We start from the raw sequence: 72,089 nt of genomic DNA, 5'->3' as shown, positions 1-72,089 counted from the left end.
GAACAAGGACTAGGCTGGTGTCCCAATACTTTTGTCCACATAGCGTACTTACAATTTCTACATCAAACAACAACTTAATTCTAATTTCCTTGTGGGGCGGTTGAGGGTGGCATTGGTAACATTTCAAATAATGTCTTTTAGGACTGCTTCTCTAAGATTAAAGGTCTTTCAGTGAATGAACACCCATCTTGTGAATGCCACTTGAGATCAAACCAAGGTCTTGAAGAGCCATCTGCCCATGCATGGTCGAACTGGTTGTGTCTCGTGGACACAGCTTTCTACTTTCTGTCAAAAGTTTGAGGACTCCTCACTTTTCAAAGCGTCTTTATTTCAGATAACCATGTTTTATTCAGTTTTGCTATCATTTGTTAACCATAACTTCATAAATATGCATAAAATATCATCTAGCTGCATATTGTGAATACTTAAATGGTTTATGTGTGTTGGAGCAACATTACTGTGACTCATGTGAACACCCACCGAACATCTGTGATTGGTCAGGCTGCTCAAAGCACACAAAAAAAGCTGACTGAGACTCATTTGCATAACGCACAGATACGTATCAGTGATCTGAGATATCAGCATTTCAATAACCAGTGTTGCAGTAAGGCTTAAGGAATGGTGTATTGTACAGTTCTAATCCACAGCATAAGACAATGTAGACTAGTGTTTTTGTGCTATCCATGATTGCACACTTTCAGTCCCCTGTCAGCTAGATGGGTAGTTGGAAATCTCGCTGCATTATTGAAAGCAGGCCAGTGATTAAGGTGGTGTTTTGAGTTGGTGGTGCTGAAATTTTAAGCAGAATACATATGCAGCACACACAGTGATTTTCCTTATTTACATTTTGGACCGTTTCAATGAAATAGCACGTGTCATAATGTGCTATAATGTGATGTGACAAGACGACTAGTGTATACATAAACCGAACAGCCGTAACATTAGCACCACTGAGCAAGTGAACAGTCAGTTCTTGAAGGTGATAAAGGTGCAAACTTGAGAATCTGAGCCACTGGGTCAGAACAACTCCAAAATATCAGGAAACTCTTGTGGGGTGTTTTTCTTTGTGTACAGTGGTCAGTACCTAGTAATAGTCGTCCAAGGAAGGACACTGGTAAACCGGTGACAAGGTCATGTGTGCTATCTTGGTGCCAGATACCATGGAAACCTTCAGAGATCTTCATGAGGAGTTCATGCCTCGGACAGTAAGATCTGTTGTGGCGGAACCAGGGGGACCTACTCGAGATTAGGCAGATGATTTTATGGATGATTGGTGTGTTAGTGACTCCATAGACCACAATTGACACCAATTTTAGGCATTTAATGGCAACCCATCAAATTCTTGATTTCTGACTGTGTATGTCCATAATTAGTTCAAACAAGCATTATTAGGCCACATAGGCTCAGAACTAGCCTTTAAATGTCCATGTTCTTCAACTTGCTCATGTTTGAGCAACATGTCCGACTGCCTGGAACCCCTTAGCACCCCCACTTCCCACATCCTGACCTTTGTGTGTGTGTGAGCATGCATTTCCGTCAGCCTATTTTAACACTTTACACTCCAGCAGTGCCCCACAAAGATACTTCCACTCATGTTTCTCACATGCCTTCCAAACATGCATGCACACACGCCTTTGTCAACGTCTTACGCTCCATTAATAATTCAAAGATGCCTTTAAATAATTCGTCCATTCTAAGATGCTGCATGTTCACAAGGGGGCTCCATTAGTTAATGTGCACTCGCCTCGGGGCCCTGCTGGGCACATGTAAGTGTGTGTGTGTGGCTTCAATGTTGCTATGAAAGGTGGAAGATATTATACTTGACGAAGCTCTGCTTTGCTTCAACCTGGTGGCGGCAGGAGGAATTGGGTTGTTAGAGCAGGAAAGCCCTGACACAGTCCAGAGCTTTTAATCAACACCTTTACATGGAGCAAGAGGAGGAGTATGTATCCACACACACACACACACACACACACACACACACACACACAAACCTAACAGTTAGTTTCTTCCCACACACACAAAAACAAAAAGACAAAAGGTTTGGCTTGCAAATAACATGTGGACTTTAATTTGGCCTGTTCGTGCTCCACCTGCAAATCTGTTCTGGTTTGTAAGGCTGTGAGGTTGATGTGAGGCTGATTCCCACAACAGAACACTAGGGGTGTGGCGGCACGTGTGTTCATATGCGGGTGTATGGAGAATGCACGGTATGCGGTAAGCTGCAGGTACTAGTGTCTATACGTTTACATTTACATTAATGGCATTTAGCTGACGTTCTTATCCGGAGCAACTTACAAGGAAACTCGTATTACAGTGGTGGGACAATGTAGTGTTAGGAGTCTTGTCCAAGGACTCTTATTGGTGTAGTGCAGCATAGTCACCCAGACTGGGAATCAAACCCTGGTCTCCCACATGGTCTGGTAGCTCACTGGAAGTAGTGGTGTTATCTGTTGCACCACACCAGCCACAAAAAAAACAAATATTGATGAAGTCAATAGTGCAAGTTATACCCAGAACCTTAAGCGAGTAAAGTTTAGATTTGCATGGTATTGTGACAATTGCAGTGGATTCGGGAGTATTGCTATGGTACCGTGAATTCTGTGTCAGTTTTAAAACGTCTCCCTCAGTCCTTTGAAATTAAGCTGAAAAATAGTCTATATAGAATAAATTGATTTTGTGTTGTCAATAGTCTCACCCTATTCAACCTACAGCAGTTTGGCCCTGTCCCAATATGTCCATGTGGGACCTGTATGGGTAGCCTAACTAGGAACCAAGTTTTGTCTTCTGGTTCCACGTTTGCCCCACATATGGATTCCCACCAGCATCCAGGAGGGCCTAAACCTAGGCCCCATCTGGGTTGTATGCTGCATATGGGGCCTAAATGGGACCCATCTGAGATTAAGGTGGGCTGTAGCAATTGCACCCATTTGGGAAGCCCAACTGGGTCCCAGTAAAAACATATGTACAAACCTACTCAGAGCTAATGCCCATCTAGAACCCACCTAGCCCACCTTCCACCCACATGAGATGCATCGGGTGAGTAATGAACCATGTATGAATTAGAGACGAGCGCGAAGATGTGAAGAACCTGTGAAAGGTTTTAAGAACTGCCACATGTAAATATTCTTTCCTGATTACAAACATGGTTCTATGGCATCAAAGCGCTTTGAAAAGATACTGAAAAAAGATGGTTGGAATGGGATGGGATGGCTTACCTTGGGTAGTTGATTGAAATAACTAAACAAATTCTATCTATGAATCCTGCTTCTGTTTTGTAAGCCCCTACTTTCCTGATTTCTTAATAAACAGAAAGATCAAAAACACATAAAGACGACTTCACATGACATCTTGACGTTAACAATTGGTTGAAAGCTGAAAAGGCATCTAGAAATAGATGCCCCTTTATGTCTAAACTGTTTACAAAGTAAGAGTTAAGAAGACTTGTCTCACTACACCACCCTATAACCCCCTTCACTCTCCTGGCCTGTGTTTGTGCTGCAATGGGTGGCAATCCTTCCCAGCTGTAAGAGTCACCATCAAAAGCAGGTGTTTCACGTGTTTTAAGATGCCAATATATGAAGTTTTTAAACAGATTAGTTCGGCTTTGTACATCAAAATATTTTCATGGCTATATTAAGGTTATATGTGGACTGAAAAAGACTCCCACTTTGGGCTAAATTTGGACCAAACACAGCCCAATTTTCAACGTCTCTTTTTGGGCTAAATAAAGTCCATGATGGGCCAACCAGATCAAAAACCGTCTGGTGCTGGTTGGGTGAGCTCTTCGTTATTACACTGATCCGGACAATGCTGCACTGCTGCATGATAAACCTGGTGTAGTTTTTTTTTTTTTATTATTTATCACATAACCTAGCAAATGACAGCATGTCTGTAACGTCATTGTCATTTCCAGCATGCTCAATTTCAGCTAGTGTAATCCAGTTCTTGACATAACAGTATAAACTGGAAACTCAGCATTATGCAGGGAATCCTGCACGCATGTCTTCGAGGTAACGACATCTCCCAGTGCTGTCTCTTTTTGATTGTTTGGCACAATTCAATTACATAAAAACAACAATTTATTTTTCTGCAGATGTGTTCAGTGTGGTATCTATTTACAGCGAAGCATAAGACACTGCATTCACCATGACATAATGAGATTTTTTTAATGATTCAGATCATTTTTCTCTTGGGTGATATGCATCTATCCAAGATAAGCTCGTTTTCCCATCCAAGCAGTCCTCAAATTTAATTAGCTTGAATTTCAGAGCGCCCCTCTGAGTGCTTTTCCGTCACCGAGCCCACACATCTGACCCGGGGGTTAATCGAAGGCCGGCGGGATTTCGGAGTTTTGTTCACTGCCCTTTAGCTCGCTCTCCCTGTTCCTTTGACTGGAGAGGAAGTTATTACCCCAGTCTATCTCACCACATGCTGATTAAAGGGGCAGGATATTGTGTCGGAGAGGAGTGTTACACAGTTACAAGCAATTGTTTTGAAATGTTTGAACTACCACATGCAAGCACACTAAAGGGGCTGAATGAAGTCCTTAATGGTAGTTTCCATTCTTTCGCGCGGACTTCATTCACATTCATGGCTTAGTAGTAAAAAAAACGAAAATAAAAATTTTATGTTGAGATTGTATCAGTGTACTGAAAAGGGGCCAAGGTGAATTCCACAAGAAGGAAGTCGAATGAAAAGCTGGAGAATATATTGATCTGCCCCTCCCAACAAATCCAGCCCACTCTGCACACAGAATTAATCGAACGGGGTTTACTTTCGTCAGGCAGTGATTGGATCAGAACTGCAGCAGGTCTGGTCTGGTGAGAGAGATAGCGCCACACAATTCAACACGGTGTTCAGAGTATGGAGAAGCCAAATCCAGCTTCTTATGAAGGTGGCAAAACCATCTTTGAGTGTTTTTTTGTTGTTGTTCGTTTGTTTGTTTTTGAGCTTTATCTTGGACGCTGGTGAAGAGAATAAAACACACAAAAAAGGACACTATATGGACAAAAGTATCAGGACACCTGCTAATTCATTGTTATTAAAAAAGAGTTTATCCTGCTTTTGTTGAAGTAACTGTCTCTACTGTCCAGAGAAGTGGGAGCATTGCAGTGAGGATTTGAGAGCTTTAGTGAGGGTCAAGATGTTGGATAATCAACTCCACCTCATCCCCAACTCCCAAAACTTAAACCTATAGTACTGTGTAAAGCACCAACCATCATTCCAGAGAACACAGTTCCACTGCTCCACAGCTAAATGCTGGGGGGCTTTATTCCCCCCTAGCCCATGCCTTGTATTGGGCAGCATGGTGCCAATAGGTTCATAGGTTTATCTGCTCCTGAGAGTCCTATTTTATTGGCAGTACTTCCCTACAGGGACTAGACAAGCTGTATGTATGTGAGTGCATTTGCACATTCCTGTCAGCCATAGGTGCAACTTAAAGTAGATGAATGCATTCATTAAAAGGGAATTCCACAAACAATTGGACATGGAGTCTACATGAGATGCTGCCAAGGCTGAAATCGACTTGGTAAATGATGTTGACCATTAAAATGCTCTGTAAATGATCTTTACCTGAGTCAAGTTTGCCAGAAATGGCCTTGGCAGCAAATTAGTTTTTATGATCCATCATTAAACTGGCATTAAACATCTCCAAACGATTCCTCTCTGGAGAGATGTGTGCGTGTGTGCGTTCGGGCATGCCCGAGTGTGAGCATAAGGACTGTGGGTCTGTATGTGTGCATGCATAATGAGTGTGAACATCTATTTGGACCTCATTACGGTCATTTTGTCTTACTTGCTTAACTAAATAATTACTTAAAGTGTGTGTGTGTGTGTTCAGCCTGTTGCTCTCTATTTACCACAACTTTAAGCACTATTACATGTTATCTCTTTAAAAGCCAGACAGAATCAGCATATTAACCCCATAGCATCTTGCAATAGAAGTAATTCAGGTTATCAGAATATATTTACCTAATCCAATCCGAGTCTCTTAATGCAGAGTATCAGCCGATACCGATCCAATCCGATCTTTGTGTGTGTAGAAATAATCCAGCCCCACAGTTTAGATCAGATGAGCTGCTGATTAAACTCGTTCAGTAAAACCCTTTATTTTATTTTATTATCAGTTTCTATAATCAGACTTGATTGCGCTGATTGATTTAGTTTAGTTGAGACTTGAAATGACTTTAAAATGACTGTTTCATAGTGTTTAATATCTTATAATCCAGTCTGACTGTCCTCTCTGACAATCAGATTCCAGCTCCTTCACAACACTGCAGTCTTGTGTCAAAATCAGTCAAAATCAGTCTTCACTTATCACTTCCTGTGTGTGTGTGCGTTGTTGTTGGTCTACTGGTGTGTAATAACTGGTTTATAGTGGGTGAATGTAATGTTTGTGATTTGGGGTTTCTATAGCATATATGTGTGCATTAGCATTAGCCTCTACTTGGTTCTGAGCAGTTTTCCGGTTCTCCCGCTGGTAAAACGGAACGTTTCAGTAAGAGTTTTATAAAGGGTCAGATATTATGGTCTGTTTTCATGTTCCACTGTAAAATAGCTCCACACTGCAGACTCTCGACTCTTTTATTTACCTTCTGAGACCGTCTGCACTGCTGCCGACTTGGTAATTATGTCCGTTAATGGCGCTTTGAGGAAACCAGATGGCACTCTGAACACACACAGCTCCTTTAGAATGTTTTTTTTATTTATAAAACCAAAAAGGGTTCTTCTATGGCATCAATCAAATGACACTTTGTAGCACATTTATTTTTAAGAGTGCAGAGTAAAGCTAGCCAACATCTGGGTTGGTGGTTAGTGTTGCCCTGCAAGCATGTTAAGCTGTCCAGTAATACTGCATAAAAGATGCTAGCCTTCAGTGTCCAAGCATATGTGATAAGGGTGAATTGAGGAGAAAATTCAGTAGAAACATTGTATATATAGTTTTGTTGTTGTATTTCAGTTCAGACCGATCGCTGTATTAAAGTTATGCATGTGTTTACAACTAACAACTAGGTGCAAACATAGAGGCATTATAAGACTCAGCACTTATGATATACTGCTGCTCCGATTTCACCAACCAACCTGTTTAATTGTTAGGCTAATTATAAATCCAGACAGTCCAATCCATGACCAATCAAATTAAATAAACAACGATTTCTTATCAGTTCTGTTACCTTATCTTTACCCTGATACAGTGCCTTAGGCTATACAAACATCCTACTTATGCTTGTGCTGGGATCTACGGCAGCTTTACCTATAAACACACACTATGGTAGCAGACTTTGACAAGGTAGCACAACCGGCGTTCATGCCTGCAGCCACCACTTTGCAGAGAGCGACATCTATAAGACTCCTTTGGGTCGATTCATGCTCAGGGTTGGTGCTGTACCCTGCCGTTTGTCCTGGAAGGACTTTTAAAAGCCCAAGATTAGAGAATCTGTTCATTGAAGAGCATCCGCAGAGCTTGGATCAGATGTTAACAGCCAGGATAAGGAGGAGAGCGTTAATGAGGAGGTGAACATATCTTTAGAATCTGACCATGATGACACACCTCTGCCACCCCCTGGTAAATGAATCCGCTCATGAGTATTACAGCGTAGGGTTGAATAAAAGGTGGAATCGAGCCATCCTGGTTTTATCTAAATAGGAACATCTGAGTGCTTATATGGTTTATGGTTCTATGAGTTATATGGTTTCTAAAGATGCTATCTAAGAGGCTGTCTGACACTGATTTTCATGCTTGATATCTGGTTAACCTTGGAAATTCAGAAATTTACAACAAGCCATTTCTTTTTTATAAATTGAGATTGGAGGAAGGTTCTCGAGACAATATGTAAAGCGCATACTGCAGTGTTTTAAAAAAGCTCGGGCGGAGAGTGTGAAAAGAGTCCATATACTGAACACTTCAATTTTTACAGTGCAGTGTATTGTAGCGAGATGCAGGAAATTGGCACAGCAAAGGATGAACCACCTGGCTCTTTGTTAAAGTTAACTATTTAAACTCTGGGTAGAACCTCATGCCCAGAGTTGAACTGAAAGACCAGTGATGCCCAGGTTACATGGTAGTAGGCGGTCTCTTCCTCATATGTAGCATTACAGTTTTGGGAGGGGTTGTGGTTGTTGAACATCTCCTGGAGAGGCAGATGCATTTACACTGGTGTAACCCCTGGCTCCTGAAATGCATGTCAAAGCTCCTGAAATGGTCCTGTGATTAGATTCAGATCTGTTTAAGATGCATTTTGGGTGCGTTTCCATCTGCATTGTGATGTAAATAAGCCCTATCCAGATAAAATACTGATATTCGAGATGCATGAAGCAAGGTCAGAGTCTCTGTGAGTGCATGCAAGGAACCATGAGACACACATTCAGTGCTTTTGAAAAGAACAGGAGAACATTGAGCAGCAAATTCAGAGTCTGTGTTTGTGTGTGTGAGCCTGTGTGTGTGAGTGTGTGTGGGCGCACATGTCAATGTGTGCTGGATATGTTTGCTCAGATCTGATCTCTGCTGGCAGGAGCAGAGTGAAAATGAAACTGTAAGATATTCCCCTCTTTCAGTCGATGGTGCTCTGTCACGCTGAACGCTCCGTATGAATGTGAATTGCTTTCAGAGATTCAGCAGCAGATCCAGCAGCTGCGTGCAGCAACAAGTCCGAGGCCAGCTGTTCTCTGCTGGAGCAGCAGCCTTTGGAACACGACGACAGGACAGATGTGCTGTGCGATCAGGACAGAGCTCACACCCTCCTCACTGATTGCGCTCTTTCATTTCACCTGTCTGCTCAAACAGTTTAGCACCTGTTTGGTGGATGAAGGTAGTTTCCTTACTTTCAAAAATAAAGGTGTTTTAATTGGTTATTTGAGCCATGGAAGAGCCACTTGGCTTGACTTGGTTCCATAAAATTAAGACAGGACTATAATAGAGATATGTGAGGTTTTTTTTTTATTATTATTTTTAATGGTGTACATCTACATACCCAATATGGCTCACAGGATCATACCAGAGAATTTGTAGGGAGGAGAATTATCACTTGAGAATGCCTTCTGGGTTTGTCAGACACTAGAGGACGCTTTTAAGCGAATCCAAAATAAATGGGTAAATATGGAGCATTTGAGCAAAATCACATTTTCGACATATTCGATCATCTGTAATAATGTACATGCTTAACACTGCGAAGGTAGTCGCATTAAACATTCAGCTGGCCAGGACGTGAACTGTCGGCCCTAGTTACCACCAGACAAAGCTGTTTTGTCATGATTAGCAACTGCAGCATCAGCTCACCGTAATGCCAGCTTCTCTGTTGGCCAAAACCGGATTGCTGTAGGTAAATGGAAATGTACAGATGAGTTTTCTTTGCTTTCTAGTGAGGTACACCATTCATCCTTCCAAACTTAAAGGAAGATCCCAGACAAGTGGTTAGAACCTATTTTTAGCCATTTTGCAGTCATTTCTGATAAAATGGGGAAAATCAGAAGTGGCCAGGCTCTCCATAAACTGGCTCTCATAATACTCCATCAATTAGCATGCTGTAATCTGCATGTCAAAACCTCACCTCCCTCAAACCTCACTGTATTGTTAAGTTATCTTCAATAGACTTGCGTTTTCAAATGCTGTGCAAATGCTGTGATATTGGGAGGCCAAGACAATTTTAAGCACTCCAACATCCATAAACCCAGACAAGTTATTTAAAAATAACAGCATTGCTGGAGAGAAGCAGAAATAGAGATAGAGGCAAATTTCATGTTTTTATACCTCATGTTTGTATGTTACTGTAACACTGATATCAGAAGACTGGGTGTAGTGATCGAGAGGGAAACATGACACTGTGTGCATCATTAATACACACCCCTACACACTAATTGCACATACCCTGCATGGTCTAATGAAGCCAACCTTGATTTCTTATTCATATTTCCATTTGACCTTCAAGTCAAGTTTATTTATATAGTGCTGTTCAACAACAGGCGTTGTCACGAAGCAGCTCTACAGAGATCCGAGTCCGAGCCAAGTGAGCAAGGCAGTGGTCACAATGGCAAGTAAAACCAAGGCCTTGAGGAATGGAAACTCACTAATGGATATACAGTAATGTAAAAACCTGAATAAAGAGATTATATTATTATAAGAGTCTAATATTTAACCACTAAAAACCAGAGATTAATGTTAGAAATCCTAGTGGGGTGACTGTAGCTTAGACCTGTAATTGCTGTGTTAATAAACTCCCCTGACAAAAAGAATTATATATATATATAAATAGTCACCTTACGTGTTTATGGAGGTAGTAACTTCAGACTCCTGCAAATGGCATTGCATGAGGATGATAGGGCCATAAGTACCGGGTGTGTGATGGGATTCATAGATTGAGAAGAGGGAGTACAGTGCAGGGCAGAGCCTTGTTGGATGTGTGGAAAATGTGTTGATGTTAATGATTGGCTAAAATGATTGACAGCATTTGGTACATAGTGTGAAGGAAGTATTGATTGATCTGCAGGTGTATGGAAGCATACGGTCATACGGGTCTACCAGCAGTGACAGAAATCCCAGTCTACAGGAAATTCCTGTTAAAATGATATATTTTACTTATGTTTCTTTTAATATATTTTTTTTAATATGTAACATTCATAAAATTTTAATAAAGAAAAACTGCCTGGTTTAATTATGTTAAATAAATGAATTTCAGCTAAAATGGAGTGGAAAAGTTTTTTGTGTGACAGCGAAGATATCAATGGTGAAGGCCTCAGTATAATTAGTTACATTAGTAGTAATGGTTTTAGTGAGAGTCTATGCATGTCCAGAGCTTGTCCACAGGGTGAATGGCACAAGCAGATGGTGCTATGGTGTTGTAACTCCAGTGTAACTGCTCCACCATTTAAGGTAAAACAGAGAATTGAAATAAGAAGCCAGTTTCAGCTTTGGCACGGTCTACAAGTCTTACATGCGCTCTCTCACAAATTCCCTGCACTCTGTCTTTCACTCCAACACAGCTATTAATTCAGACAGCATACGTTGTCAGTTCTGATGAGAAAATGTAAAAACAAACTTACCTTCACCAGTCAGACAGCAGGACAGCTTGACAGCAGGATCACATTTTTTAGCTAAAGTTAGTGAAGTAAAAAGGTTCAGGCTGTGGAATTGTGGTAAAGGCTGTCAACAAAAATGGGACACTCCGTCCTTGTTGAGTTTATTGACTTTGGGTCTCTTGAAACTACCTTAGCCAACCAATGACACCATTTATATAGCTCAGAAGGCTTAATGAACCTTCACTTGATGTGAAGGCTCTTTACCAATAACATTGCTGCCTCCGAATATTGAGTAGATCCCCCTTATGCCGCCACAACAGTTTTGATCATTCGAAGCATGGACCTCTGACCTCTGAAGGCATCTTGTGGTACTTGGCACCATGCAACTAGCAGCAGATCCTTTAAGTCCTGTAAGTTGTGAGGTGGGGCCTCCATAGATTGCATCAATGAGCCAGTTAGGTGTCCATGACCCTGTCGCCAGTTTACTGGTTGATCTTTTTTTAGGGACCAGTTTTGGTATGTACTTACCACTGTATACCAGGAAAACCCCACAAGACCTGCCGGATGTTTGGAGATGTTCTGACCCAGAAGGTCGTCTAGCCATCACTCTTGTAAAGGTGTCTCAGATTCTTTCGTTTTTTCCTGTTTTCAACACCTTTATAACTTTCAAGAACTGACTGATTACTTGTTGCCTAATATGTAGATCCCACCCCTTGCCAGTTGCCCCTGTCAGTAGTGCTAATGTTATGGCTGATTGACTGCATTTAGAGGGGAGGGAATTGATCTGAACTTGATCTTTTGCTGAACTATTCCTGTTAGTGCACTACTGCCCTATTATATTACATTTCCATGAGGTCCTAGGGTAAATGTCTTTCTTTCACAGGGACTCCTCTGTGATTTTATTTCTGTTCAGATCATGTGTTTCTGTGTTTTTCTCCCTCTTCTGAGAAAATTACAGGCCAAATTACCTGCTGTTTTTCACTGAACTCAGAGGTGGTCTGATAATTTTAGTTTCATCCAGACACGTCACTGTGTTTTTCCAGGCAGATGTCGCCTCGTGTTAAAAAAAAGGTTTTGGCCACTGCATCACATTTAGTAGGACTGTGTAGTGGCGAGAACCTAGCGATGCAATACATATCATGATACAGGGCTGACAATTCAATGTATATTGCCAACTCTTGTGCTACTGTAAGCAGGACAGTATATTGAGATGTTTGTAATGTCTTTAAATTCTAGGAAAACTGTCATAGCATAAATACACGTTCTGATCCCCAGTTGTAATATCCATTTAGCCTGCATGCTCTTTACCGTGTTGTGCTTTTGTATGTGTCCACTGCAGTGCAAGTGGCCATCAGGGGAGCTCTGATTATACGAGACGTTTTATACGAGAGACGTTTGGGCTCCTCCCTTTTGATGACCTCTAAGAACATTCTTCTCAGACCGACCTGGCAACAAAACAACAAAATAAAAAACAAAAGAAACCAAAATTCACAAGACTACCCCACTTTCCGCTACCAAACAAAGAAAAAAGCAAAGGTAGTTAAAGCAAAAAAAAAAAAAAAAAAACAGAGTGCAAAGTGGTCAGTCTGAGCAGGTATCATCTTCCAGGTTCATAGTCATGTACAGTGTCCGGTGTTTGGGCTGGCAGAGGGTCTGGGAAAATAGTCCACTCTCAATTTCTATAACGGCCTGACCCTAGACTCATTCATAACATACACACACACATCATATGTATAAAATCTGAATAAAAGAACATTTTTATTCAATCAGAACAGTACAGTTTGAAGAGTACAACACTGCCATCTAGTGGGCAGGGTTTAAACACAACACAAAATGAACCACTGTCTGGTATGAATATTTACTTTTTTATTGTAAGTAAAAAATATTTTTAATAATCAAGATTTGAATATCGGGATACTTTGATATATTAATATTTTTGTATGCCCCTATTATTTAGTGTCCAAGCACTACATTTGTATCTATCTATCTATCTATCTATCTATCTACCTATCTATGTATATATATATATATATATAAATATATATATATATATATATATATATATATATATATATATATATATATATATATATATATATATATATATAAAAACAAAAATTCCAAATACATCCATCTTCTTATCTGCTTCTTTCTGGTCAAGGTCACAGTATGTCCAGATCCCCCTCAATAGAGCATTAGTCCATATCAGGGTGCCACACCCCAATAGCTAGGGGCAGTTTAGCATAGCCAATTTACCCACCATGTGTGTTTGGGAGATTTGAGGAGAAAACACATTAAAACACAGGGAAAATACACCTCACAGACACCGACCAGAGCAAGGAACGAACTCACAACCCCAGCCTCCTGTGATCATGTAACCGCAGGATGCAAACCTTAAGATACTACAAACTTGCTCGTCCTGTATATTTTCCACTGTACTGTGAAAGAGATGTGTACATTTTCTTTACAGACGTCCTCCAGTGTAAACAGCGCTTGATAAATCTCTTAGATCAATCCAGAAAAAAAAAATCCATTAATCATCCTACTATTTATCATTAAAAATCAATAACACTCCAAACCATCATGTTTTACACACCCACCACTACTGCTTCTCTAATGAGGCTCAATGGAGGACTCTCGTGTTGTGAAGCGCTGCTGAGTGACACAGCGATGCACGAACTCGCTGGAACTAAGTCCGAGTCGTGTAGCTGACTAATGAGGTGGAAAAATTAACAGAGGGAGGGGAGAAGTGCCAGAATGCTGGCTCTAATATGTCGTCGTATGTGCTGAGAGAGAGCGAGAGAGAATGAGTGTGTATGTGTGTGTTTCTCACTTACATAGTCTGCCTGTAAGTCGTCTGAGCTGTGAGCTTGCTACAGAGTTCTGTCTCAGACTGGTTTAATGACGAGCTTCTTCCACACAATGTTCTGAAACTCTTCTCCACCTAAAGACATTCTTTTGTAGCAACTGACGCACAAACTGCTAGATCACATTTTGCACTGTGACTATTGGACAGAAAAATGACCTTTTAATCCAGTGAGGAACTGTAGAGGAACCGTCAAGGAAAGCAGAGTGGTCACACAGCTGAAGAAGATCCAATTTTACTAATATTTGCTATTTTACTTATAGTGGTTGCTATGATTGTTGCTAGGTGGCTGCTATGGTGTTGCTAAGTGGCTTTACTTGCATTCCCCGGCATTTGCTAGGTTTCCTAGATGGTAGATATGGCATTGCTGAGTGGTTGCTATGTGATTGCTAGGTTGCACTTCTAGGTGGCTTCTATGGTATCCTAGGTATCCTAAATGGTGTTGCTAATGCCAGACACACTTCACAACATTCAGAGTTGTCAGATCATTAAACAACTTGTTGTATTGTATCTTTTACTGGTTCAGGAATTACAAGATCTTTCACCAGAGTCTGTCTGATCTCCTAAAACCCATGATGTGTCACCATACATGTGATTATATTTTCTTTTTGATGTTCATAAGAGACGAGCGTAGCCTGTGCATTGATTTGCAAAGGAAACACACAGAAGAAAAAGAAAAGAATATGGAAGAGAAAATGGATGCTTGTTAGATAGATGTAGAACTACACACTCTGCTTTCTCCTCACACACACAGGGTCTTGCACTCTCGTTGGCTGTAGCTAGTCGCTTTATTAACATCCAGTCATAATACTTTTCAGGCTACCATATTTAGAGTTGCTCAAAGGTCCCAATATTCATTTATTGCTAGATATTTGTCGGGGGCTCCCGAGGCATCTGCGATCACTCTGCAAGTTCTCAGATGGCATCTTTCAGCAGTTTACACATAGAAGCTGAGCCAGCACTGAGCGAATACTGATTTGCTCTTGAGCAGAGGATTCAAAAATCTAGGCATACTCAATGGGAATGACATAGAGAAAGATGTTCTTTGATGATCTAAGAAGTTGCAATGGTGCCTCATGTGGTTGGCTTGGGTGTTACTACTGTATTTGTATTATTGTGACATAATATTTGATATTTTACTAATAGTGGTTGCATTAGTATTGCAGATGGTCAATCTAGTTTCCTAGATGGCTGCTATGGTGTTTCTAGGAGGTTGCTATGTGGTTGCAGTAGTCCATGTGGTTGGTTGGGTGTATTATTGTGACATAAAAAAGGGTTTCGAAAAAGTTTGTTGCAAGTTGCTATTATTGCTTTCATTCCTATGGGAGAAAAATCCTTAAAAATCTGTTGGTACATGAAAACCATACATCTGACCAAAAAGCCTTACAGACTTAGTCAGACCAAACAATCTGGAGCTGGAACAGTCCTGAAATCTCATGTCTTATGTCTGAACATATCAAACAAACACAAACATTTTTTATTGAAAAACACACTGTTAAGCACTGACATCTCTCATGTTCAGAACTCAGCCGCTTCAACGTTCACTGGAAGACCAAAATTGATGGAAATGGCAAATAATTGATTTAGGAATCAAACCCTTCAACTACTGCTGAGTGTGTCACAATTCCTCATTAGGCTGAATGGGATTTTTGCCAATCAACCTGATGAGAAAAGCTTGTTACCACAAAAGAACGCGTGTGTGGTCGGAGCTTGGATAAGTCAATCAGTGAACTCCTCTAAGTGTCTGCTTGTACTCTTGTTTCCAGTCTTCTGTGCAAATCCTCTGCCTCGGTATTTTCCTCTACATTTCTCGTTTCCATGGCGAAGCTCACATGTTGTTGTTTTTTTCTGACGCCTCAGAATTGTTGGTGTCTTTTTGCGGACGGTGAACTTGAGCAGATATGTGGATTGACACCAAGCCAGAAATGCTCGGAAGAAAGAGCGTGCTGTTCCGCTGAGTTGCTAGGAATCAATACAGTGTCAGCGTGTTCATTCCGTGTCTTTCTTAGCACCATCCATCTCCCTCCGTATTGGCTGCAGCCCATTTGGTGGAGTGTGTCTCTGCGTGTGTGCATGCGAGCCTTTTATGATGACATTTACTGGCTACCGAGATGGTTAGGAAACAATTGATTCCCAAATGTCAAGTCTGCAGTGCTGCGCTGGGCTGTCATAATTTCTTTTGTATGGTGGTGTTTTACTTCAAGGCTAGCAGCTCTGCTCATTAGAAACTCACAGCTGTGGTCAAAGGCACAGTGTGACAAGCATCTTCTTTCCCACCCTTTACTTCTCTTCCCCTTCTTACTGAACTATTCCTTTCCTCTCACTACACTCCATATTTTCTTTTTTTTTCTGAGGAATTTGATAATGGAGACATTCAACGTACAGCTTGATTGAATGTTACCAGGAGCCAGACTAGAGCATTCGTGCTAAATGAATGACTCCTGTCACAGTGTTATCAACTTTCTACAGTGGCTAGTGCTGATTTACTTTAGCAGAGAGGGAGAGAGAGGGAGAGAGGGAAACTCGTCTGTACTTCAGAAAGAAAAATGGAATTACAGCCGCAATGAAAAATTGATTTCTGTAAGACAAAGAGTCGAATGAAAGAGAATTATTAAATATTTGCAGGAAATAATTGAGATGAGAAAGACAGAGTGCGCTCTGAGAGAAAGGTAATCAGTCACAGTCAAATAAAAGAAAAGATGAAAGGGGAGAAATAAAGTGAGGCATAGGGACGAGAAAGGACACATAGCAAAGCAATGAAACATGAACAAGCCGTATTGCTAATACACTGCCACTAGAAAGTTTGTGGACTACCTACGATTTTTTGTATTTGACCTGAAATGTGTTCAAATCTATTTGTCAGTTCTAAAACAACTCAAAATTAAATATCTTTGTTGTGGCTCTAAGTGGTCCAGTGGACATCCACTGACGCTGCCACTATGATCTGAGGACCACTGGTTCGAATCCCGGGTCATGCTGCTTGCCATCAGCAGCCAGAGTCAGAGAGAGCACAATTGGCCTTGTTCTCTCAGGGTTGGATTGATGGCACTTCACTCCCCATATAACTCCTAACGTGATGCTGGTCAGCACAGGCGTCTGCTAGCTGTTGTGTCAGAGCTGGGGAGCCACGCCTTCCCCCGAGCTTCCACTTCTATAACCTGGTGTAGTGAAGACCCAAGTTAATGTTCTTGAAGCCAAGGGCCTGCTAATCTCACACCTGTCATCCTCTTGAAAAATGACTGGAACACATTTTTGGGAGAAATGGTAAAGATTTATCATTTCAGTGTGGTTAAGATTAGAACTTGGGTTTATAATAAAGGTTTAGATTAGGATCAGGTATAGATTGAGATGTAGGTTAAGGCTAGGTTAAGATTAGGTTTAAGTGTAGATTAATATTTAAGTTTAGGTGTATATTAAGATGTAGGTTAAGGCTATGTTTTGATTAGGTTTAAGTGTAAATTCAAGTATAAATTATGGCTAGGTTTAGATTAGGTTCAGGTGTAAATTAAGATATAGGTTAAGACAAGGTTTAGATTAGGTTTAGGTGTAGATTATGATTTAGGTTAAGGATAGGTTAAGATTAGGTTTAGGTGTAGATTAAGATGTAGTTTAAGGATAGGTTAAGATTACGTTTAGGTGTAGATTAAGATGTAGGTTAAGAAATGATAAGATTAGGTTTAGGTGTAGATTAAGATGTAGGTTAAGGCTAGGTTTTGATTAGGTTTAAGTGTACATTAAGGTGTAGGTTAAGGCTAGGTTAAGATTAAGTTTAGGTGTAGATTAAGATGTAGTTTAAGGATAGGTTTAGATTAGGTTTAGGTGTAGATTTGGATATAGGTTAAGAAAAGGTTAAGATTAGGTTTAGGTGTAGATTAAGATGTAGGTTAAGAAATGTTAAGATTAGGTTTAGGTGTAGGTTAAGATTAGGTTTAGGTGTAGATTTGGATGTAGGTTAAGAAAAGGTTAAGATTAGGTTTAGGTGTAGATTAAGGTGTAGATTAAGGCTAGGTTAAGGTTAGGTTTAGGTGTAGATTAAAGTGTAGATTAAGGCTAGGTTAAGATTAGGTTTAGGTGTAGAATAAAGTGTAGGTTTAGGCTTGGTTTAGGTTAGGTTTAGGTGTAGACTAAGATGTAGGTTTAGGCTAGGTTATGATTAGGTTTAGGTGTAGATTAAGATGTAGGTTAATACTAGGTTTAGAGTAGGATTAAGGGTAAATTGAGATACTAAACTTACGTTTTACAGTTTTGTAGTTTCTGCTTTGTTACAGTAACATTGGATTTGGAGAGTCTCCTTTGTGAGTTGATTCGTTAGAGGCTGTGTTTCCTTTGAACGTAAAATTGGGTTGTTTTACAAGACAAAACAAAGGACCACTGTGGATGTTCTCACTGTGGGATCAGGCTGCTACTGTCCAGGGAAGGTTTACTCACTAGATTTTGGAGCAGTGCCCCACCTCATCCTGAACTCCTCAACTTGTCTCAAAAATATTGGATGGAGCACTACCATCATTCCCTCTCATTACACAATAATGATGACTAATATATCAGAATATTAAGAGTACTTTGCACACCTGAGCAGCAGATCAGTTTTATGCAGTGATTCTGTGACTTAATAATTTATCAATAGTTAGTCATAGACTCATTCAGTCATTTATAAATAGTTCTGGCCAGGATGGGTCCCCCTTGTGAGTCTTCCTCCCAAGGTTTCTTCCTCCAGCTCTGAGGGAGTCCAAAACTTTACCAAAACATGGCACAAATGTAAAAGGCTGACCTTTCTTTCCACACAAAAAGGCTGGATACACACACACTGCCTTTCAAATCATAATAAAATATTTCAAAAATGTGGTATTGATTGAAAGTTTTTAATCTGTACTTTCAGCTGAATTTCTTGGCTTCGTACAATGGAGAATGAACAATGAAGAGTTTGCTTCCAAAATGCATTCAATTCCATTTCCATCAGTTTTCCAATTAAATGTTATGTTAGGAGTGAGCCTTTACACACCCAAGAATGGCAGTGCTGTGCAGTAATGTATTTGCCATTATTAGCCGTTTAATGCCATTACATGTATTTTGTACTGTACTGAATGGTATTTTACCTCCAGTGTATGTGTGTAGTGTATGTGCTCTGCCTTCTGAAACTCTGAGTTCTCTGAGTTCTTCAAATAAGCCTGCAATAACTATGACCAAATAGTACATCCAACATGCAGCTCTTAAGCACTAAATGAAGTGCCTGCAGTATAATGGTAGCTCCATATAATGTGCTGTAGATTCCACACCAGATAAGACCCTCTCCTCTCTACAGCAGCTCTCTGTTAAATATATGTTGCCTGTGTCCTTGCAGCCTGTGGTGCACCGCAGCGTTCCCTGAAACAGTCTGATCATTCATTCTGCGTTTCTGAGTGCAGCAGGCAGCATGTGTGAGAATTTCCTGCACAGGGCAATTTATGTAGAGCCACTTTTAGTAGCAGTGATATCTGGAGTGGAAATTGGAACTTCATAAAGGTGCAATAAATAGCATTCTGCAGTAATTTACAGTGCTTTATGTCTGCTTTAGAGATGACCCCATGCTGCATGGTCTCATCCCATGGTCTAATCAGCTTCCACCACATAGTAGCTACAGTCACTCAATGGAGCCTATAGCCACAGCAATATGGGAGCACTGATCTGCTGATGGTGTTGTCCTTGCTCTTAACACATCTGACTCTTCAGCTGCGTTCCCATTACACGCCTCATTGTTTCCGATTTTGTGCTGATTTTTTATTTTTTTTTGTGTGTGAACTAATCACTGCCTTGAAATGACCTTCCTGACCTTAATTATTAAGATCACAACAGCATAAGGTAGCCAAACGTCCCTGTTTTCCAGAGACCGGTATCTGTTGTTGGTGGCCGGTCCCAGGCTGGATTTTGACTGTGAACTGAAAAAAAGAAAAAAAAAAGCCTCACGTTGTGCATGTTTTGTCCAGCAGAGGGGGCCGGCTGCTGCTGTCTACTGCTATCTGCTAGCTACTTAGCAACGATTGGGTTTAGCTGAAATCTAATCTTTTGGAACATCATCGCTGTCAACGCAAAAACCCTGTATGATAACACTTTACTTGGATGGTCAATTGTAAATGCCTCGTAGATGCTCACCTGACATTCATCTAACATTCAACTAAATCTATTAAACGCAACTGATCTCTAAGCTGAATGTAAATGACTGGCTATTGAATGTAACCTTACACCTAACCCACACCCCAACCCTTACCAGCACCCTATACTAACCCTAACCTTACCCGTGAATCAACCTTAAATCCTAACCCTAACCTTAACCTTACCTTTTAGGATTAGATTGAGGGTTAGATTTAAGGTTTAGCCTAAGGTTAGGATTTAGGGTTGATTCAAAAGTTTAGGTTAGGGTTAGGATTTAAGGTTTAGCTTAAGGTTAGGTTAAGGATTTAGGGTTAATCCAAGGGCAATGTTGGGGTTAGGGTTAGGATTTAGGCTTGATTCAAAGGTTAGGGTTAAGGATTTAGGGTTAATTCAAGGGCAATGTTGGGGTTAGGGTTAGGATTTAGGCTTGATTCAAAGGTTAGGGTTAAGATTTATGGTTTATCTTAAGGTTAGGTTTAGGATTTAGGGTTGATTTAATGGCAATGTTGGGGTTAGGTTTAGGATTTAGGGTTGATTTAATGGCAATGTTGGGGTTAGGTTTAGGATTTAGGGTTGATTTAATGGCAATGTTGGTGTTAGGTTTAGGGTTTAGGGTTGATTTAAGGGCAATGTTGGGGTTAGGGTTAGGATTTAGGGTTGATTTAAGGGCAAGGTTAAGGTTAGGGTTTGGGTTATGTTTAATATACAAGTATTTATATTCAACTTAGAGTTTTGTTGCATTTAATACATATTTAGTTGAATGTCAGGTGAGCATCTACAAGGCATCTATAATGAACAATCCAAATAGATACCCAGGATTTTATTTCAAGTCATTTTGGAGCATTTCTATTGATCCATTCATCATGAAATTCCAGATGTCAAAAGGTGAAAATTGTAAAGATGGATTTTTTTTTCCCGACAGTAATAATATTTAACTTGTTATTTGTTTTGCAGGACATGATGGATAACATCATGTCCTGCAACATTGTTTTTGTGAGAAAATCCAAACATAAAGCAAGCAATGTGAATCTGTTAAGCAAAGTATTTTATTGATTGTATGATTTATTGTTGAAGATTGGACAGGAAGGAAAAATGAACCCCTTATGCTCTGTGAGTTTTATTACATCCTAAAGACCAATTGACACCAAATACGATGTGATTTTAATGAAAAAAAAAACAAAAAACAGATGCGATTTACAATGTGGTGGAACTTTCATGCCGAGTCTGGTGTGTTTTTGCCATTTGTACTCTGTAAACAGGGCAGGAAACTCCATAGCTCTCCTAGATTTCCACTCTTTTTTTTCACTGCTCCCTGTCCTCGTCTGTTCTTTAATTTCATTTCTCCACACAAGCTATAGTTCACGGTGCTTTGTGGACATGAACAGACTATGATGCTCCTAGACACACTATAAAAAAAAGCCTCTTAAAGTTCTCACCATTCCCCAGCTTTTCAGCTCTGCTCCGCCATATTTTTTCTTTAACATCTGCATGTTTATTGTCTTGTGTTGCTGCTGGTCATACAAGCTTTGGTGTTCTGCTATGAACAAGATGGGCTGTTCTGTTGCCATCTTGATACTTATTTGCTTGGTCTGCAACCATAACAACAGAGCTCTCATCGGTCAGCCTGATTTTAATGCTGATCTGTAAAACACAGGAAATAGAGGAGGCTTTGATTGACAAATTAATGCAACATCACAGTCCGTCAGTTTTGCATTCGGTATAAAAGACATCATTAATATACAGTACGTGATTGTTTTTGTTTTTTTTAACTTGACGTGAGTCTTGTGTGTAAATATTGGTGTGAAAGGGCCCTAATGTAGACGGTAACTACATGCAAAGCAATGCAAACTGGAGTTGTTCCCAAGTTATAGCAGTGGGGAAAAAGCCAGGGACCACTGGTGGTTCTGAGGACTTTAAGAAGTTAAGGGAGTTGATTAAAAGGAATGAATCACTGACAGTGAATAAGGTGAAAAGGTAAATAGAAGGAAACGGTGCACACTTTACTTCACGTTACTTCAGGCGTTTTTATATAACTACAAATACACTAGTGCATACCCAGAACTGATTCTGGGCTCGTTTGAGGGAGGGGCTCATTATCGCTGGTTTGCTTTCACACAGAAGAATTCCATTCAAACCGTGGATCGATTGTGTCATTTTGAACATCACAAATAGTAGGACCTAGGTTACTGCATTTCCTTATTTCCCTTGGATACAAACATCTCACACATCAAAGAACAGCACTTTCTAGAGTCATGGCATTTCACCATGCAGGAACACCTACAAGCAAGGAGCTGTTCTCTCAGGAGAGGTTTTCTAGTCATGCAGGCGATGTGTCCAAGCAGTCACATGACAAAAACCCCACAATGAGCGGATAACTTCCACACATGCAGCAGACCACCCCAGAACACTGGTTCAGTAGGACTAGAGATCGGTTCTCTTGGTCAATCCCAGCCTCGCTTTCACACTTGAACAACCGTACAAAGCTCTCAGAGCAAGCGCTGTTGGGTTCGGGAAAAAAAGCCTAGATAGATAGTACCCACTTTTTTAGCAGTTGGCCCTTACCATAGTTTAATTACAGCACAACAGTTACCTTTCCATTCCATAGGAAAAACACTGGGTATTTTAATGATGCACTGACCGCCAAACTGGAAATATCCCCGGCTTTCAGATCTGAAATTTGCTCACCTTACAACAGCAGCACAGGCCTTCACTGCGACAGTAATTTGCCGTGAGCAGCTTTCAGCTGTTCATTATTAGAGTGAGACGAAGACAAAAAAATCTAAGATGTGTTGCTTTTGCAGAGTTTCCTGGCATTGACTTCAAAGTTAGCTGCTGCTGTCACGTTAACCCTGAATGATGGTACACACACAGTGAGGGAAAACATGATCTCCTTCTGACCGTTTCAATTACAGTCGAGTGGCCATTAGTTGGATATGTAGCAGGATCTAGACCCACAATTTAAAGCAGCTCAGATCTGATTTGAAAAAGATTTGTGTCACATTACAGCAACAAAACATTTGCGGTACTTCAACCTGGTAATGTGAACATAGCCTTTCTCAGCCAGTTTCTCATCAGATTCTTCTTTACCTTTTAGAAGTCGTGGTATTCAGATATTCTTACATATTTAATATAGTTGAATGAATAGATTCAATAAATACTTGAACAACTTACATAATGTGGCTTTAAGAAGCCAATGCTGAGGGGAACTGGGGGTGTTAGAGCAGGAAAAACACTACAGAATGCAGTGCTGCAGTAGGACTGAGAACCCATGTTATTGCTCAAAAAATCTTTTTTATAAAGAGTGTATGAGTGAGATATTATTCATGTAAAAGTACAATGTGCTCTTCTTATTGCATTATTGCAGCTAAAGGTCAAAAATGTCAGGTGTGTTGGCGATCATGAAACCCTGCAGATCAGCAGATTCCCACGGCTTGGACTTAAATTCACTGGCCTACTGCATCTCAAACTCATCAGGTTTAACCCAATAGAGCACAGTATGCTGGCATCAACATCTCTGCTGTTGAATTAATAACATCTCTAACTCACCAGGTTTAACTCAATAGACACACAGGACGCAGGCTTCAAAACCCCTGCTGTTAAATTAACAGCATCTCTAACTCATCACGTTCAACTCACCAGAGTACAGTATGCAGCCTCAAAATCCCTACAGCGGTTAAATCCAGCTAGGACACAAATGAACACTGTAGGCGCTCACTCAACCCTGGGGATGTAGCTGGTGAACTAGTGCAATTACAGACACAGTGGAATTCTTGTTAAAGCAGCAATAATGCAGAGCTCAGCAATGATGCAGAAATCATGACTTCAGCATGCTGAAGGTGGAGAGCACTCGCATGGAACCTGGAATCTGATGAGTGTGGATGGTTTTTATCTGATTGCAGAAGGATTTGTGTCCAGGGTGAGTAAGTATCAGGCCACTGTGGTCAATGATCTACAGCCATTATTGTGTAAATAATGCTTTTATTCTATTGATTATATTTTTGCTGCCATGAAAACTTTAATTTTATTATTTTTTATTTTACTATTTGAAAAAAAATCAGCTGTCCAATAAACCTGACCTGAAATAACTACCTGAAATAAAAACCCATAGCAAAATACATTAAAAAGGCCCTAGAGTGAAAAACCTTTAGTCAAATAGTGAAATGATGGCCATAGTAAAATGATAAGAGTTCAGTTAATGGAACTGACATACCAATAATCTCAAACCCTGTTGTGTCTTCCACCCCCTATAATTTACACACATCCAGCCCACCATTGAAAGCCTTTCAACCCCTAAAGATACAATGTCTTTAAACACCACGGCCACTTTGAGAGAATATGGTGTTGTTGAGACTGGTTACACTGGAGAGCAGCACATCACCTCCAGACTCCAAGCCTTGTGACCATGGCTGTGCCAGTGCCTTGTTCTATGCCACTGTTCCCAGAACAGGAGCTCAACCTTGGCACGCGATCAAGCGAAAGCTGGGGAAGCAAGCGAGTCTCCATGCTAGGCTAAAAGCTAACCCGAGATGACCCTAGTTGTACCATCTAATTTCTCTGCAGTGTCCTCCAAATCAAACCGTACCAAACTGGAGCTAAACACACATCAGAAAGGAAGGCGCCGGCTTTTTAATAAGAGTCAATAATGCCAAATCTGGTGAAGCAAGCGTATGCAAGGCTATGAGCTAACTGGCTACAATTTCTTCAGCTTGCACAATAACAGCACATCGCACTGGGAGGACACAATGGGAGGACACAGAAAGGACAGCAACACTCTCTGGTAAGTTAGGCTAACCATTTAAAGCTATGGTATTAAGAAGTCTGTGAGCCGCTTTGGTCCCGTAAACCGGCCAATAGAAGGAGAGCTCGTTGTTCTTTAGGAGGAGGCTTGTGGGTTTCATTCTGAGGCGAAATAACTGGGTTTTATTTGTTGTCTAAAACAGGATCCATTTATACATTAAAGAACAACCTTAAAATACTCAATAAATTCCTTATATGGCACCTTTAAAGTTCAGGATATGCTTTACTTCTTCAATAAAGGTTCAATTTCAGAGATATGCAGTTTAGGAACAGCACCAGCAACATATTTATGTGTACCCAGCGCCCTTATTATCTCAGTATGTGTGCAGCTGTGGGCTTTCAAATGTCTCCACTATTATTCCATACCAACAAGTCTTCAATAGGGTCTTCAGTACGGTTCTCAACAGCCATTTATTTTTAAATGGCATGGCCAGCTTTAATGGACAATCTGCCGCTACCTGTGCAATCATGTACATATATCAGAGTAGGTACACACACACACGCACACACACACACACACTTACACACACAAAGCGCCTCTGAAAGTGCATCTTATTATCAGTTACTGGGGAAATTGCTCCATTTCTACGTATTGTATTTTTCCTGTGCTCCACTTGCTGGTGAAAGGAACAGGGAAAAAAGCCCATCTATTGTGACCAGCTACTCTTACCATGTCTTCCATTTTGTTGAATCCATTTTTGCAGGATGTGACAGGCAGCCGGAAGACAGATAAACATGCAGCCTCAGAAAAGAAATAACACTGAGTTTTATCTTCTGGTTATGAGAACGAAAAAGAGTTGCAAAAAGGTGAAGCTACAGAAAATGTCAGTTAAACAGGGATCTCAGGAATAGAACCTCATAAAACCCTAGACTGCTGTTCAGAGGACTAGAACCACTTGTAATGTCAATCTTTTTTTATGGTTTTATGCAAAATTGTGCATTCAGCTCTGTCAAGTTGCACCCATTGCTGACACAGATGTGTGAATGCACACACACACAGCTTGTCTAGTCCCTGTCTAGTCTCTGGAGCAGATAAACATGAGCCTATTAGCACCATGCTGCCTAATGCCAGGCATGGGCTAGAGGTGTATAAAGGCCCCCAGTATGGAGCTGTGGTGCAGTGGAAGAACTGTGTTCTCTGGAATGATGGATGGTGCTCCATCCAATACTTTTGGGATTAGTTAGGGAGTTGGGGATGAGTACATATACATGGGGATGAGTACATGTGCAATATTTGAAATAATGCATGCATATTTAATATTTAAAATGTATCTGCAGCCAAATACAGTTTATTTTATTTAAAATATTGATTCCATTGCTTTAAACAGTGATTCTATGATACTTTAACTTTAATGTATGTTAATATATTCAGATTTATTCCAAGTCATATTTGACTGTTTCCATCCTCCACCAGTCCTGAAATGTAGTGGATAAATGATGTTCTTAACTGCAGTATGCCATGGTAAATTAAATATTTACAATGCCTAATGTGGCCTGTGTTTGCCAGGGAAACTAAGGGACTTCTTCGACTGGCTCCATCTTTGAAAGCTCTTAGGTGTAAGACAAACGGTAGACAAATCAAACCATGGCATATATTATAGCATGCTCGTAAAACTGTGTTCTCTGGAATGATGGTTGGTGCTCCATCCAATACTTTTGGGATTAGTTGGGGAGTTGGGGATGAGGTGGGGTGGTAATTATACAACATCCTGACCTCTTACTAGCTCCTTGTCGCGGAACACAATCAAATCCTCACAGCAATGCTGCTCCAAAATCTGGTGGAAATCCTTTATCCATGGACAGTAGAGACTCTAGTAACTCCAACAAAAGCAGGATAAACTCTTTTCTAATACCCATGATCTCAGAAGAAACAATGAATGAGCATGTGTCTCAATACTTTTGTCCATATAACGTAAGCCACATAATTAACAGAAAACATACTTTTCCACACTGTAAAACCCAATTACAGTTTATATGCACAAAATGTGGTATAAATAAAAGTGCTGGCACATTTTCCTAATGTGGTTGGTTGATGTCCAGATGTTTGCATATGATAGTTTTATGTTTGTATTTGATAAAATACAGTGCAGTGATGCAGATTTAAAAATAACAACATCCCAAGAGGTATTTTTAGATAGTGTACTCAGTAAGTCAAGGATTTGTGCTAATAACAATAAGAAACCATGTACTGACCAATTTAAATGTAATTTCTGATCGCTTTTCCAGCATCAGGATTTTATCACATTAAAATATGAGGCATTCTGGACATGGGTTCATTCGAAACTTTATTCAGGAGCCTCTACAGCTTTCTACAGCTGTGTTCCTCATCCTGGACTCATCTAAAAAACAGTTTCCTCATATGTAACAATAAGAAAGCATAAAATATCAAACAGTATGATGTCCTGATCAATGTAAAGACATTTTCTATCAAATTGCCAGCATCAGGAATATGGAAATATTGGCGTTCTGGGTAACTTCATTCTGGAGGCTCTACATCTTTCCCCATTATTCTCATCTACAGTCGTCTTCCTCGTCCTGGACTCATCCTATTCTTTTTTTCCGCATGTAATATATGTACAATATTTGAAATAATGCATGCATATTTAATATTTAAAATTATCTGCAGCCAAATACAGTTTATTTTATTGAAAATATTGATTCCATTGCTTTAAACAGTGATTCTATGAGAACTTTAACTTTAATGTATGTTAATATATTCAGATTTATTCCAAGTCATATTCGACTGTTTCCATCCTCCACCAGTCCTGAAATGTAGTGGATAAATGATGTTCTTAACTGCAGTATGCAATGGTAAATTAAATATTTACAATGCCTAATGCGGCCTGTGTTTGCCAGGGAAACTAAGGGACTTCTTCGACTGGCTTCATCTTTGAAAGCTCTTAGGTGTAAGACAAACGGTAGACAAATCAAACCATGGCGTATATTATAGCATGCTCGTCTCTATGGCAACGGTGGGCCGCGAAGTTCAGCAAAGCTCAGGTTAATCATGTGAGTCATGTCCTTTGCTGATGATGTCATGTGTCAGCTGCAGCCTCCTAGCTTGATAAGATCAAACAAGTGACCCTTAATTGCATTCAGCGTGCAAGTTTCAGTCTTGATAGAAGGATGACGCAATAAACACCTGATAGTGAAGATATCCATGATCCTTTTTGAAGTTGGCTGCGGGCTGTGCACCATTTGTAACACCATGAACATTTCAGCTGATAAACCGAACGATCCACCACCATGATCTAACAAGCTAAACCAGGGTCAGGTTAGAGGGATGACTTACACCTATTGGCCTTTAGTGATCCGCAGAGTAGATAAATGCATACTATGCTGTCTTTTCATTCAGAGGATTTTTTTTGCTATCTTTCACCTTTTCCTAGAAAGGCTTCTGTGGGTTTTGTTAAATCTCTCTTTGCTGACTGCTGCGACTGAATCAGATCCTGCAGGTTTATCTTCACAAGGCTCCTGAGATAAAGAGTCTCGCTGGGAACGGTGTCAAGGTGATAGCAAATTGCATTAAATTGAGAAAAGGGAGTTGCGACTCTTAAACCATCTATAAAGGACAACACTTCATATAAAAGAAAATATGTAAGAGATAATAAATGGAAAATACAGCATTCCTGCATTTCTGTCATGCTGCTTTGCCAAATAACAGTTATGTAACTGACAGCTTTCAGGGATTTAATTAAAGAACCATTGCCGCATTCGCTTTTCCATATGAAGCGAAATGAATCAGTGACATTACCAATTACGTATGAAACCAGCTGCATCCTTGATGTTACTGATTTGGCAAGGAACGTTGTTCTGAAAGGGTTCTTAATAATGTGGTCTCTGATGCTCCCCCTCCTTCAGCTTCAAATTCCAAAGCCATCTTGTGACCCTTCAACTCCCCGTCTCATATACTTCAGCTCTAATAGACTGAAGTACATGAGACTGCTCTGTAGTGGCAGGGTCAGTGGGAGATGCCTGTCTTGGCAGGGTTCATCTCCATTTGACTCTCTGACACTGTGTCCCCTTCTCTGCTGTGAAAAAAGGGTCTCTGGCAATAACAGTTACTCTATTTAACCTCTGCAATGACCTGTGTGTTCCCAGTGATTGGTGAAAAGTGTGTTCAGGACTGTCAGGTTGGACACATGGGTACTTAATAAATGAAAATGTGGTATATTTTTGGGAACACACGTTAATCAGAATCAGGGGACCACGCCTCCTTCTCATCATTTTTATTTTAAACATTGGACTTTGGTCAGACAAGGATCTCAAATGAGCAGGACAGGCCAACAAGCCACTTGAGATACAGCTTATTCCAATCAGGTTCAACTCACATTTGCATGGGGTTTCAAATGTGATGTAGATTTGGTTTCTGAACAGCCATTATCCTGTTTACTTCTATTCATTGTCATTTGTGGGTGGTGCTAGACTTCGGAATATGCCACAAGATAGTCCTGTCACATGTATATAATCTTGCTTAAAGCAGCAGCTTTATGCAGGAATTGGTATTTTTTGCTCATGTGCTCCCCCTACAGTTGTGGGGTGTAATTCACTTTTACACCACTGTCGTAAATGCAAATCTTGCTTTGATCACCCCCTTATGGACGGCTATAAACATGCATTTGTTGACATGCAGAACTGGCATCAAATGTGAAAGGATTTTACACAAATTTGACTCGGGTTAGGCAGCATTAGACAAACAGTTCTGTAGAGAGGTCTATAGTACAGTAGCAGCGTTTCGTCCCAGAGTGGCAATGACAGAAACACCTTTCTCCCTGTTACAATCAGTAGGGCATCACCACGATTGTAAGTGCTATTTTACAATTGCTACATAATGCAGCTTTAAACAAGGAAAACTAAAGCTTTTACAAGATATTTTCCGCGACTGCTTCAGTAAATTACAGTAGAGTGCCTGCATGTTAGCAGACAATATTAAGCGTACACCATATTCTGCTCCTTTTGTAGTAGATAAAACATATAACACTGAGTGATATATGATGTCTATAAGCTAATTGTGCTCATTGGCTAATGGTAGGCTATACATCTAAGCTCATATACTGTATGTTACCTGCTAAGTTTTCCCTACACACCAAACTCACAAGTGCATCATTACTATAGCAACCAATGTGCCATGCATTTGCAAGCAACCAGAGGCACTGGCATTTTACACTGGGCCCCACAAATCTAACAAGCATCATGTGAGCAAATGCCACCACAGTCTTGCCTCCTGTGCAACTCTGATTTGGTCATTTGTGAGTGCATAAGTCTGAACACAGTCTAAAATTCAGATCTGAGAAAGTACTTGCTCCAGATTTGCTATGCAGTGTGAACGGGGCCAGTGATTTTCTGTCTGTGCTGTCTGGTCTAATCTGAAAACACCATGGGAAAATGAGACAGATCTCAGGCCTGGCTTGGTAAACCAGCACCTTGAGCAGTGCAATAAACATGCAGAAAGAACCACAAAGTGACCTTATGCTGTGCTCGTAGCAGTAAGTAGAAGTGTAATTCATTTATTTGTTGATTTCGTTTCCATTGTCGAATGTGCTTGTGGCGACCGGTTGGTCATTTCAGAGTTCTCACAAGAAGATGAGACAGAAAAACGGAAACGCAATGAATACCCAAGTAGGCCAAGACATTTCAGAACAAACAGAAAACAACCATGAAATAAAAACGCTTGGTTTTGCCCTTGGTAATGTATATTAACAGTGTCTTTATGCAACGCCATAGTACAACATGATACAACCAACAAGCGTGGGCACAGAAATCCATAAAGAAATTCAGAAGAGCAGTAATGTCATATAAATACTCGGGAGTACTGAAGATCATACACAGTTGAACAAACAATGCAAATACCTCTTCTGTATGTTTCCCATTAATGGCATTTTATGGTAAAGGTTCTCAGCAGCAATCCAGTGGGTTTTGTTTGGAATAAAAGCACACGTGTTGTCCGACAGTTACGGTAATGAAGCCCTGTTCTGCCAGTGCTTCGCTTCCTCAAGAGATGCTTGGCAATAGTCAGCAAAGCCCACATCTCATCAGTCTTTCAGTGACATCCCTCTGCAGGGCGTGAAGATCCCCTGCTCCTTAACCAACAGCGTCTGTTGTGTTGCAGTCTCTTGGAGAGAAACAGCATCCAGTCACTTCACTGATTTTTCCAGCTTTCCTTTTTTGTATTACACATCTCCATTCAAAAGGAAATGACCCTTCATATTACATAGCCCTCTAGTCCCAAAGAGAAAAGCCATATGTGCAAACTCATCATAAATATGTCTCTTGATAAGTCAGAAATGCCTGTGGCTGTAATTAAGATAAGCCTGTTCCTGCAAGTACAGTACAGTGCTGCCCGGTTTTGGGTGGGCGTTTTTGAAGGATCCTGCTACTGTAAGTACTCACAGTCCACAACAGCTGCTGTCCTTACAGAGCCCAGAGCCTTATACAATAAAACAGATTGTTATGAATATCTATGTTATGGGAAGATTGTCAAGGCATAGATGTGGTGGTGGTTGTGGTGGTGGTGGTGAAGTGGGGGGCAGTGGTGTCTGAATAGTGCTGCCTCAACGTGCTCCAGAGACGCCTCTTTTTCGTAAGCATCCAATGGCTTTTCTGTCTTGTCTATCACCTGAAATGGGCACCATTTTCAGCCATCATGGCTCCCCTAAAAAGGCCTTTTCCAGGACTTGCAGAGGATCTTCTGGAAAGCTCTGCGGAAGTCCTGGTTGAAGATGGTATAGATGACTGGGTTGAGGGAGCTGTTACAGTAGCCGATCCAAAAGAAGAACTTAAAGAGGGGTTCGGGGATCTCGCAGGGCTTGCGGCAGATTCCATACAGGCTGTAGCTGAAGAAGAAGGGGAACCAGCACACCACGAACACGCCCATGACCACCGCCAGCACGAATGTGAAGCGCTTCTCCCGGGCTTGCGAGATCTTCTTTCTGGACATGGTGTTCCTCCGCTTCCTCCTGGAGGAGAACAGGTCCAGGGACTTGCTGCTGGCACGGGACTTGCGGCTGGAGTGCTTGGAACTGGAGCTGTTCTTGCGGCTGGCCCTGCGGTCCTTCCGGCTGGAAACCGGTTCGTGGTGCGGCCGCTTGGCCTTCTCATCAGAGGAGCTGCTGTCGTCTAAGTCCACGTCTTGCTCCTCCTCCCTGTGCTTGGGCTCACCGGGTGCCGGCGAGGTGCAGTGCCCGTTCTCCCGGCTCAAGTCGTCCTGGCTCAGGCCATTCTCCAGGCGTGGGGCCTCGGCCCCGCCGTCCGGGTCCTTGCGCTTCTCTGACATGCTGCGGGTGCGCGTCTTAGCCACCTGGTAGATCCGGACATAGACGAGGATCATGATAACGCAAGGAGCGAAGAAGGAGCCGATGCTTGAGTACAGGATGTACCACGTGTGGTCGTTGAGCTCGCACTGCGGCTTCACTTTGATCTCCTGGTCCTTCCGGTCCATGGAGATAAGTGGCGGGAAGGAGATCACGGCCGAGATCAGCCACACCACCACGATCATCCCCTTCACTCTGCGAGGCGTCCGCTTCAGGTTGTACTCGACCGCCTGCGTCACGGACCAGTACCTGTCCAGGCTTATGGCGCACAGGTGTACAATGGATGACGTGCAGAATAGAACATCCAGCGCCAGGTAGATATCGCACCAAACTTTCCCGAAGAACCAGTAACCCATTAGTTCATTAGCTAGGGAGAAAGGCATTATCAGGGTGGCCACCAGGATGTCCGCACTAGCCAGGGACACGAGGAAGAGGTTTTGGGGAGGTTTGAGGGCTCTGCTGGTTAGCACGGCAATCACGACGAGCACATTCCCAACTATAGTAAACAAGATCAGAAAACTTACCAGTCCTGCAAGTCCTATGATAGTGGGCAGGGAGTACTTACTGGTGGAGTTCCCAGAGGAATTAGAGTTAAGCTCTAATAAACTGACCACTTCACTGGCAAAGCTGAAGTTATCCATGTTGGGAGAGTCCTTTGTTCCAGAACTCCTTTATTGTAGTCTTAATTTTGTCGTGGCAGTGCAGTTACATCTCAGACGTCCTTTCTTGTTGGCTCTGGTGGCAGTTTTTCTCTCTGTCCCTCCTTGTTTTGACCGGTCTCTCTGTGGTCGTCCACATCCACCTCTGTCGCTCTAAGAATTCCTTATTATCCAAACCAGATCGGTACTCAGTCACGGGCAAAAACGCGTCCTGACCCGTGGACGGACGGCTCTACGTGACCGCCACCGTCATTCTTCACACCAACCTGCTCCACTCTCCGCGCGATGTTCATTCGTCTCTCTCTCTCTCGCGCGCTCTCTCTCACTCTGATTCTCTCTCTCTCTCTCTCTCACTCTCACTCACACACACACACACACACACACACATACACACACACACTCTCTCTCTCTCTCTCTCTCTCTCTCTCTCACACACACACACACACACATACACTCTCTCTCTCTCTCTCTCTCTCTCTCTCACACACACACACACACATACTCTCTCTCTCTCACACACACACACACTCTCTCTCTCACACACACACACACACACACACATACACTCTCTAACTCTCTCTCTCTTACACACACACATACACACACTCTCTCTCTCTCTCCCACTCTCTCTCTCTCTCTCGCTCTCTCTCTTTCTCTCTCTCCCACTCTCTCTCTCTGTCTCTCTCTCTCTCCCACTCTCCCTCTCTCTCTCTCTCTCTCTCTCGCTCTCTCTTGGACTCGTTGCCCACGTGCTGCCCACGTTAAAGCAGCCGAGCTCCTCCCAGCCTCTGGGAAACCAAGAGGAGCAATAAAATAAATAAATAAATAAATAAATAAATAAATAAATAAATAGAATTAGTTCTAACAGGGCTCTAACAGATTTCGCTGGGCTGCTGTCTGTCTGTCTGTCTGTCTGAGCTTTGCCTGTTTAGGTGTTAGGAGAAGTCGTATTCATTAAGTTTCTCACTGTTTCCACTGACAGGTGTTGAGGGGCTCAGCGCTGAGTCGCTGTTGTTTCGCTGGATGTCACTATTGTAACTCGAAGGCGTTGAATTTTTCCTCCCACCCGTTTTTGGACAAATATATTTAATATTTACGTTCATTTAATATAATGGCTTTGTTACGGATTTAATTATTGATTAGTTGCGGATTGATAAATAATTAGCATGTAAAATGCGTGCTGTATTTTAAATTATAATTATACGTTTTACGTTTTTATATGTTTTACGTTTAAGTAGTTTAAATAAATTAGTCGTGTTTATTTATTTTTTTATGTATTTATTATTTATATATTTTTGTGTGCCAAACATTACCTAATTCCTCACATTTTATTTTGTAGTTTTTCTTAAGACTAATAATAGTAACTAACTAATAATAGTAATAATAATAATAATAATAATAATAATAATAATAATAATAATAATAATTATTATTATTATTATTATTATTATTATTATTATAAGCACACGGACTTAAGTCCTCTGGGATGAACGGAGTGGAAGACTACACTGCATACAACGAAAGCATCTCATTGAAAAGCATCAAAAAACATTTACCACCCGTTTTCCTCAAAGCTCCGCCCCCGAGCGCTACGATTGGCTGGTAGTTCAATCACCGGTTTCCTCACAGGGCTGATTAGATGAGTGCACTCCCCATATTATCACCTGAGCTCCTAATTCTGTAGACTTACTGTGAAATCTTCGGAGCTGCTTATTATTGTCAATATTTCATTTGTCAATAATCAGAATGATATAAATGAGTATTTAATCTACTGTAAAAACCGAGACAGCCCTGTTTTTTTCCCCAGTCTACATTTTATTCAGGTTGAAATAAGCAGGCTATATTTCAAACTTGATAAAAGATAAACACCAAATCCCAAGAGACTTCTAACAGTTATCAGCTATTATCAGCAGCCAATAACTACAAATGTCTCTAAATTAATGCCGCCATAAGACTCGGTCAGGTTAACTGTGCTCATGTTTCTAGGGTTGTAAATGAAGACATATGTCTTCGGTGTGTTGGTAGTGCCTCTTATCCAGCTCTCTGGGTGGGTGCACTGCCTTTATTGAGCGTGTTTGTGCTAAATAGGAGCCATTAATCAAGTCTGTGCATTCAGAATCATAAGCAGCTTCATCCGACCTAACCACACACAGCAAGGAGCAAAGATACGATTAGCATTCAGACTGTCCGCTGCATAGATGTCTGCTTCTGAGGTTTTGGCTGCTAAATGTTTGTTTGGTAGAGGCATTATTAGTGAGGTAAGAGATGTTTTGGGGTGTGTGTTTACAAAGATAAGATTGGTGACAGGTTATGTACTGTGCTTTCTAGCAACATTAGCCTAGCACCTCTCTTGTTGTAAGTAAAAAAGCAGATGTCAGAAAAATAATGGGCATTTCTCAATATGTGCTCTTTTGTGTTCTTCTGCCCTTGAGTTATTGCCTGAACTCACTTTCCACTGCCCAGGTTGCATCCCAGTACTCAAGAACGGTTTTACCAAGAACGCTTCCCAGACGTGTTCTTTCTCCACCATGAAAACCGAGGATGCATCGTTTGGTGACTTGCAGACCAGAACGAACAAAATTACCCAGAATTTATTGTGAATTCAGTGCTGACGCAAAGGCAGAAGATACTGGTTCTCATATTTTGAAAAAAATGGTGCCCCTCGGTAGGTGGGGGTAATACCCCCCACGTTAGTCTGCCAACCACCATCAGCCCAAAGAAGAAGAAGAAATGGTGCACCTGGTTCTGCTTTTAAAAAGCAAGACGAGAAATGGCTAGTAAAGCTGTCAAATCTTAGTTCATTTAATACAAACAACCGTGGAGTCGCGAAGCTCGTGTAGCCTCCTGTGGTAGCCTTAGCCCAGCTGGTAGCTTCAGATAATAGTGACTAACAGCTGGGCTCATTGTGTTGCATAATAGCAAGTAGACAGCACATCTCAATAGGTGGTCCTCCATTCTTGTGTTCTTGCGAGCTCGTTCTTTCAAGGTAACTTGTCAGGAACACTTTTCCCAAGAACTCAAGTCCGTTCTTCATGTTCTTGATATTGAGACACACCTAATGTCTTGGCTAATCGACTACATCTAGGGTAAGTGAGAGAGAATTGACATTTCTTGCTCCTGGGCTCCCCCTAGAATAAGGAAGTGCAGTTTCCCCTTTGAGCCACTTTGAGGACAAGTTTTACACATGCATTTCTGGGCAAGCTGAGATATTGTCCAGAAGAGTGATATTACAGGATATGGAGTTTTAGCCATGACTCAGGTTACGCAGTGTTACGCAGTGGGAAGAACTGGGACGGAACAAAAGTTTTCCACAAAGCTCCGCCCCCCGGATGCTACGATTGGCTAGTAGTTCGTACTCGGGTTTCTACACAGCGTTTTTTAGATGAGTGAATCATCTCCTGAGTCATGCTAGTAATTCCACAGTTGCAAGTGCTTCCCCAGAGTATGTGTTCGAGTCTTGGAGAGGCAATAACAGGGGCACTGTTCTTCCTATTACAGTCAGTGCAGCATCAGCATGATTTTAAGGTGTATTTTTTATGGTACCATTGCTAGATAATGTTGTAAATGTCTGTGTGGTAGTAAGTGGTGATCTGGATATTTATTTATTTCATCTCCCCTGTTTCTTGCTCCACAAAACCTAGAAAACACATCACGCAGGCCACTCAGAATCACACCGCCTATATGAGTGTTTTCTGTTTCTTAGGACTTTAGCCAAGATTTTTAGAAACCAATTATGGCATCAAGCACAACAAGTGAGTCACTCGCTGCAGCAGATATTGTTAGTGTGAGTGTATGTGTGTGTGTTCCAATGTATGATGTGTGTATGTTTGTTTATGTCATAGTTGTCATGATTGCCAGTCTGTTTGTGTGTTCTTCTTATGTAACACTGATTTGTAATTGTTTGTGTGCATAAATATGTGCTTGTATGTGTGTGCGTATGTGACAGCGGTAGCTTTCCAGACAGGGGTGTTTGGATGTGCTGGGTCAACCCCAGGGCCCGCTGTTCCTCTCTAAGCTGATTTCTATTGAGCCTTCCTGCTTTGTGATCATTAAGTTCCCCCCTGGGCCACACTTGTGTCCGTCTAATTGAAGTGTGTGTGTGAGTGATTCACATAATTACCTTGAGCCTCGCCTCGCGCCGCTGTCCTCCTGCTTCATGTTTCTCAACCCGTGGCTAATTCCAACAAGACATGATGCAACTCAGACTTCAGATCCTGCCCTCTCTGTCTGATCTAATGGGATCATTGGCACCCCAGTATGTAGCAGCAAGGATGGAGGAAAGGGCGTAGTTTGGGTTTCAGAAGTGTGAGGGACTCTTAAGAGTTGTGTAACCTGCGTAACCATGGAAATGGGTACAGTGCACTCTAGTAGTGGGCGGTATGGTCACAAATTAATATCAGTATAACAGTGTAATTACATTTATAGATGTAATTACATTTATAGGTAGTACACTATGGTTGCCCACCAGTGTCAGTGATGGAACCAGTACGGGTTAAGCATGGGCCCCATCTGAGTTGTACAGTGCACAAGGGGCCTAGATGGGACCCATGTGAGATTACGGTGGGCTGTGACAGTGGGGCCCATTTGAGAAGCCCAACTGGGTCCCAGTAACACTTACAAACCCTCTCAGAGCCCATGCCCACCTGGAACCCATCTACCCCATGTTCCATGAGCATGTTGGCTGTGATGTTTGTGAAAATGCTGTAAGCCACCTCAGTCCAGATGTTTATTTTACTTCAGATGCCGGTTCTGTATCTCTCAGCTTGTCAGAAAATGCATGTGTACAGCTGTCCAAGAGGGGGTGCTCAAAGTCTGGTTTGTATTTACTGCAGTGGTGTAAAAATTAATTAAACTCCCCAACTGTAGGGGGAGCACAGGAGCAAAAAAATGAATTCTTAGTAATGCTGTGTTCGTAGGTTGTTTTTTTTTTATTCTGGGATGTCTGACTTTTTTGAGATTAGATTAAATCCAGATTCAATTGAAGTAAATTAAATAAAAAATGTGAGTCAAATTGTAAAATCAGAATTATATGTAGTGTCAATAAATCCAAGTCAATATTGCTTCTTAGCCTCATCCGTAAGCACAAAGCCTCAAGTCTGAGCCTGGTAAAAACTGGGCTAAGTGTTATTTTACAACCAAACATTGTCTTGTTTTGATATTTACATTCATCAGGCACAGAATTTTGTCAATATTACAAGTCATTCATGGTGTAATTACCAGCTGGTCCTTGGCTCTGCGTGAGGACTAAGCCCAATGAATGCGGCATGGTCTGATACAGCTGGCCAAGAAAGAAGGTGCTACAGGCTATTGAAAAGTAAACAGAAGCGAGGCAAGCTGGCTGATGTCTATCCTAGACTAAATTCTAACCCCAAGAGACAGGTCATTAGTTTCATATTTCTTTCTTACGCACGCTAATGCAGCGTCACCTTTCTTCAACCAATCACCAGCCTCCACCTAATTACTTGCACCTGATGTTGCAAGACCTGGGCTGACGACAGGGCCTACGCCAAAGACAATCCACAGTTTTAACGTTCTAACATTTTTCCCATCTCACTAACTGTCAATAATACATTTACGATTTACGAGTCTTCTGGTAGAAATAAAAACCAAAAAAAGCTGAACTGTCCAATGAAAGGTTGTTTAGGGAATCAGAGGTCATTTTTATTCAGCAGGTGTGTTCAAACCTGGTCCCAGTGATCTTCAACGCTGTTTGTCTCCAGCACCTGGATTACCTGATCCAGGTAATGAAGGCTTTTAAGGATATGAGTGTTGAATCAGGGTTCTCCAGGGTGGTAGATCCCCATGACTAAGATTGGGCATCCCTGTTTTATGTCATTGCACTTAGTATAAGATCTTTTAGTGCATCTGTTTTAAGAGCATTCCCCTATGGACCTAGCAACTGTCCCTGTAGTACCTATGGTGTGGTTTAGATTTCCATTCATATACTGGACAATGATGAAAAAACAAATGAGCATTATTTTTTCACTTACCCTAGATGCAGTTGATCAGACAAGACATATTTTATATCTGACGTGTGCCTCTTTAGTTAGTAATGAGAGATACTAGGCTAACAGTGCTAACAAAAACTGGGCTTAGACTGTAACCAATCTTATTTTAATGCCCAAAGTCTTCATTTTCATTCATTTACTTCCAAAATCTATCATAAAGTTATACAACCAAGTGGGGAAAAAAGAATTTAATAAAAAGGCATGAACATTGGAATGATTATTAGAAATATTGCCCAAATTCAGCAACCCAGAGAAAATGATTGGTTATGTTTATAGACTTAAGGAAGTCATACCATGTTTTAAACCACACTGATTTGTCTGTGCTACAAAAATAAAAAATCTGGGTGTTTTTTTTAACTGTGCTTTTACCAAGATGAGATTGATGAAAGGTTAAATCAAATGTTTGTTGGCAACATTATCCTAGCATCACTTCGTTTAAACTCATGAAGCTCATGTCAAATGGCAAAAACTGTCTTGGCTGGTCAGCTGCATGTGGGGTTAGCGATCAGTCTTTTTATTATACTTTTTATTTACCTTTCATCAAACCATTCTTTTAAAATATGTCTCTCTTAAGTAGTGTATGAACATAACATACAAGAAATCACAAAGATTCTGGAAACTCTGCTGCAATCTATTTTGAGAAATTATCTGAAAACCTATTTTCTCCCTTTCAGTTCAGCTTCATAAGCCACAAGCTGGAGCCGAAGCCATGTTGCCTGTGGGCTTGAAGTATAGCACATGCCTTATTAAGCTATGTGGCTAATGGCCAGTCATACAGCCACAGCCACATACAGACAGCACTTCTGTTAAATTAACACCTGCCAGTAGAAATACAGAGAAACTCTATTTACTTCGCCCCTGTCCAAGAGCGCCTGGCCTTGAAAAGCTACAGGAATGACAAAACTGTTTAAAAAAAAAAAGTCATAGCTGCTGGGAGCTCACACTGTAGGAGCTGCTCTGTAGTCAGGGTCTGGCTGTCAAATGGTGTAAGAGAACAAATTAAATTAAATTTTTGGACAGGACAAGACTGCATACATTAAGTGAACAGATAATTAAGTCAGAGATTGAGGCCAGCGAGCTTACTGTGTGCTTAAATCATTCGGTAGCTAAGGTCAAGGACATCAGCTGCTTTGTGGAGTGATGGAGTTATCAACCGAGAACGTTCTCTTTTGCTCCGTCAAAGCTGTACTACATAGCATTTTTTTTATTAAGAATGATAGAAGTAGTCATTCTGAGGCAGCAGAGAAAAACACACTAATACATGGTGTCCTTGTGCTGCTGCGAGTAACCCTGTAAAGTTTAGAGTATTTCTTTAAAGGTCAGAGCTGTTTTTTTTCAGAATCCTTTTAAACCTATTGGACATATTGGGCCTAGAGGAGATCAGACTGATTGGGCTCAAACTCAAAAAACTACTCAAAAACAAAGGTGTGGCATCCATGTAGTGATTGTGGATTACTCTTCTATCAACTAGCAAAGTGGGTAGCTCCACTGCTGTGCACAGATTAGATTAAACGTAAGATTCCCTGTCCAGATAGAACCCACCATGTTATTTTACCAACAGTGTTGGTGATTAAGTAGTGTGTTAGATGTGGTGTGGTTGGTGTGGCGCAACAGATAACACCACTACCTGCCATTGAGCTACCACACCATGTGGGAGACTGGGGTTCGATTCCCGGTATGGGTGACTATGTATGCTGCACTACACCAATAAGAGTCCTTGGGCAAGACTCCTAACACTGCATTGACCCTCCTCTGTAATATGAGTAACCTTGTAAGTCGCTCTGGATAAGAGCGTCAGCTAAATGCCATAAATGTAAATGTTAGATAATGTATGTAATTGTCAGGCACTCGGTATTGCACCCTCCCTGGGGCGATCCCGAGCCGCCTCCCAAAGGCCCAAATAAAGACATCTCTGTCACTTCCGGAGTTTGTTTCTGTTGATTCATGTTCCGTTGTGTTGATTCAATGCTCATCCACTGTTCATGTGTTTCACCTGGGACTGGGAGTACTTAAAGAGGGTTACCCCCTTTGTTCACTGCTGTGAATTGACTCTGTTGGGATCTCTGAGACGCTTGGAAATGTTGGAGATACATCCTACTCTAGAGGCAAGCGAGGTGTGTTCGCTTCATGCTCAGGTTCCTTGGCGACCCACTTTCAAGGCAGTACGCTGCAAAGTCAGGTTAGGTCGGCCTTGCCTTTTGGTCTAGCGGCTGGTTCCCCAGCCTTCCCCCTTTTGTACACAGAACTCTGTTCTTGGTTTTGTATCTCCCCTTTAGTTCTCCCCCTAGTTTCACTCTCGTTCAGCTGCCTGCTCCTCCCAGTCCCAGGTTTGTTGTGTTTGCTATTTTGTTTGTCACATTTTGGTTCTGCTCATGGTTTTTCCCACGTTGCTGCACTTCACGTTCCTTATCCCTTTGTTTGGTTTTGTTAATAAACCATCTAGCTTTGATCTCCATCTCTGTGAGTGTTCATCCCTTCAGGTCTGGCCTCACATGCCATGACAGTAATGTAATTACTCTATCATATAAGGAAGTCTTGAAGCACATCATAATGTATTGTAATAGTAAAAATCACATTACATCTATTGACTTAATTTAGTTTTAAAATGATATCTATGTAGCGCTTTATCAGAAATAATTATCATCTGATCCTGCTCCCCACATACCCTACAAATTCTTCTTGGTATAGCGGTGGAGTTTGGCCAGAGCGAGCTTTCAGATCTCCTATGTTTGAGGAGCAGGATGGTGTTACTTTACCTTGATTTGTGGTGCTGCCCACTATGAACTATAATTTCTTGATGGTGAAATTATAAACCTATAAACACTCAGAATTCAGCTCATAATGATTTGCTGCTGTGAGAACAGTCGAGTATATTTGCTGCCCTGTAGTTTTTTGTAAAGAGCTCCCATTAGTTTATCAGTCACTACCCGTGTTAGCTAGTCAGCATCATTAGCCGCAGATGACCACTATTACATATATTTATCTGAAGGAGGTTCACCCCTAGCTTTACTTTTCTCAGATCTGTAAGTGACAAATATTTACTTGATTTGTTATGAAAAATCTGTCCCTCAAACAGTTCAGTTCATTTTCACACCTGTAACATTGCTAATTTAGCGAAGAAATTCTCACCATTTTGGAAAAGCACTTCAATGTTAATTCTTGATTAGATTAGCACATTTGTTGTGATTTATATATATATACACACAAATTATCCTAAACACACTGGCTAAGCACACATGAGAAAGCTGGTCAGTGCTCTGCACTGCTGTGTACAATATATATATATATTGTACACAGCGGTGCAGAGCACTGACCAACTTTCTCATGTGTGCTTAGCCAGTGTGTTTAGTAATGGGATCCTAAAGGGTTTCTCTGACAGACTGATGGGAGGTCATCGCAAATACAAACAAGGCCCTTGGCTGGGGTGCTGTTTTTCTCAGGTTTTCTCAGGCACTATCTCAGATCTCAGATTGACAATTTAGTGCTGATACCATCACTAAAATACTATTTTTTATTAAGTTCTACATATTTCACAGTTTTGAGTAAGAAAAAAAAGAGAAAATTAACAAATTATCCTTCAAATCAACATAACTAGTGTGCGTAAACTCAAGGAGAGTGACATGCCTTGGAAAGACGTTCACCGAGTTTTGTCATTGAGGAGCTCACACAGCAAGGTTGAGAATTTCAAACATGCTTGAAAACACTGGAGCAAAAGCTCACAGATTTGAAAAATCTATGATGCACAGGCATGCACAATGATTTAGCACGGCTAGGGGGAGGGGTTGTTGCAGAGCTTAAGAGTCCTTTAGTAAGACTAACATTCACCCACAATCATTGTAAGCTGCTTGCTGTCCCCCAAATTAATCCACTTCTAGAGACAAGTGTGCTGCACAACTGGCATCACAAAAATGTTCTTTTGCAAGATGCTTGCAGTTGATTTAGCCATGTTCTGCTCAAATATGAATATATTAAAAATCTCATTTAGCCTTATCAGAAATTAGCCTTAGCGCACATCCTGTTTTTTTTGTATGAATACATACATTTGGAGTGTGCTATTAATTTCAAATTACATTAATAGCAACAAAGCTTATTTAAGGGATCTTTTGTAAAAGGTTTTAGTGGTATATAGTTCTGTTTAGTTGTATAGGACAACTCACAGAACCATCCACCCTTAAAAACAAAAGCTACAAAAGGTGCTTTGCCACAGAAGAGACAGATTGGGTTCCATAAAGAACCAAGCTTGTAAATTAGATGTACTGTAAGTTAACCTTTGAAAATTAAAATTAATTGGTAACCACTTATGTTATTTTGTGGAGTCCAGCAAGGTTCAATTTTAGGGTCTTTGAAACTGATGTAAATTGTGACAGTAGTGTAATTATCAGAGTGAAGAACTGTATGAAGTGTGGGCCTACTGAATGTAGAGGGTTTATTGATTAAAATAAATCACTTGATGTAAAGGTTCTTTACTTAGTCCTCAAACTCACTCTTCTTCTTTTACAGAAACCGAGGTTCTTCCATGATGATGAAAGAAACTGCTGTAGCACCTTTATTTTTAAGGGTGTATTATTATGGGTCAAAGACACCTTTTTAGTACTATAGAACACTATTTGCTAAGAGAGCATATTGTATATTAACTTTCCATATTATCTTACCATATATATATATATATATATATATATATATATATATATATATATATATATATATGGTAAGATAATATGGAAAGTATTATAAGAATGGCTGTGGTAAAATCTGAATATTTAATGTATTTTAATGTTCCCTCAATTTCTGATTAGTTTGATTGACACTGACAAAAGTTTTAGATATGTTCAACACAAAGATTGCCCAAAGTTGCCAACACTTGCTAAGAAGAACATTTTTTTTTGGTGAATATGGTAAGTTCTATTGCATATTGGCAAACATGCCTTAGTTTGTATGTTGTCGTATGCTTCTTTATTAAAATTTCTCATGCCTGATTAATTTTTAATTTAAATTTAAAATTAATCGTGCTAATGGAAAAATAAGACATTAGGTCTTAATTTTAGGTATAGCTTTCGATTGGGCGTGAGAGTACAGGTCAGGCACTTGTCTTCACTTGAGAGGCCTAGAGCTTGAGAGGGGAGTTAATTAGGATGCAAGCTGAACTTCATTATGTTGTCATTCTGTAATTAATATCATGTCTGGAAGTGGTGAATAATGATGTGAAAAGATAATCTACTGATGATGAAAATGATATTGGAAATTAACATCCTTATCAAATTATCACAACCGTGTGCTTACAGAAAGGGTTCCTCATTAGATACAACACTGAATGTAATGTCCCCAAGATGTGGATCAAATCATTTGAATGATTTCTTTCGTGGTTCCTCAACACCGCATTTGGGTTTCTTCAGCTAAAGCTTTTCACATTCTTAATCACAAAGCTCCAGAGAAATCTACAGTGTGCCAAAGAAGGATAAGATCTCATATCAGATTATTAGATCCTGATTGTAATGTTATTAGAACTATTTTCGGTGCGGATCTAATATCCTGCATTAAGAACGAATGTCAGATCTTTAGAAAGACACATTTCTTTAGGTTACACTTAAAAAATGTAAAAATTACAAGAGTATCTTCAAGTGATGCCATAAAGGGAATAACTTGAGGCCCTATCTTAACAATCATCTTAGGTGAGCCGTCAACTGCGCATTTGAATTAGGATGTGTCAGTGTGTCTTTGCTATCGTAACGACGGGAAAAGTACATCATGAGCAGAACAAAAAGCTTAAAAGGCATGCACTAAGTCTCTGAATGAATCATGTGTGTGTTTTGGTTGTAATGTACAATAAACCAATCAGCGTGTCGCTCGCCATTACCTTTAAGAGCCAGGTGTGGTCTGACTTTGGCGGATTGCTATTTCAGTGGTGCATCTACCTGGATGTGTACAGACCTGTGTTGACAATTCACTGCCAAGATAGTAGTTGTCAGTCAGTGGTGCTCATGTGTTTTCCATTGTCAAGATAACAATACGCCAAAAATGTACCTGAACACACCTCATTTTGAGACCACCGCACCCATCGGCGTAGATATGTTTGCAAGCAGTGTTGCTATTTAAATGACGCAGGTGGAAGCCATTAAAATAGACTGTTGGTGGGGTGTAAGATAGCAATGATCATCGTGCTTGGCCTTGCGCAGGGTGTAACATAGGGCCTTGGTCTGGTCTGTAAAAGAGAGGTGTGAGTGTGAAGAACTTTTATATTTGGTAAAGTCAAGCTTTTAAAATGTTCTTCATACTCCCATATCTCTTTTATAGCATGGTTCATTATGGAGCCATAACTGCTTCTTCTATGTAAGTAAAATAAAGCTTTGTAGTACCTGAAGACTTATTAAAGCACAATCAGCCATAAAATTAGTAACACCTGCTTATTATTGAGTAGGTCTCCCTTACAACAGATCTGATCATTTGAAGTATAGACTCCACAAGATCTCTGAAGGAATCATGTAACATCTGGCACCAAGACGCAGATTCTTTAAAACCTGTAAGTTGTAAAGTGGGGCCTCCAAAGACCGGATGAATGAGTCTTTAATGAGTCTTTGACATTTACCCTGTCGCCGCTTCATCGTTGTTCTTAATTGGACCACTTTTGGTAGATACTGACTACTGCATACCTGGGAACACCCTACAAGACACCTTCCAGATGTTTTGGAGATGCTTTCACACTAATATATCGTATCCCTTGACAGATGCCACTGCAGATAAAGATAATCAATGCTTTTCTCTTCTTCTGTTAGTGGTGCTAATGTTATGGCTGATCGGTGTATGTGTCTGCTTTCTGCCATGCCAGTCTGCATCTGAGTAAGGCTTATGGCATATTGGATTTTTGGATGTGTATATCAGTGTGTGTGTGTGTGTGTGTATGTGTGTGTGTGTTTGGCCGAGCAGAAGGAGCAGCTTGTTGGTGTAATGCTCTAAGCATAAGTGAAAGGTCTCAGCAGAATCGTTAGTTTTGGCAAAACTGTCCTCAGACATCAGCATCACTGGTGCCACCAGTCCAGAGCCTTGCTATTGAAGTGTGCGAGAATGTAAGTGTGAGTTCTGCTCAAGCGCTCTGAGATGTGACGTGATATTTGATTTCACTTTGTTGGAGAGCTGTGTGTAAGGTGTAAATGATTGGAATTGGCGGTCGGGGGGCGAGGTGTGTGTGTGTGTGTGAGGTCCTTACAGTGAAGCATGGATTTACCAGGACAGTTTCAGTTGTGTTGCTGTAATGGATGAAAAATCTGGACACCCCATGAAACTACCTCTTTATGTTTGTTTGCTCTTGATTGTTGAAGCCAGTGGTGTCACCATAGCCAAGTCCATAGGCCCTTAGAAAGAACAAAGATGCAGATGCCGAGTCTGGGAAGGGATTGAAAAGATCTTTATTTACTATTAAGAATTGTTCCACTGTCTACTAAACAATTAATAAGTGGAGAACATTTAAAACAACTGCCATCATGGCCAGGTTAGGCCATCCTTGAAAGTTCAGCCCAATATGCATAAGAAGTCTCCAACTCAAGTCTTAAAATGTCATCATCGTACCTTTAATCTGTGGTTTTATTATTCAGCTACTAATCCTACAACTCTTTAGCGACTTTTAACAGTAAAATGTAAGCTAAACTGAGTTACACTAAAACTACACTTACACTGGTTTTGGCCACACTCTCTTCAAGTGAGTGGCTGGTGCTGTGCTTTCCTCAGAGTGTGTCGGCTGCCTGGCAATGCTATGTCAACAGCAGTAGGTCGAAAAGAGGCGGTGGCTGGCTTTACATGTATGAGAGGAGACATGTTAAGTCTACACCCTCCAAGCGTTGGGAGCATTGCTAGTGGTAGGGGGAGCTATGAACAGGTGGGTTAATTGGCAGAACCAATTTATTTATGTATATTTTTTACTAATATACATGTTTGCATGGACGATACAATATGGCTGCTGGTAGTGTAAATGTCGCACAGCTACAGGGTCCTAAGGTTCTGAGTTCAAAACCCACTCTGGCCTCTGCCTGTGAGGATTTTGGTGTATTATTCCTGGGTCCAGTGCACTGGTTTTCTCCCATTTGTCAAAAACAGGTGGTGAATTGGCTATGCTAAATTGCCTCTAAGTATAAGTAAAAGGGTGTGTGGGGTACCCTTCGCTGGATTGGTGCCATGTGCAGGGGTTATTCCTGCCTTGCACCCAATAATTCCGGATGGGTTTCAGACCCACTGCGACCCAGACCAGGGGTCAGGAGAACTGGATCAGAATAATGGTGGATGAATTTGCATTAAGGACATTTACCGTATTGTTTTTTCCCAGTGTATAACAGCAGGAAATGTAAGAGTGAGCCCATCCACCCACATGCCCCAGAAGTTGAAGAAGTTAAAACAGACACCGTAGAATGTGTGTGTGTGTGTGTGTGTGTGTGTGTGTGTGTGTGTAAGACTATGTATGTGTTAAAGAGCAAACCTGGGCATTGTTCTTCCAAAGAGTCTGCCAAAGCAATCTGAGCCAATGACCCACAGGGACGTGAGCACACAGGCATTCGTCCTCCACCGAGAGGCACAGCGTGGAGGGAGTTCAGTTCTGGTGCTAATGAAGTAACCTGTTAGCACCACAGATGGAGAGAGAGTGAGAATGAGAGAAAGAGAGATAGCGGGAAATGTTTTTCTCTCGAAAGTGCATGAAGGTCAGAGTGTCCTCATTTTGTCGTTCCTTTGCTGGTAGATTTCTTATCCATCACTCCTGGCTCTCCAGCATGTAAGGGAACAAAATGTATAGCGTTACAGTGGAGATCATTGATTTTGCATGATTTAAACACAGCACAGGCATGTTCAGCTCTGTACACAGGCTCCATTTCATCCTTCATGGGTTCTGCACAGCATTTAGTTTCAAAGACGTTGCTTTGCTTCGAGTGAAAACGTACTTGTAAAAAAAAATCTGACTAAAAGAACTGTAGTCCAATTACAAGCTATTGTGTTTTGACTCGTGGATGGTTATTTGATTTGTTTGCAGTAAAAATAGCCTCCATCTGAAGCAACTCTGCTGCCTTAAAGGGGACAGCTGTTTTCTTGGCAGTGCATTTACTGATGGGATTGTATCAGCTCTCTCTGTCTCTCATTTCTTCTGAAATCAAGGGTATTAAAAAAGAGCTTATCCTGCTTTTGTTGGAATAGGACAAAAGGAAGAAGGCTTTTCTATAAGCTTTCGGAGCATTGCTGTGAGGATTTGATTGCATTCAGTGACAGGAGTGTTAGTGAAGTCAGGATAATGGATGATCAGCAAAACACCCCTACTCCAACTCCCTAGCTCATCCCAAAAGTACTGGATGGAGCACCATCCCTCATTCCAGAGAACACAGTCCCACTGCTCCACAGCTCAATTCTCAACTAATAATACAGTATTAGTTACATACATATATGCCACTCAGCCTTATACTCTAACGCTAACACTGGCTAGCACTTCAGAAACACATAACTACAATAGAACAAGCCTGAATCCTCCATAACACTCTTTTCATACACAGCGCCAGGCTTAAGACCAAGACTGGAATTCTTAGAAATGTGAACTGCAGCTGTATGTGGTTGAGAGGCGTGATGAAGAAAAATAGTGTAAGGAGAGGTGATAGGTTAATTAACTGGGTTCACCTTGAAAGTCTGAGGAAAAGGGGGGGGGGGGGGGGGGGGGTGCTGTGAACGTTTTCAATCATCCAGCTCATTGAATTGTTTAGTTAAAGCAAGTCAAGGTGAGTGGATTTCAGTATAATACTGAAGAGTTGAAATGAGTGGTGGGTAAATTCTCTGTAGATACACATACTGTAGAGAGTAAGATAACAATGATGATGATGACAATGATGATGATGACGGTGTGGATGATCATAATAGTGTGAAGATGTTGAGGGTAATGATGGTGGGGAGATGATGATGATGATGGTGATTTGAGGATGATGGTGATGAAAGTGATGTCATAGTGGTCCATGGTGTTGATGATGATGATGAAGGTGTGGATGATCATAATGGTGTAATAAAGTGATGATGGTGTAAAAATGATGATGATATTGAGGGTAATGATAGTGGGGAGATGATGGTGATGGTGATTTGATGATGATGGTAATGAAAGTGGTGTTGATGATGATGAAGAAGGTGATGTAATGGTGATGATGTTGATGGTGATAATGATGATGATGGTGGTGTGGATGATCATGATGGTATGATAAAGTGATGTGACTGTGATGGTGATCATGGATGGATTGTAATGGTGATGAAACTGTTGATGGTGTTGATGATGATGGTAGTAATGATGCTGGTGATTATGTTGATAGTAATGGTGGTGATGAGGATGGTGGTGGTGGACGTGCTGTACACCAATCAGCCATAACATTAATACCACCTCCTTGTTTATAAACTCATTGCCCATTCTATCAGCAGTGCTGAGAATGACCCACCATCCAAATAACACACCACAGGTCCTGTGGGGTCCCGGCCATTAAAAACCAGGGTGAACGGGGGCTAACAGAGTATGCAGAGAAACAGATGTACTACAGTCTGGAATTATGGAACTACAAAGTGCTCCTGTATGGTGAGTGGATCAATGAGTGTAGAAACAAGGATGTGGTGTTAATGTGGCTGATGGAGGATGTGTGGATGATCAGTGCATCTTCTGAGAGAATTCAAACTAATGCTCAGCTTTAATGAAGTTTAAAGTGTTCCTGTTCTCCAATGTCCAGAGCAAGCACTTACCCAGAGCCGGACACACAAAGTCATAATCCCAGTCCTACACAGAATCTAATGCTGCAGTAAGTAAATACATCTTGTACTCTGAGGTTTACACTGAACAACATAGAACGGGATTAGTCTGGAGGTTTGATCAGTTCTTTTTTCCATTTTTAATTACATTAAACGTGCTGCCCAAATAATTTCCCCCAATTAATTTCATATGACAAACAAGCTGGAAAAACATAATTATCATTAAGTAACTGCTCGAGCTGTTTGAACAGTTGTGTGAGGAAGAAAATTACGACTCTCGTGAGTTTTGATATGTCAGCCACATGGTGCTGATTGGAAGGCAGCAGAATAGAGTCGTGCTGTAGTTCTGTCAACACATGCAAGACAGGCGTGTTATACTTGTGTGCTGGTTTCAGATTCCCACTTCCTCTCTTTCTCTCCCGCTCATATTGATCTGACTGTGGGGAAGTGTGGTCTATTTTCTAAGATGAAGGAAACACGCGTTTTAGGCCTGCGGAGTTGTCTGAGTTGTTGCAGGAATGCATGGCTTGAGACTTTGATGGTGAGCAGACAGTGTTTTTGTCTTTGAGCCACTCTGACAGTCAGGATGTTTATGTTCAATTTTGGAAGCCAAGGCATAACATGCTGTCCATCCAGTGGAGTAGAGTGGACTGAACTGGATGCTGAAGAAGTATTGAAAGGTTTATATAACAGTTTATTATATATATATATATATATATATATATATATATATATATATATATATATATATATATAATGGACAAAATTATTAGGATACCCTCTAATTATTTTTTTTTCTTTCAAAATCAAGGGTACATTTACATTTATCGGCTAGGATCCAAAATATACCTCCAAGCTTAGATACTACTAAATACAAAAGTCAGTATGGAGACCACAATACACAACACTACACTTCACCCAAGCAATCTAAGAAAAGATGGGTCTGTAGCCGGCGTTTGAAGGCAGTGAGCCGGACACCCAGGGGAGGTTTGCTCTACCACATGGTGCCAGGACAGAAAAAAAAGCCTGGATGCTTGTCTTCCATGGATTTTAAAAGATGGCGGTTCAAGTCAAGTCAAGGAGTACTTGAAACTCGACAAGCTCTTGGTACAGATTGGCTTTTGACCATTGCCATCAAGTACAAAGGGGCTGTTACATTCTTGGCTTTGTAGGCCTGCGTCAGGGTATTAAAAAGAGTCATGTCTAGTCAATATCTAATTTTGTTGGAGCACCTTTATTCCAGAGGACGCAGTTCTACTTCTCTACAGCTCAATGTTCATGTTGATCTGCTGCAGAAACAACAGGAGTTGTGTCTCATATGTAAAGAGAGAGCACAATAGCATATATATATATATATATATATATATATATATATATATATATATATATATATATATGCATATATGCTATTGTGCTCTCTCTTTCTCTCTCTCTCTCTCTCTCTCTCTCTCTTTCTCTCTCTTTCTCTTCCCCCCATCCCCCGTTCAATATTTACTTGCCATTTTGACACATTTACACACAGACACACATATTCACTGCATTAGGATTGAGGACTACGAGTAGGGCTGGCTCCAGAGGGTTAATACAGGGGCCCCAAGTTATATAGCTGTATAAAGTATTGCAAATACACGACACACACCTCACATAAGACCAGCGTGAGAGTGAAGGTCAGAATAACATTGACTTCCATTGAAACTTAAGAAGGTTTTTTTTCTTCTGCTGTAAGGTTTGGAGGGGTTTTTGTTTGCCAGCAACAATGTGTGTATATATAACCAAAAACGAAGAGAAACACACAAATTCAATAGAATAAGCCTGAATCATTCATAGCACACTATTCATACAGAGCACCAGGCTTAAGACCCAGAAACTCATTCACAAATTCATAGAAATGTGAACTGCAGCCTTATGTGACATGCTGAGAGGTGTGATGAAAACAAATAAGTGTAAGAAGAGGTGGTAGGTGTATCTCAATGTTTTTTCTGTGACAGTATGAGGAAAGAATCTGTGAAAGTTGTCAATCGTCCAGCTCATTGAATTGTTTACTGAAACACTGAAATCCGCTCACATTGACTTGCAAGAAGTTGAAGACACTGAAGAGTTTAATGAGTGGTGGGTATATTCTCTGTAGACAGAGGGAGAGAAAGATAATGAAGATGTGATGATGGTGATGATGATGATAATGGTTTTGACGATATGACAGTGTTGGTGGGGATGATGGTGTGAAGATGTTGATGGTGTTGAGGGTAATGATGGTGGGATGATGGTGATGCCAAGATGATGGTGGGAGTTATTGTTACTATTGACAGTAAATGTTTTCTTTCTCTCTCTCTCTCTCTCTCTCTCTCTCTCTCTCTCTCACACACACACACACACACACACACACACACACATTAAATCAATACATATTTACCATTTGCTCACACTCTCTCTCACACACACTACATTTGGACTGAAAACTGTAGTAGGGCTAAAGAGTAGTGCTGGCTCCCAAGGGTTAACGCAGGCATTCCAGGTAATATAGCTCAATAAAGTAATGTGAATTCACGACACACACCTCACAAGAGACCAGCCTGAGAGTGAAGGTCACATTAGCAATGTGTGTGTGTGGGGGTGGGGGGTGGTGGGGGGGTATGTGTGTGTACGCATATGTTCATGTGGCCAAATCCAAAATAAGCACACACAAGTAAAGGACTGCAGAGTTGCATAAATAGTTTTGCTTGTGTGTGTCTGGGGCTGTAAAGGTCATACCTGCACTCCCTGAAAAAGCACCAGTGTGGAGTCCACCCCCCTGGAGTGCCTCCGTACAGTCAGGTAACCCCAGGTGACCCCCTGAGGTGGTAGTCTCTTTCTCATATGGTTGCCCATCTGGCTGTTCATTGTACTTACTGCAGTCAGTGCTGCTGCCTCCGGGATGCGGTCCACAGTGATTGGGTCTCATTGTCCAATGGTGTCAGACCGCCAGGGACAGAGCACTCAGGGTAAGGTATAGCATTTTATGTTTGGAAAAAATCTTCTATCCTTGTTGGAAGCAGCCACGGACATACACACACGCACAAATGCACATGGGCACCCACATGCACAGGCACACTCACTGAAGGTGAACATGTGGGAGTATAGCACTGACAGACTTGATAATCAAGGACATTCTTCACTTTGTTCCTAACTGACTGTAATGTTGAAGTGACCTTCACTATCATGCTGAGCTTTGACAGTGTGTGCTTTTGTGTGTGAAAGGTGTGATGTGTCATGAATTCACACTACTCTCCATGTTTATATTACTTGAGATGCCTTTAGGCCTGCCGGGATGAGACAGACCTCACAGTCCTCGGTGTAATGTAGTGAGTGCTGTCCCTGGTGCTGAAATGGCTATAGTACGTTGCCAGTGATTGAAGTGAGGGGAACTGGTACACTATAGGAATGCAACTGGAATCACTCTGCAAATAGGTTCTAGACAACACCCCCCCTCCCAAAGAGCTGTGTACAGAGCCCTCTCAGACAGGAAAGCACTACAGCAGGTGGTGAAGACTGCCCAGCAAATTACTGGGTTATGTTTTTCTGCCAACAAGGATACCTACACCAAACAATGGATAAGGATGGATCTTTTTCGCCCTTCATATGTACTGTCCTCCAACTCATGAGCAGTTTCCTCCCCCAAGCAATCTACTAAACAGATCTGCCTGATGGTTCTCAGTTACACAGTTATATTCCACTGAATGTAAACTCAACTTGATAGTTTTCCAAATTCAAGGAAAAATAGGTTGTCTAAAGTCATTTTGGAGCATTGCTTTTGGTCCATTTACCATGAAACAGAAGCCTAGTTGTGCTCTCTCTGGCTCTGGCTGCTGATGGCAGGCAGTATGACCCAGGATTCGAAACCAGCGATCCGCAGGTCGTAGTGGCAGCGTTTTAGTTCACTAGATCACAGTGTCATTTCTGTTGTGGTCACCATATGGCTCAATCACGAAGACTGGAGTGTTTCCATGGAAAAGCTCTCTTTCTAGGACCTTGAGATGCAAATAATGCAGCTTCGGGAGTGTGCATATTCCTGGGTATTTAGTCTATGTCTAGCCTGACTTTCTAGTCAAGACACAATCCTTGACTATCGAAACATCTGCTTGTTTCATGCTGAAAAGATTTTATGATAGAAAGGTGTCATGTAAGTTTATTCAGGATAACAGAGAGGTCTTCTGTTCAGTTAATCTGACAGGTACTCATATAACTGTGCATTTAGCAAACTCAATATATCAGTATGGTGGCAAATTATGAATCATAAAACAGGTCTGTTCATTATGACTTTGACAATATGACATCAATAATGCAGCTGATTTAGAGGAAAGAGCATCAGTCTTTGTATTTACTGTATGTACTCATTTAGCCTTTTTGTAATTTAATGTAGAGCAATGATTAATCACACTGTAAATAGTGTTAGAGGGCAGACCTTGATTTGAAGTGCTTTCGAGGTTTGAATATTGCTTTTTGTTCATCTAACCTATTAATTTTACCACATACTGTTTCACTTTATTTATTAATTTTCTTACTGCCACATGAAGTGATTTTAATCTGAACTGCTTAAGCTTGTTGTACAGTAGACATTCAGGTTAGTTTTCAGTATTCGGGCATTTCTATGCAGTTACCAAGCTGTAAAACAATGACATGCCCTCCACAGATACAGTGGCAGATGGCTGGGTGATATATCTCACTATGAATAATATACCCCCCTCCCCCCCACCTCCATACATTTGGTAGGACTGGCTGCATTTACATTTTATTATTCATACCATAGCTGTTCATATTTCTCAATCTGCATTATGGATGGTCATTCTCTGCAATCTCACATCATCTGCTCAATGGAGCACCTTCTTGAAGAGAATCTAGAAATATGGAATATTTTTGTATATATGGATATAGCCCCTCAATGCAAATTCTGCACAGTGCTGCATCAAAGATGCATGACTTCTGTAAAAGGTGGGACATACTTGCTTAGCAAAGGTTAGGAAGTCAGGGTGGCATGCTAATGCAGCCCTGTCTCCTGTAGATTACAAATTGCTCAAATTGTTAACTAACTATCCAGTGAAACTCAATAGGGGTAGGATTAGGGTAGAATTTGGGTTGGAGTTAGGGTTAGGGATAGACTAAGAGTTAGGTTTAGGTTTTGGGTTGAGGTTGAGGTCTGGGGTAGGTTTAGGGTTGAAGTTAGGGTCGGGAATAGATTTAGGGTTAAAGTTAAGTAGAGTTAAGGACAGGTTTAGATTTTAGAGTTGAAGCCAAAGTTATGGTAAGGCTTAGGTTTAAGAATGTAGTAGGAATGTAGGTAATGTCAAGGTTAAGTTTAAGTTTTGGATTAAGTGTAAAATCAGGGTTAGATGTTAGATTTGGGTTCAAATTAAGGCCCGTGTTAGGTTTAGGGATGGCTTAGGTTTATGGTTCAGATCAGGGTTAGATGTTGGTTTTGGGTTGAACTTAGGGTCAAGAATTAGGTTTAAGGTTTGGTTTAGGTTTAAGGTTAATGTTAAGGTCAGGGTCCATTTAAGATTTGAGTTAAATGTTAAAGTCTGGGTTAGGTTTAGGGTTGGGCTTAGGTTTAGGGGAGCGTTGGTTTTAATTAAATTAAATTGAATTAAATCTGTTACATTCATCTGAAACTTTGTTTGATTCAGTAGTTGTAGCCAAAGTAACCTTCTATAAGGCATCGACAGGTGGCTACCAAAATAAAGTGCTTCATGTTTTTCGGTTGGATGTAGGATGTATTTCTGGACATGCCAGTGTTATTGATGCTCTATTCATGCTCTGCCCATTGGACAGGCATAGGTTGGAGTTTCTACTTCAGTTTTGTTGAGCTGACTGAGGCAGAGCAAGTTGGAAATGTCAATAAGTACACTCAATAGATCTGTTTTTAAACTGTGACCTTTCACATGCATGCACAGTCAATATAATTTTTTAATTAATAACACTGTGCAATTACATTTTGGCATATTATTGGGACTCTAAGGATTTTAAGGAATCAAGAATAATTGTATGTTGTTATTTAGCACTGTTGAACTTCATTTCCAAATAATGTAGTGTAATGTAATGGTAATGTTATCCCAGATATGTACCACAATTATGCATAAAACTGTGAAAAAAAAAACCCAGTAATATAATGCTGTATTACAAATGATAAACCTGACTGTGTAATGTACTGCATTACATTATTAGGCAAATTATTTCATTAGGTTTTATTCAATTTTCCACCAGGTTAGGTGCTCAGTTTTATTATATCTCTGGGTTGTTATTTTTATATATATTAGGGAATTCTCACAATATTAAGTGCTACACTCCCCCTTTTCCCATTCTAGCCTCTATCCTCTATCCTTTGCGAGTTCCTAAATAATTTAAATAATTAATTTCTAATTTTACCCCATTTTCTACCCAATTTGGAGGGCCAATTACCCTCAATCCCTTTTATGTGAACACCCTCTATCACTAGCAATGAAACTCCCCATCTGATCTCCATATTAGAAGAGGCACCATTATTCAAGAGAACACAGTTCCACAACTACACAGCTCCATGCTGGGGGGGTTATACCCCTCTAGTTTACGCCTGACATTAGGCATGGTGTTCCAGAGTGCCCTATTATATTGGCAATTCTCCACTGGGACTAGACAAGCTGTATGTGAGTGAATTTGTACATCTGTGAACAACAATAGGTTTCTTTCTCAGGTTTTTACACATTCATTTTTACACGAATCCATTAACTCTTATTCTTTTTAAATATGTGTTTCAATAAAAAAAAAAAAGTTCATCCACTTATTAACATTTATGAAAAGCTCATTGATGTTTTCTGACCATAAAAAGTGTTAGCTGGTGGCTGTTTTGGAGAGTCAAGTGCCGATGAAAGGTCTCCCAGCATCCTGCTTCTGTATTCCACTGCTCTACAGGATCCAGCGACACACGCAGCTGTGCTGAGGCCCTGTGCTGGGGGCCATTTAGCTCAGCTGAATGTTACTTAATTCTAACACACTCACAGGCGAGCTGAATAATGTCTGACTCTTTCAGTGGAAGGCAATGTAAGAAGAAACAAAGGGCAGAGAATTCTGATCACCATGGCCCATCCCTGTTCTACCCATACTCAAGGCTGCACCTTTAGACCCACCTTCAGTTCTTCTACTCTCACACATGGAATGAATGAGTTTGATGAGATGTTAACTGCTGGACTCAGGTGTCTTTTACTGAGTCTTGTTGAAAGACAGGACAATTTCAGTGGCCTTTCATGACAAGAGTTATTTTCTTTGACAACTCATTCATTATGATAATGAGCGAGCTCTTAGTGCAGGTGCTGCTGACTGACTGCAGGGTAATCATACACAGTTTACAGTGGCACAGTGAACCATGAAGAAGGAACATTTCAGCACACCTTCTGCTATTTTAGTCAGGTGGCTGTGAGTAAGAAAGAAATCAATCAATATAAACCAAAAGAAAGAAAAAAGTAAAAACAAAAAGAATAAATCTCTTTAAAATCTATCCATCTATCTATCTATCTATCTATCTATCTATCTATCTATTGGTGAGCTATCTATCTATCTATCTCTATCTATCTATCTATCTATCTATTGGTGAGCTATCTATCTATCTATCTATCTATCTATCTATCTATCTATCTATCTAGCGATTGGTGAGCTATCTATCTATCTATCTATCTATCTATCTAGCGATTGGTGAGCTATCTATCTATCTATCTATCTATCTATCTATCTAGCGATTGGTGAGCTATCTATCTATCTATCTATCTATCTACATATCGATGTGCTATCTATCTATCTATCTATCTATCTATCAATTGGTGAGCTATCTATCTATCTATCAATTGGTGAGCTATCTATCTATCTATCTATCTATCAATTGGTGAGCTATCTATCTATCTATCTATCTATCTATCTATCTATCTATCTATCTATCAATTGGTGAGCTATCTATCTATCTATCAATTGGTGAGCTATCTATCTATCTATCTATCTATCTATCTATCAATTGGTGAGCTATCTATCTATCTATCTATCTATCTATCTATCTATCTATCTATCTATCTATCCATCTATCTATCTATCTATCAATTTGTGAGCTATCTATCTATCTATCTGTCTATCTATCTATCTATCCATCTATCTATCTATCTATCTATCTATCTATCTATCAATTGGTGAGCTATCTATCTATCTATCTATCTATCTATCTATCTATCGATTGGTGAGCTAACTATCTATCTATCTATCTATCTATCTATCGATTGGTGAGCTATCTAGCTATCTATCTATCTATATATCTATCTATCGATGAACTATCTATGTAGCCATCTGTCTATATATCTGTCTATCTGCCTGCATATAGATCCAGCTATTTATGAATTCTTCTGCCTATAGATCTGACCATCTCTATATAGATCTATCTTTTTGTTTGTCTGTCTGTCTATTGTTCTGTCTGTCTCTCTATAAATAAGCAGTTTGTCATAAATGCCAGTAGAATGCACAATTATGTACGTTAAAGCACTGCCACTTCTCACGCCAGCTTATTTCTACAGCTTTTTGCAGAGGTTGGAGTTTGAATATGATTCATGTGTAGGGGGTTGATGGCTTTAAGCCTTTTCCACAGTGTACTTTTCAACCAGGCCTGTTTATCAACCAGACACTGCTTTAAGCTTTGCCAGTGAAAAACAATTAAGAGCTTTTATCATTTTATTAACATATGCTAATCAATGTCTTACTCTTGGTGGGTGGAACTGACAGATGGACCACAGTTTGTAATGTGTGACAAGAAATGGACAGAAGAAATCACAAGTGTACAAATGTAGCTGGAGACCCATGAACCATATGAAAATAACCACCTTGAATTCCCTAATGAACCTTTCAATTAGATCTAAACTTAGTAAAACACTAAGATTGGAATAAATACTAATAACATTCATACAAAAAGTTGTGGTTTTACAAATGACTATGTTCATTACAACATCTCCAAAACTCTCCTCATGGGAGTCTAGTATTATTTAGAGTTTTCATCCAAGACCTGGTTTGGTAAAATGGTGCTTAATGATGTTAAATCAGGTTAGCTGGTGATGGAATTGAACACATGCACATGGTGTCATAACAAGATCTCATAACATTTGTACATATACCTCTGAAGGGCACCCCAAGGAATTCAAATGATTTGCAAGAAGACATTTGTACATATTTTAAGATTCACAAGGAGCTCCCGTCCACTGGTGGTGCTGTTTTCCCATATACACACAACCCAGTCTGCAATGTACTGGAAGAAGAATTGAGAAAACAGTGGGGCAGTAAGCATTCTGGTGGATTCTCAATACAAAGTAAGCCAGGTTTAGACTGGTGTACATGGTAGAACTGACTTGGCGAGTACAGGACTCCAAATGAGTGCTAAATGGTGAATTTGCAATTGGAACAGCAGTATGGTGCGTAATGCATCCTGGGATATTTGGCTGTGCCAAGTCCACACAAGTCACATCCTGATGCATCCTTGAAAAACATGGTGGAACAAGAACACATCTGGCCATTCAGACTGTACTTGGCTGGATGAACTTTTGAATGGAGCAGTACTTGGGCTGCAACTGATGCCGTGTCACAAGAACAGAGGTACACAAGTACAGATAAGACTGAGACTGAGAATCAGCCTCTGTCTTTTTCTGTTATTTGTGTTGGACAGAATGGACAGAAACTCCATTTTTAGAGTTAGATTAAGCTTAGGTTAAGTTTAGCCTGTGTTTATGTATGAATTAGGTTTAGGTTTAGGTAATAAAATTTCACTGGTTGTTTTGTAACATTGCAACTACTTTCTTTAACATGAGAAATTCTTGTTACTTTTGACTGTTTTTAAATGATGTGTTTATGTGCGTAAAAGCTTTTTATCTTTTACTCATGTACTCAAGTACTATTGTACCTAATTTTTGTTTGATTCATGAAAGGTAATTTGTCATTTGTAGAGATGCATTTGGGTCACATCTGTGGTATGAATAGTTGGTGTTGAGCTATGTAACTTATTGTTGCAATGGAAGCAAATTCTTGCACTGCAAGCCAGTGGATATTCAATACAACAGCTGCAGCAGTGTGCTTGCTGAATCAGCTGACGCAAATTCAGTTTCTATGAATTACTTAATTAGTCCAAAAAAAGAGGAAAAACTCTGAACCCTGTGCATATTAATTTCTCTTGGCTGCAAGGCATTGTTTCCCAATAAACATGCCAGCCTTATCGTTTAGCAGCAGTGACTTAGTACCGTAAGAGGCTAAATCTCGCCATTGTTCAGCGAGCCATGTTTGTTTTGGTTACTGGCACCGCAGGGTCTCGCCCCATGCAGTCTTATCTCCAGCAATCTTGTGAATGTTCAATATCTCACCCACGCAATCCTCGCAGAACTGAAAAGTGGAATAAGAATGCAAAAAGAGCGGCTGTGTTATTTCATATTCCAGCTCACGGACAACTGCCTCATGCTAATTTTATAATTTTTTCTTCCCTATGTTAGCCTATGTTCCTTATCTTACTGTCATTTTCTTCAGGATCATTAAAGGAGGTAATTATTTGGTGTTTCCGTCTGCTGACACCAAAGCTCAATGTTAAATAATGCTAAAAGCTAAGGCTTACAAGTATTTTAAAATGCTGCTCATGGTTAGGTCAGAAGCTCATTTGCTATTAACTGTTGTGATGGCTCTTCTGCGTACACACACTCACATACACACAAAAAAGATCAGATATAGGAGATTTGCAGTTCTACACTCCTTCTAAATCCTCAGATCCTTAAAGCAGCCTTTGTATGTTTACTCTGAATGCTTGCAGTGTTGCCAGCTGTGAGTGTTCAGAAGTATACACTTGAGACAAGGGCTTTACTCTCAGAAAGAAAATATGGGAATGTGTGTTTACCCATTATGATAATAAAAAACAAATAAATAAACAGACACAAAGTACAAAACCACCAAAAATCAATCAAAAATCCAATCATTTTTGTGGTATTGTCACAAAGCAGTTTTATAGAATCAGAACAATGAGACATAAAAAAGACCAGCAGAGAGAAAGCCATAGGCCACAGTGGCAAGGAAAACTCCCTCAGAGCCGGAGGAGGAATACAGTGTGTGCAGAATTATTAGGCAAGTTGTATTTGAGAGGATTCTTTTTATTATTGAACAACTATGTTCTCAATCAACCCAAAAGACTCAAATATCAAAGCTTAATATTTTTGGAAGTTGGAGTGGTTTTTTTTTTAGATTTGGCTATCTTAGGAGGATATCTGTTTGTGCAGGTAAGTATTACTGTGCAGAATTATTAGGCAACTTAATAAAAAACAAATATATACCCATCTCACATTTTCACCAGGTAAACCAATATAACACAAAATGTAGAAATAAACATTTCTGACATTCAAAAACTAAACCAAAAACAAATCAGTGACCAATATAGCCACCTTTCTTTACGATGACACTCAAAAGCCTTCCATCCATAGATTCTGTCAGTTGCTTGATCCGTTTATGATCAACATTGCATGCAGCAGACACCACAGCCTCCCAGACACTGTTCAGAGAGGTGTACCGTTTTCCCTCCTGTAGATCTCACATTTCATGAGGGACCACAGGTTCTCTATGGGGTTCAGATTAGGTGAACAAGGGGGCCATGTCATCATTTTTTCTTCTTTTAGACCCTTACTGGCCAGCCACGCTGTGGAGTATTTGGATGCATGTGATGGAGCATTGTCCTGCATGAAAATCATGTTTTTCCTGAACGATACCGACTTCTTTCTGTACCACTGCTTGAAGAAGGGGTCTTCCAGAAACTGGCAGTAGGTCTGAGAGTTGAGCTTCACTCCATCCTTAACCCGAAAAGGTCCCACAAGTTCATCTTTGATGATACCAGCCCATACCAGTACCCCACCTCCACCTTGCTAGCATCTGAGTTGGAGTGAAGCTCTCTGCCCTTTACTGATCCAGCCTCGGGCCCATCCATCTGGCCCATCAAGAGTCACTCGCATTTCATCAGTCCATAAAACCTTTTTTTTTACCATAAAACCTAAAAGATATTTCTTGGCCCAGTCTTGACGTTTTATCTTATGCTTCTCGTTCAAAGGTGGTCGTTTTTCAGCCTTCCTTACCTTGGCCATGTCCCTGAGTATCGCACACCTTGTGCTTTTTGATACTCCAGTAATGTTTCAGCTCTAAAATAAAGCAAAACTGGTGGCAAATGGCATCTTGGCAGCTTCACGCTTGATTTTCCTCAATTCATTGGCAGTTATTTTCAGTTATTTTGCGCCTTTTTTTTCAACACGTTTCTTGCGACCCTGTTGGCTATTTGCCATGAAGACATCTCACAATTTTTGACTTTTCAGAGTCCGTCAAATCTCTCTTCTGACCCGTTTTGCCAAAGGAAAGGAAGTTGCCTAATAATTAAGCACACCTTATATAGGGTGTTGATGTCATTAGACCACACCCCTTCTCATTACAGAGATGCACATCACCTGATTTACTTGATTGGTAGTTGGCTTTCAAGCCTATAGAGCTTGGAGTAGGACAACATGTATAAAAAGGATGATGTGATCAAAATACTCATTTGCCTAATAATTCTGCACACAGTGTATACAAGCCTCACAAGGGGGACCCATCCTCCTCTAATGTGAACTATTTATGGATTATTGATAAAAATCACTGAACCACCACATAAGACTGTTCTGCTGCTCAGTTGTGCAACATAATCATAATATCATAATATAATAATCATAATATAGTATAACTAATATTATCATAGTATAGATGTTAAGAGTAATGAGAGTAATGATGATTAACAAAGCACATCCTTTACATAGGCATTTGCAAACATTTGGGCATGATTAGAAGTACTACAACATAGACATTTTTTAAAGTTAAATGATATAAATAGAAAAAATAATGGTCTGAAAAGTGGAATACACAGTTATGTAATTTCATATCTGATTCATTTGAAATTTCTCTCTCCTCACCTAATCCTTATCCTCAACCCAAAACCTTAACCCTCACCCTGGTCTTAACCCTAACTGTAACCTTTAATCTCAACCCACAAAACCTCAGCCTCATATCTTGGCCCTAAACACAATTTGCAATCAAATCATAAAGGACCCTAACAGTCATGGGCTGGCTTTTCCAAAACCTTCTTAACACAAAAAGATAACTGGTCGAACGAGCATCACACTGAACACTTTTTCTACCAGATCTCCTCAGTAATACTAACATCAGTATAGATGCAGCATGATATTGAAAAATCACATTAGTACAACCTCCTTTATATTCAATAGGTCCCTCTTGTGCTGCCACAATAATAGATCTGACCCTTCGCGGAATGGACTTCACAAGACATCTAAAAGCGGTCTGTGGTATCTGGTATGTTAGCAGCAAGTCCTGTAAGTGGTGAGGTGGGGCCTACATGGATCCCATTAATGAGCCATAAGTACCCTTGACCCTGTCACTGGTTTACCAGTTCTCATTTCATGGAGCACCTTTGGGGGATACTGACCACTGCATACTAGAAACACAAAGTGACTCAAAAGATTATGCTTGGCCATTTTTCCTGCCTTTAACACCTTCACCACCTTCAAGAACTGACTCTTTCTTGTCACTTACTATATATATATATATATATATATATATATATATATATATATATATATATATATAGCATTAATTATGTAGTAGAGCAATTGGCCTTGCAATTCTATGTGAAGGTCCTTCTCTTTCTACTCAGCACACCAATGTATTAGCTGTTTCACCATCTGCTTTGTCACATAATAGAGGGGAGCATTGAGACACTCCACAGAGCTGTACTGCTCTTAATTTAAAAAGATGAGATGGCAGAAGGAGTGTGCAGAATGGCCATGCAGTTGTGCAATAGGTTCAGACCTACTGCTGCATAAGGAACAATATCAGCAATCAAAGTGTAATAAAAAAATGATGCTTCAGTGGAAACTACCAATGACACTATGAAGAAGAATAAAAGCTCTCCACTAGGACTGTTTTCATCTGTGAATAGAAGGGCAGGGAATACACTTGAGTGTGCAAATCTATTCTTTCCTGGCACAATACACCCAATTAATTGTAATTCACCTCACAAAGGTTCTGTTCTAACTCATTTGACCACATCAAGTAAAACAAAACAAGAGCCATGTATGATGATTATGAGGATGAGAACTGCGTATGTCCCTGGAGTATTCCTCATACTGAGTAACCTCATCATTTATTCATTTATTAATCATTTAAAGTAATTCTCACCCACTCTCTAAATATCAGACAGTTGTGTGAATTAGAGTGTGCCTCTGAGACCCTTCAGAGCTAATATAAAGTCTACAGCATGTGCTCTTATGTCTTACGTACCCTAATCCAACAGGGACATTACCGCAAAAGTACTAGAACACTCCTGCCCAGTGCCCTGTCCAGATGAAAGAAGAAGCTTTCTGTTCCTGAGAGCTGCTGCACTTTTCTGCTTGGCCGAGCAGGAAGCCCAGCAGTACAGTAATCTAACCGGCATCATTAGGATGAGTCTTCCTCTAGAGCACGGAGCCCCACAGAGACAAACAGATCAATTAGAGCAGCTGCAGAGAGACTGCACACTCAATGATCACAACTATCGATCGGTCTCGATGAGCCAAGATCGACCACCAATGTACGACCAAAAATCCCGGGAAAGAGAGGTGAAAATGTTGGGCTGGCACATACAACGTCAGATCTCTACCTACATGCATTATACATATAATTAGCAAGCTTAAGCAGGCTAATTAAAGATAAAGACCCTTTTAAACCTTAGGAGGCCGTGGCGAGGTTAAACAGTCACCATCATTAACTGTTAAGGTCAGAGTAATTCATTCGAATTCAGTGAGGCTTATCAGTCTTCATCAGTGAGTGTTAACTGTAATCCATCTCCATCTTTACAACACCATTCCAAACCTCAAGAATCACACACGTCCATACAAAGCAATGCAGTTTCTGTGCAGGTGAAATATGGGGAAATGGGGAAAGCTGGAGATACGTTTCCTACATATTTGTGTAGGAAACATTTGCGCCCTCAAAAGAACGCTGGCTTTTGCAGATAAATGCTGGATCGAGTCTATTAATCATTTCGTTGCGTTCTTTCAGCAGTGCTGGCTGGCTGGCTAGTTTTAAGCAGCCCTTCTTCCAGATTAGTGGCTCTGTGAGTCTCAGTGACAGTGGAGACAATGCAGATAAAACTACCAGGTGTATCTGGCAGTATCAGGTGGTGGGTATAATCTAGCTGCTGGATTCAGATTTTTTCTGCTCCTTCTCCACTTTGCTGCAAGAAAGCAGATCTCCATGTAAAGCAGCAGTGGATAGTATTTGGGCCCTATTTTAGCGATTTTAGGTGAGCCATAAACCAGGCACCGTGCTGCTGTGTATTTGCTATTGTAAAGACAGGAAAAGTATGCCTTGCGCGGCTCAAAATGCACAAAAGGCATGTATTAAGTCTCTTAATTATTCATGGGTGTGTTTCGCTTCAAGAGCCAGGTGCGGTCTGACTTTGGCAGATTGCTATTTCAATGGTGCAAAGCGTTGGTGTACGCACATTTGGCACGCACCTGCCACTGCTAGGATAGCGATGAGTGTCTGACTGTTGACGGTTGAACACTAGGTTGTTTTTAGTCAGCGGTGCAGCTGTTTTTTCCATTGTCAAGACAGCAATACGCCAGGAATTTACGTGAACACACCTCATTTCGAGACCACCACGCCCATCTGCGTAAATATATTCGCAAGCAGATGTAAGATGTAAGATAGCAATAAGCATCACGATGTGCCTTGCGCAGGGTGTAAGATAAGGCCCTTTAAGATTGTAATTTCTTTTGTACCTACATGTAACTTCATAAGTAACACTGTTCATCTCATTACTGTTAGCTGATCTAGAGAGCAATATCATCATGCTACCATCTCAGGAAGTTTCTGCTGAGTGCAAATATTTTATGTTTCATAGTATTTAGTTTAGTTTATATATCATTTAATGAAACTGTGTCATAAAATAAAGGTCATACATACAAGGTTCTTTAAGTAAAGGTAAAGGTAAAAAGGTGCATGTATTTGTCACTGTACAGTGTACACTGTACAGCGAAATGTGTCCTCCGCATTTAACCCATCTGGTAGTGAACACACACTCACACACACACACACACACGTGTTAGGGGCAGTGAGTACACACACACCCAGAGCGGTCGGCAGCCAACTCCAGCGCCCGGGGCGCTGGAGTTGGCTGCCCGCCAATGGCAATGGTTGGTGGCAATGGTTCTGTGGTTGGTTCTAATGGTTAATGTGGCTCAACAGATAAGCTACTGCACCATGTGAGAGACTGGGGTTTGATTCCAGGTCTGGGTGACTTAACTGCGTTACACCAATAAGCATCTGTGGGCAAGACTTCTAACACTGGGCAAGACATTGGCCTACCTCTGTAATAAGAGTAACCTTGTAAGTTGCTTTGGATAAGAGTGTCAACTAAATGCCATAAATGTAAACGTTCTGTACTGAATCATGACAACTCAAATGCAAAATCCTATGTAGAACTTTTTTACATAAGGGTTTAATACTACACCAAAAAAATATATATTATTGTTGTTCAATATTGTTAAGAACCATTTTTGCTACTATATAGATCTCAGAATATGGTTTGATAAATTCTGGGTTTATCCCCTGCTATCCCTTTCACATCCTGTGGAACTAATGGCATCACTTTGATGTGATTAATGGCTTATTTATTTTATTTTATTTTTAAGTTTCATATATTGTTATGTTACCCATTTTTCCCCAATTTGGATCACTAATTACACAACCCTTACATATTCTCTCCCTATCACATGCAATGCGGGTGAAGACACATCTTCTTTTTCCAAATTGTTGCCGATGCAACGTCACCGGGCAACCAACACGCTCTGAGAAAAGCACCATGTACCCGGATCTGATGCAACAGCCAGCAAACATCAGTGCCAGCCAGCACCGCACTGCAGTGATGTGAAGAGAAAGTGCCATCTGCCCACCCTGGAGAGAGCAAGCCAATTGCGCTCTCCTGGAGCTCCAGCTGCCGATGCTGATTGCAGCATGACCGGGATTTGAACCATTGATCCTCTGGCCATAGTGACAGCACCTTATTTTTTTCTACCTTATTTTTATTTTTTATTTCCAGCCATATTTGGGATTTTGCTTTTGAAGTACTGGGGATAGACTTACTGTCACAGAGTAGCTTGAACACGAACTTCCCTATTAATGTTTTTTGTTTCTTTATGCTTCATTTTCATCACTGGCATGGTATTAATAAATGTAGCTGTTTTCATTAAATAGCAGAATAAAAGTGTTGCCTCCATAACAAATCAGTTTTCAGTAATGAGGATTGGAAAGTTTACATTGTCCTCATTAATGTTTGAGACAAATACACATTTTCCTTGATCTGTCATTCTTCAAAATTGATTCATTTCAAATCAAACCAATCAGATATGATGGAAGTACACATCCCAGACTGTAACATTCTTAACAGGATTAGCATACATTTCAGTTTCACCAGGTTAAAACACTTTGTACACAGTCCTCCTCATTTCAGGGCACCATAATGTTTGGAACATTTGGCTTCACCGGTGTTTATGATTACTCAGATGTGTTGCATTGCTTCATTAGTGCAGCATTCATGAGAGGCCTCGGCTTGCTTCCAAGCTTTTAAACTTCTTTGGAGTCTGTAGCTGCCATCAGAGACAGTGGGCAAACCTTGGGATTACCAAAATCAACTGTGTGGAATAAAGAGAAAGAACACGTTGGTAGGTTTATTGATCGCAAAGGGACTGACCAGGGAAGACCTCCACTGCTGATCAGCAAAATCAGCAACTGTCTGTCTGACATCAGAAACAGCCATCAGGAGAAGGATGTGTATCTGTCAGAGACTACTGTCTGGAGATTACTTCATGAACAGAATTACAGAGGCTAAAATGCAAAATATACAGCTTATAAAATCTTCTGGAAAAAGGTCTTGTGGACAGATGAGACATATAAGACATCAGTGGTCTCCAGCCTTCTACTGGGCAGCTACCTTCCTGCAGATTTCAATTCCAACCCAAATCTAACACACCCCATTCAGCCAGCCAAAAATCCAGTAATGATTTGGATAAGCTGGGTGGATTAGAGTTGGAGCCATGGAGCAAGGATGGAGACCACTGGACTACATATTGCACAATAGCACAACTAAGTAAGACAATGCAGTGCAGTCCATTGACTTACATTACAATAATTTGATTCAAGGCAATTCAATGTTATTGTCATTATATCATTACAGGGTTGTACAGTACAACAAAATGCTTTTAGGCTAAGTGCAGAAAAGGTAAAGACATGGTACAATAGTGAAAGGACAATAGACAAAACATGAGACAAGATGCACAGACAATAAGTAAAAAGACAATAAACACAAGTTGGACTGAAAAGCAGGGTTATAATAGGGGCTTGTTCCTTATATATGCTACTAAGCTCATTTAAGTAATTAATTTAGAAGATTTATATTTTAGTCAATTATGATTGAGATTGAATTCTTGTGGTATTACTTAGATACAGTTATCAAGAACAAACTACTCTTACTCTTTTCTGCAAAGGGGCAAAACTGCTCAGTTTGAGAGTCAGTTGAGTGCTGTTAATATCAGCCTGGGCCATGTTTTAATTAGGCTGAGCTTATCTCGACCAAGATCTTCAGACAAATGAACCGTGCTGTTTACAAGAGTGTACACTCTTGTAAAAAAGAATAGTTTGACTCGGTTAGTAACAGTAGTGTAACCCTGGTGTTAAATAGAACCGGAGGTTAAGTAGAAACCTTCAACATTCAAAATGTTCTTTAAAGTGTGATGCTTTCATGTGGAACTACAGCCTTTACTAGAAAAAAAACATGAAGAACATTTTAAGGGTCTAGATAACCCTGGGCCACACTACAGGCCCATCTTTGAAATCTTACTCAATGTTAAACCTCTGACAGACCCCACACATAACAACAGATTCCACTCATTTCACTGTCTTTCACTGAGGTTCACAGCCTACATACTACAAGACTCCAATGGTTCTGGCCAATGGTTCTGTCTCTTAGACCAAACTTTTGGGGAACAAATTGCGACCTTGGATCAAAGCAATCATTCAGCAGCAGGATTAACGTGGATTAATGTGAATTAAGGGTGTTTTCACACCTCACACCACACTTTTGCCCGGTTTAATCAGACTAAATTGGGCTCGTTTTCACCCTTTCGTTTGGGCAGGTGCGAATACAGTAATCACACTTAAGGATGACCAAAACAACCACACTAAGACCCTTGGGAAGAGGTGGTCTTGGTCCAATCCCAAACGAATTCTGTAGCAGTTAGTTTGTGGTGAGAACGTGATCTGGCCTCAATCCGACCCAAATATCAGGTGTACTCTGCGATTTGCGATTTGCAGTAACAACCTCTACTCTTCAAAGAAGGCTTTACACAAGATGATGGAACATTGCTGTGAGTAATTGTTTGTATTCTGTCTGAAAGTATTTGTGAGGTCTGGTATTTATGTTGGATGGTTAGTTTTGCCACTCTATACCATCTCAAAGGTACTGGATGGAGCTCCAGAGATTGCAGTTTCACTGCTCCACGGCCCAGTGGTGGTGTTGTCGTACAACTCTAGCCTTTGCTTGCTAATGAGCAATGTAACCTTAGGCTCATGTGGCCACTCCAGAGCATCCTGAGATTCAATCAAAACAAACACAGCAGTTGGCAGCAGGACACAGTTAACTCTGGTGCCTTTAGGTCTAGGTTAAGATCAACCAAAGGTTTGTGCTTACCTGCTCATTCAGCAGTTCTTATAAAAAAGGGTATCAATATGAGTTTGTCCCACTTTTGCTGCAGTAAGAAACTTTACTCTTCAAGGAAAGCTTTGCATTAGATCAGAGGTCTAACCCAAATCTGGACCTTGAATCCTGTTGCCAGACCTGGACCTCCAGGTATGACATCCCTGCTGAAAGATCCAGCTCAAGACCAGCTTTTGCTGGTAGCTGGTTTCAAATGTTCAAGGTTGTTAAAAGGCTGGTCACTCAGACGAAAACATACTAGCTTGGTGATGCTGCTCATACTGGCCAACCAGCTTGGTCTTGGTGATCATGCAGGTTGACTAGCTTGGTCTTGGTGATCATGCTGGTCATCCATCCATGGTCTTGCTTGCATGACTAAACTGGTCGACCAGCATGACCACCAATACCAAGCTGGTCAATATTGATCACACTGGTTGTCTAGCTTGGTCAGGTTGATTCCGCTTGTGGGCCAGCTAAACCATTAAACTCAAACAAAGACATACCCTATGATGGTAAGAGCTAAGCTGGTCAACCATTTAAACCATCCAAACCAGTTTGAGCTGGCCAGGCTGATATTTCAGCAGGGCTTATGTGGCCAATCAGTTACATTAATTTAATGGAAGTTAAGAAAAATTGAGGACTGGAAACTGGATCCAAGGTTAAGATTTGATGACCTCTGCAACAGATGTAAATGTAGACATTGCTGTAAGGATTTGATTGTATCCTGTCTTGAGGTACAACGCATCCCAAAGGTACTGATTGGAGCTCCAATCTCTCCAGAGAACACAGTTCCATTTAGCCAATGCTTGCCATTGGACAAGGTAACCATATGCTTTTGTGTGACTGCTCTTGAGTACAATAACAGTCCAGTTCTATAGGAAATACTTCTGAGCACCTGTGTCAGCAATGACTGCACCTTAGAGCAGCTGAATTGACTGACTAGAAGAAGTGTTTGGATACTTTTGAACTTGAGTGTAAAATGAATTCTGTTCTGTCAGTCCTGCTCGAAAATGGACAATCTGAGAATCTCCTCCCTCTCTCTGATTCTCTCGAGTGCATTTTGCAGTCTATTGCTCTCCTTTTCCTTCCGCCGCTCTCATCTAAGGCCGACTAAGAGTTTGTCCAAATAGCACGGTATTCCCTACGCAAGTGCAGCGCGCCTGTTCTAAATGTCATCTGCCAGACTCCATTGTGTTCTCACAGTGATCTGAAAGAGGGAGAAAAGTTGGGACCGGACTATTGTTTTCCTGTTTGTCTCTCGTATTCTTTCCCCTCTTTTGTAGCGCTGCCATATTCCTTCATCTGCGTGACACGGCCTTTGAAATCAGGAGAACACAGTTTGACTCGAGTTCATGAAGTATAATTGTCTTTTCTTATTTCAGAGAGTCACTCAGCACTGCTGGATGAATTAGACGTGTCAGATTGGGCGTGCTAATGCTCTACGGCGGTTATTAGCACGACTCTGCGTAGGCACTGAATTTTAATAGCTACTCTTCTGTCTCAATTTTTTCTCTTTCTTTCTCTCTCTCCCCCCTTTCACTGTCTCTGTCCTCTCGACCCTTCTCTCTCTGTCTCCCCCTTTCACTTCCCTACCTTCCTCGCTCATTTCTCTTGCTTTCTCTCTCTCTATTCCTGCCTCTCCCTCCCTCACTTTCTGCTGTCTCTGCCTCTTGGCATCCTTCTCTTCCCCTGGTTTTCTTCCTCTCTCTCTCCTTTCTTCCCTTTCCTGCCCTCTCTCCCTCCCTTCCCCCTGCTCTCTTCCCTCTCTATCTCTCTCTGCCTGTTTGTTTATCCCTCTTCCGTTCTCTCCCTCCCTTTCTCTCTGTTTTCTCTTCTCCGCCTTGCCTTCCTCCCCCTCCTAAACCACCCCCTCTGCATCCTCTCTCTATTCCTCTTGCTCCCTCTCTTTCTCTTGCTCTCTCCTACTCCCCTTTCACCTTCTCTCCCTCCTTCCCTCCCTCTGTCTTCTCTCTTTTCCTCCTGCCCCCCTCTTTCTCTCTACCTTTTTGTACCTCTCTGTTCCCTCCCTCTTTTTCTCTTCTCTTCCTTACCCTCATCTCCCCTCCTGCTGTCTCTCTTTCCCTCTCTCAGCCCTTTAATATATCTTTTCCTCTTTCTCTGTCTCTCTCTCTCTCTTTCTCTCTCCCCTTCTCTCTTCTCTTTTGTCCTCCTCTACTCCTCTCACTCTCTCTTGCTCCCTTTCTCTCTCTTCTTTTAGCTCTCTCCCTCTCCTCTGTCTCCTTCTCTCGCTCCCTCCCTCCCTATCTCATCTCTTCTCTTTTCCTTCCTATCTCACCACTTTCTGTGTCTCTCTCTCTGTCTCTCTCCCCCTGTTTCCTTCTCATCTCTCTTCTTTCCTTTCCTTCCTCCATCCTCCCCTCCTCTCCCTCCCTCTTCTCCCTCTCTCTCTCTTTTTCTCTCTTCTCTTCTCCTCCTTGCCCTCATCTCCCGCCCTGTTCTCTCTTCCCCTTTCTCTCTTTGCCTTTTTTTTGCATCTTCTTCCACCCTCTATCTCTCTCTGTCTCCTTCTTTTTTCCTCCCCTATACTACTACTACTACTACTACTACTACTACTACTCTCTCTCTCTCTCTCTCTCTCTCTCTCTCTCTCTCTCTCTCTCTCACACACACACACACACACACACACTTTCTTTTTATTTTTGTCCACTCTTTCTGTCTTTCCATCTCTGGTGCACTGTCTTTACTCCTCTCCCTCTCCCTCCCTCTCCTGCCCTCTTCTTTCTTTCCCCG

General features: G+C 40.8%; 1 protein-coding gene across 1 annotated transcript; it reads right to left on the bottom strand.

Moving 5' to 3' along the window:
* Positions 1-30,480: 30,480 nt before the first annotated feature.
* adra2c (adrenoceptor alpha 2C) lies at positions 30,481-33,453 on the bottom strand. The gene has a single exon (XM_072677106.1). It carries the CDS (start codon positions 32,754-32,756, stop codon positions 31,458-31,460), a length of 1,299 nt encoding a protein of 432 aa, XP_072533207.1. The 5' UTR covers positions 32,757-33,453; the 3' UTR covers positions 30,481-31,457.
* Between the last annotated feature and the right edge of the window lie 38,636 nt (positions 33,454-72,089).

This window comes from Salminus brasiliensis, chromosome 4, assembly GCF_030463535.1.
Source record: "Salminus brasiliensis chromosome 4, fSalBra1.hap2, whole genome shotgun sequence".
Classification (NCBI taxonomy): Eukaryota; Metazoa; Chordata; class Actinopteri; order Characiformes; family Bryconidae; genus Salminus; species Salminus brasiliensis.
Note: the sequence above shows the minus strand (reverse complement) of the source record. Positions and strands in the feature narration are given on the sequence as shown.

Bases quoted from the DNA above. Each gene is read 5' to 3' on its own strand.
- adra2c (XM_072677106.1), bottom strand. From the start codon at position 32,756: ATGGATAACTTCAGCTTTGCCAGTGAAGTGGTCAGTTTATTAGAGCTT.